The 70,816-nt window shown below is 38.1% G+C and overlaps 4 protein-coding genes and 1 long non-coding RNA gene across 6 annotated transcripts; 2 read left to right on the forward strand and 3 right to left on the reverse strand.

The window, feature by feature from the left end:
- Positions 1-13,424: 13,424 nt before the first annotated feature.
- Positions 13,425-19,130, forward strand: LOC117323055. Its single transcript, XR_004531639.1, has 2 exons — positions 13,425-13,612; positions 17,597-19,130. It is a non-coding gene; the product is annotated as an uncharacterized LOC117323055 (long non-coding RNA).
- Positions 19,131-27,461: 8,331 nt separating this feature from the next.
- On the reverse strand, positions 27,462-32,842 carry LOC117324584 (mucin-2-like). Its single transcript, XM_033880505.1, has 3 exons — positions 32,743-32,842; positions 28,994-30,092; positions 27,462-28,662 (listed from the first exon to the last, which is right to left on the reverse strand). Exons 1-3 carry the CDS (start codon positions 32,840-32,842, stop codon positions 27,462-27,464), a joined length of 2,400 nt encoding a protein of 799 aa, XP_033736396.1.
- A 2,016-nt stretch (positions 32,843-34,858) lies between these two features.
- Positions 34,859-44,467, forward strand: LOC117324662 (calmodulin). The gene is made up of 5 exons (XM_033880597.1): positions 34,859-34,917; positions 37,059-37,089; positions 37,575-37,718; positions 40,570-40,812; positions 43,837-44,467. The coding sequence occupies exons 1-5, from the start codon at positions 34,915-34,917 to the stop codon at positions 43,863-43,865; spliced, it is 450 nt and encodes a 149-aa protein (XP_033736488.1). The 5' UTR covers positions 34,859-34,914; the 3' UTR covers positions 43,866-44,467.
- A 4,836-nt stretch (positions 44,468-49,303) lies between these two features.
- Positions 49,304-60,419, reverse strand: LOC117324641 (calmodulin-like protein 12). 2 transcript variants are annotated; one of them, XM_033880567.1, is made up of 5 exons: positions 59,887-60,419; positions 54,359-54,422; positions 52,203-52,346; positions 50,799-51,041; positions 49,304-50,340 (listed from the first exon to the last, which is right to left on the reverse strand). In XM_033880567.1, exons 1-5 carry the CDS (start codon positions 59,887-59,889, stop codon positions 49,562-49,564), a joined length of 1,233 nt encoding a protein of 410 aa, XP_033736458.1. In that variant the 5' UTR covers positions 59,890-60,419; the 3' UTR covers positions 49,304-49,561. The 2 variants fall into 2 exon arrangements, with proteins under 2 accessions (XP_033736458.1, XP_033736457.1); XM_033880566.1 differs by lacking the exon at positions 59,887-60,419 and having other exon boundaries at positions 54,359-54,663.
- A 3,133-nt stretch (positions 60,420-63,552) lies between these two features.
- Positions 63,553-67,195, reverse strand: LOC117324585 (cAMP-regulated D2 protein-like). The gene is made up of 5 exons (XM_033880506.1): positions 67,099-67,195; positions 66,184-66,299; positions 65,810-66,002; positions 64,724-64,857; positions 63,553-64,203 (listed from the first exon to the last, which is right to left on the reverse strand). The coding sequence occupies exons 1-5, from the start codon at positions 67,193-67,195 to the stop codon at positions 63,553-63,555; spliced, it is 1,191 nt and encodes a 396-aa protein (XP_033736397.1).
- Between the last annotated feature and the right edge of the window lie 3,621 nt (positions 67,196-70,816).

Consider the following 70,816-nt stretch of genomic DNA (forward strand, 5'->3'; position numbering starts at 1 on the left):
AAAATATTGTTCTTCCCGTTTCCCATTGTGTGTACTGTATACTGTGTAAAATGTAATATTATAAAATCGTATTTACATTTAATCCACAATATTTGTTTAGCTCACCCATAATTCAGGGTATCTTTGCAATATAAGTGTCTCTCTATCGATAAACTCGGCATCTTTATACCCTTTTAGGAACCCTTAGAGATACTGGAGATGTACCCTTATTGAAGCCCTTATATATCGGAGTGGTACCCTTAATGGTATCTTTGATTTCGAAGGTGTATCCTGAATGGAACCCTCGCCTTTCGGAGATTTATCTTTAATGGAACACAATATTTCAGAGGTATACCTCAAATGGAATGTTAGATTTCGGGGGTGTACCTTTAATGAAATCTTAGATTTCGGAGGTGTACCTTTAATGAAATCTTAGATTTCGGAGGTGTACCTTTAATGAAATCTTAGATTTCGGAGGTGTACCTTTAATGGAATGTTAGATTTCGGAGGTGTACCTTTAATGAAATCTTAGATTTCGGAGGTGTACCTTTAATGGAATGTTAGATTTCGGAGGTGTGTCTTTAATGAAATCTTAGATTTCGGAGGTGTACCTTTAATGAAATCTTAGATTTCGGAGGTGTGTCTTTAATGGAATCTTATATTTCGGAGGTGTACCTTTAATGAAATGTTAGATTTCGGAGGTGTGTCTTTAATGGAATCTTAGATTTCGGGGGTGTACCTTTAATGAAATGTTAGATTTCGGAGGTGTGTCTTTAATGGAATCTTATATTTCGGGGGTGTACCTTTAATGGAATCTTAGATTTCGGAGGTGTACCTTTAATGAAATCTTAGATTTCGGAGGTGTGTCTTTAATGGAATCTTAGATTTCGGAGGTGTACCTTTAATGAAATCTTAGATTTCGGAGGTGTGTCTTTAATGGAATCTTAGATTTCGGAGGTGTACCTTTAATGAAATCTTAGATTTCGGAGGTGTACCTTTAATGGAATGTTAGATTTCGGGGGTGTGTCTTTAATGGAATCTTATATTCCGGGGGTGTACCTTTAATGAAATCTTAGATTTCGGAGGTGTGTCTTTAATGAAATCTTAGATTTCGGGGGTGTACCTTTAATGGAATGTTGGATTTCGGAGGTGTACCTTTAATGAAATCTTAGATTTCGGAGGTGTGTCTTTAATGGAATCTTATATTCCGGGGGTGTACCTTTAATGAAATCTTAGATTTCGGGGGTGTACCTTTAATGAAATCTTAGATTTCGGGGGTGTACCTTTAATGAAATCTTAGATTTCGGAGGTGTACCTTTAATGAAATCTTAGATTTCGGAGGTGTACCTTTAATGAAATCTTAGATTTCGGAGGTGTGTCTTTAATGAAATCTTAGATTTCGGGGGTGTACCTTTAATGGAATGTTAGATTTCGGAGGTGTACCTTTAATGAAATCTTAGATTTCGGAGGTGTGTCTTTAATGGAATCTTAGATTTCGGGGGTGTACCTTTAATGGAATGTTGGATTTCGGGGGTGTACCTTTAATGAAATCTTAGATTTCGGGGGTGTACCTTTAATGAAATCTTAGATTTCGGGGGTGTACCTTTAATGGAATCTTAGATTTCGGAGGTGTACCTTTAATGAAATCTTATATTCCGGGGGTGTACCTTTAATGAAATCTTATATTCCGGGGGTGTACCTTTAATGAAATCTTAGATTTCGGGGGTGTACCTTTAATGGAATGTTAGATTTCGGAGGTGTACCTTTAATGGAATCTTAGATTTCGGAGGTGTGTCTTTAATGAAATCTTAGATTTCGGAGGTGTGTCTTTAATGGAATCTTATATTCCGGGGGTGTACCTTTAATGAAATCTTAGATTTCGGGGGTGTACCTTTAACGGAATCTTAGATTTCGGAGGTGTGTCTTTAATGAAATCTTAGATTTCGGGGGTGTACCTTTAATGGAATCTTAGATTTCGGGGGTGTACCTTTAATGGAATCTTAGATTTCGGAGGTGTACCTTTAACGGAATCTTAGATTTCGGAGGTGTACCTTTTATGGAATCTTAGATTTCGGAGGTGTACCTTTAACGGAATCTTAGATTTCGGAGGTGTACCTTTTATGGAATCTTAGATTTCGGGGGTGATTTTGGATTTTTTGTGATTTGTGTCTGGAATGTCCAGCCTCTATACTCCCGGCATGCATTAATAAGATCTGGTATTGTCTATGGAATTAATGAAACAGTATCCAGCCTCGTAATGAACCCTTTGTGCGACAGGACATTTATTACGTTTACCCCTCAACATCAATTATCAATAATTTATATGAGAAATACCGGTGTATAATTATGTTTAACGAAGTGACCTGGTTTCCTCTGGTCACAGAAAGGCCAGTCTTCATATACTCGCCTTTATTAATAACATGCACTTCGAATTCACCGATATTTCTGTTATGTCAAAAAGGTCACATACACTTTTCCTAGAAATGTTTAAAGTTTTAACAACTGTCTGATGTAGTTTCTCTACTTCTCCATGAAACTCTTTGTCGGAAATTCACGAGACTGTTTTGTCGTTTGAGTTACAAGAGTAAACAAGGACTCGTGCGTTTCCGACGATGAACGTCACAATGACGGTATGATTTACCCCCAGTTTCCAACACCGGACGTTAGACATTTTGATGGACAGACTTCTGGTGTCAGAATGTCCAGGTATGGTGTCATGATCAGAGGAAACTCGGGGTATGTATGTAAGATGTGTCTTGGTGGAGACTGTGTTGTAGACATGACGTAACCGAGGTGTTATGGTAGAGACAGTGTTATAGAAATAACGTGACCGAGGTGTTATGGTAGAGACAGTGTTATGGTAGAGACAGTGTTATAGAAATAACGTGACCGAGGTGTTATGGTAGAGACAGTGTTATGGTAGAGACAGTGTTATAGACATGACGTGACCGAGGTGTTATGGTAGAGACAGTGTTATAGAAATAACGTGACCGAGGTGTTATGGTAGAGACAGTGTTATGGTAGAGACAGTGTTGTAGACATGACGTGGCCGAGGTGTTATGGTAGAGACAGTGTTATAGAAATAACGTGACCGAGGTGTTATGGTAGAGACAGTGTTATGGTAGAGACAGTGTTGTAGACATGACGTGGCCGAGGTGTTATGGTAGAGACAGTGTTATAGAAATAACGTGACCGAGGTGTTATGGTAGAGACAGTGTTATGGTAGAGACAGTGTTGTAGACATGACGTGGCCGAGGTGTTATGGTAGAGACAGTGTTATAGAAATAACGTGACCGAGGTGTTATGGTAGAGACAGTGTTATGGTAGAGACAGTGTTATAGACATGACGTGACCGAGGTGTTATGGTAGAGACAGTGTTATAGACATGACGTGACCGAGGTGTTATGGTAGAGACAGTGATATAGACATGACGTGGCCGAGGTGTTATGGTAGAGACAGTGTTATAGAAATAACGTGACCGAGGTGTTATGGTAGAGACAGTGTTATGGTAGAGACAGTGTTATAGACATGACGTGGCCGAGGTGGTATGGTAGAGACAGTGTTATGGTAGAGACAGTGTTATAGACATGACTTGACCGAGGTGGTATGGTAGAGACAGTGTTATAGACATGACGTGACCGAGGTGTTATGGTAGAGACAGTGTTATGGACATGACGTGACCGAGGTGTTATGGTAGAGACAGTGTTATGGTAGAGACAGTGTTATAGAAATAACGTGACCGAGGTGTTATGATAGAGACAGTGTTATGGTAGAGACAGTGTTATAGACATGACGTGACCGAGGTGTTATGGTAGAGACAGTGTTATGGTAGAGACAGTGTTATAGAAATAACGTGACCGAGGTGTTATGATAGAGACAGTGTTATGGTAGAGACAGTGTTATAGACATGACTTGACCGAGGTGGTATGGTAGAGACAGTGTTATGGTAGAGACAGTGTTATAGACATGACGTGGCCGAGGTGGTATGGTAGAGACAGTGTTATGGTAGAGACAGTGTTATAGACATGACTTGACCGAGGTGGTATGGTAGAGACAGTGTTATAGACATGACGTGACCGAGGTGTTATGGTAGAGACAGTGTTATGGTAGAGACAGTGTTATAGAAATAACGTGACCGAGGTGTTATGATAGAGACAGTGTTATGGTAGAGACAGTGTTATAGACATGACGTGACCGAGTCGTTATGGTAGAGACAGTGTTATGGTAGAGACAGTGTTATAGAAATAACGTGACCGAGGTGTTATGGTAGAGACAGTGTTATGGTAGAGACAGTGTTATAGACATGACGTGGCCGAGGTGTTATGATAGAGACAGTGTTATGGTAGAGACAGTGTTATAGACATGACGTGGTCAAGGTGTTATGGTAGAGACAGTGTTATGGACATGACGTGACCGAGGTGTTATGGTAGAGACAGTGTTATGGTAGAGACAGTGTTATGGTAGAGACAGTGTTATGGTGGGGACAGTGTTATAGACATGACGTGACCGATGTGTTATTATAGAGACAGTGTTATAGACATGACATGTCCGAGGTGTTATGGTAGAGACAGTGTTATGGTAGAGACAGTGTTATAGACATGACGTGTCCGAGGTGTTATGGTAGAGACAGTGTTATAGACATGACGTGACCGAGGTGTTATGATAGAGACAGTGTTATAGACATGACGTGACCGAGGTGTTATGGTAGAGACAGTGTTATAGACATGACGTGACCGAGGTGTTATGGTAGAGACAGTGTTATGGACATGACGTGGCCGAGGTGTTATGGTAGAGACAGTGTTATAGACATGACGTGACCGAGGTGTTATGGTAGAGACAATGTTATGGACATGACGTGACCGAGGTGTTATGGTAGAGACAGTGCTATGGTAGAGACAGTGTTATAGACATGACGTGACCGAGGTGTTATGGTAGAGATAGTGTTATAGACATGACGTGGCTGAGGTGTTATGGTAGAGAAAGTGTTATAGACATGACGTGGCTGAGGTGTTATGGTAGAGACAGTGTTATAGACATGACGTGGCCGAGGTGTTATGGTAGAGACAGTGTTATAGACATGACGTGGCCGAGGTGGTATGGTAGAGACAATGTTATGGACATGACGTGACCGAGGTGTTATGGTAGAGACAGTGTTATGGACATGCCGTGTCCGAGGTGTTATGGTAGAGACAGTGTTATGGACATGCCGTGTCCGAGGTGTTATGGTAGAGACAATGTTATGGACATGACGTGACAGAGGTGTTATGGTAGAGACAGTGCTATGGTAGAGACAGTGTTATAGACATGACGTGACCGAGGTGTTATGGTAGAGAAAGTGTTATAGACATGACGTGGCTGAGGTGTTATGGTAGAGAAAGTGTTATAGACATGACGCGGCCGAGGTGTTATGGTAGAGACAGTGTTATAGACATGACGTGGCCGAGGTGTTATGGTAGAGACAGTGTTATAGACATGACGTGGCTGAGGTGTTATGGTAGAGAAAGTGTTATAGACATGACGTGGCTGAGGTGTTATGGTAGAGACAGTGTTATAGACATGACGTGGCCGAGGTGTTATGGTAGAGACAGTGTTATAGACATGACGTGGCTGAGGTGTTATGGTAGAGACAGTGTTATGGTAGAGATAGTGTTATAGACATGACGTGGCTGAGGTGTTATGGTAGAGAAAGTGTTATAGACATGACGTGGCTGAGGTGTTATGGTAGAGAAAGTGTTATAGACATGACGTGGCTGAGGTGTTATGGTAGAGACAGTGTTATAGACATGACGTGGCCGAGGTGTTATGGTTGAGACAGTGTTATAGACATGACATGGCTGAGGTGTTATGGTAGAGAAAGTGTTACTGTAGAGACAGTGTTATAGACATGACGTGGCCGAGGTGTTATGATAGAGACAGTGTTATGGTAGAGACAGTGTTATAGACATGACGTGACCGAGGTGTTATGGTAGAGATAGTGTTATAGACATGACGTGGCCGAGGTGTTATGGTAGAGACAGTGTTATGGTAGAGATAGTGTTATGGTAGAGACAGTGTTATGGTAGAGACAGTGTTATAGACATGACGTGGTCAAGGTGTTATGGTAGAGACAGTGTTATGGACATGACATGACCGAGGTGTTATGGTAGAGACAGTGTTATGGTAGAGACAGTGTTATAGACATGACGTGACCGAGGTGTTATGGTAGAGACAGTGTTATGATAGAGACAGTGTTATAGACATGACGTGGCCGAGGTGTTATGGTAGAGACAGTGTTATGTACATGACGTGACCGAGGTGTTATGGTAGAGACAGTGTTATAGACATGACGTGGCCGAGGTGTTATGGTAGAGACAGTGTTATGGACATGACGTGGTCGAGGTGTTATGGTAGAGACAGTGTTATAGACATGACGTGGCCGAGGTGTTATGGTAGAGACAGTGTTATAGACATGACGTGACCGAGGTGTTATGGTAGAGACAGTGTTATGGTAGAGACAGTGTTATAGACATGACGTAGGTGAGGTGTTATGGTAGAGACAGTGTTATGGTAGAGACAGTGTTATGGTAGAGACAGTGTTATAGACATGACGTGACCGAGGTGTTATGGTAGAGACAGTGTTATGGTAGAGACAGTGTTATAGACATGACGTGGGTGAGGTGTTATGGTAGAGACAGTGTTATGGTAGAGACAATGTTATGGTAGAGACAATGTTATAGACATGACATGGCCGAGGTGTTATGGTAGAGACAGTGTTATGGTACAGACAGTGTTATAGACATGACGTGGCCGAGGTGTTATGGTAGAGACAATGTTATAGACATGACGTGACCGAGGTGTTATGGTAGAGATAGTGTTATGGTAGAGACAGTGTTATAGACATGACGTGACCGAGGTGTTATGGTAGAGACAGTGTTATAGACATGACGTGACCGAGGTGTTATGGTAGAGACAGTGTTATGGAAGAGACAGTGTTATAGACATGACATGACCGAGGTGTTATGGTAGAGACAGTATTATGGTAGAGACAGTGTTATGGACATGACGTGACCGAGGTGTTATGGTAAAGACAGTGTTATGGTAGAGACAATGTTATGGTAGAGACAGTGTTATAGACATGACGTGACCGATGTGTTATGGTAGAGACAGTGTTATGGACATGACGTGGTCGAGGTGTTATGGTAGAGACAGTGTTATAGACATGACGTGACAGAGGTGTTATTGTAGAGACAGTGTTATGGTAGAGACAATGTTATGGTAGAGACAGTGTTATAGACATGACGTGACCGAGGTGTTATGGTAGAGACAATGTTATAGACATGACGTGACCGAGGTGTTATGGTAGAGACAGTGTTATGGTAGAGACAGTGTTATAGACATGACGTGGCCGAGGTGTTATGGTAGAGACAGTGTTATGGACATGACGTGACCGAGGTGTTATGGTAGAGACAGTGTTATAGACATGACGTGACCGAGATGTTATGTTAGAGACAGTGTTATGGTAGAGACAGTGTTATGGTAGAGACAGTGTTATAGACATGACGAGGTGTTATGGTAGAGACAGTGTTATGGTAGAGACAGTGTTATGGTAGAGACAGTGTTATGGTAGAGACAGTGTTATAGACATGACGTGGCCGAGGTGTTATGGTAGAGACAGTATTATGGACATGACGTGACCGAGGTGTTATGGTAGAGACAGTGTTATAGACATGACGTGACCGAGGTGTTATGGTAGAGACAGTGTTATGGTAGAGACAGTGTTATGGTAGAGACAGTGTTATAGACATGACGAGGTGTTATGGTAGAGACAGTGTTATAGACATGACGTGTCCGAGGTGTTATGATAGAGACAGTGTTATGGTAGAGACAGTGTTATGGTAGAGACAGTGTTATAGACATGGCATGGCCGAGTAGTTATGGTAGAGAAAGTGTTATAGACATGACGTGGTCGAGGTGTTATGGTAGAGACAGTGTTATAGACATGACGTGGCCGAGATGTTATGGTAGAGAAAGTGTTATAGACATGACGTGGCCGAGGTGTTATGGTAGAGACAGTGTTATAGACATGACGTGTCCGAGATTAATGGCGTAATGGATTAAGTCTAATTTGTTATTACATTCTGTATGAAATACAACCTCCGATTGAGAATCTTGTCAGCTTGTCCAGCAGACATTCGGAACATCGACCGCGAGGTATTCCGGGAGTATCACCACTTAATATATTATATTGTATGCCTTTTATTTCGTTTTTTGTCACTGTTTGACGATGGTGTGTAAACACCACTACACGATATCCGTGCTGGAAGTAAGAGCTGAGCAAATACAATTATTGGAGTACTGAGTATTACCCAAACAACCTGGCCAACTTTTCATACACAAAAGTAAATATTTGATCAACGAATGTAGATTCAGTCGCGACAACTCACGGAGATGTTATACAAGTATTATTGTGGCTACATATATATCTAGACAATATCAAAGTGAAGAAAATAATTAATAGCGTTATGTGAAGCTCATTTTGTAATGGGCAATAGTTTTAGATGTTTATTTTTAAAAAATCAATGTGGTTTTTAAGATTTTTTTTTTTTTAATTATCAATGAGGATGAATGGCTCAATTCATCCAAACTGTTGAGTTACAACGAAACATTCTCCTATTTGTCGACTTGGTTGGTAAAATGACATTTGCTAAATCATATTTCTAAATAAATAAATCAAATTCTACACCTGGAATAGTATTCCAAATATCAGTTCTATCGTACATTATATATCAGATGTATTTTTCTCCATTCATCTCCATTGAAATGTGAAGTATTGGGCTTAATTCCGGAATTTACCGAGAGGGGCCGATCACGAGATATCATGACTTTCGCTCTTGTTTTCATTTCGCTTCCAATCAGATAAAGTGATGTTTGGTTTCCTGCATTTTGTCGGTGACGTCAATCATATTTAACTGCATTGCGGCATTGGTGTTATAAATATAGCAGGGTTTTTTTAAAAACAAAATGCATTATACCTCTCCAAAACTGGGGCACTCCTATTTGTAACGAAATAGTGTTTCTTGTTTAGGAGAAGCTGTCAGACCACAGACGTTGTATGTGCACTCTGTGTGTGAAGAGATCCGTCTCAGTTGCACCCATAACTTCCCGTTTACAACGTAACAAGTGCGTCACATACATGTATACCGTATAATATAAATACAATGGCAAGGGCCGAGGGATACTCGAACGGATATAATTTACGGATATAATGGTATAGTTCGAAGGGTTACCGATAAATATTTCAGTGCAGAAATATACTCGTTTCAAGTGTCACTGCTACACAGTCTCGGCAAATGGCAATTTTGATATTCGTCATCCTGAGCTGTCGTCCATTACAATTTTTCAGCTTCGATACTTATGGTCAATTTTCGTTTGAACGTAAAGAACGATAACTCTGGGTAGCGATTGGTCAATACAATTGTATGTCTTGTGGTATTTAATTTGAGGAATTCTATAAATATTTATCCAAGTCGAAATACAAATGTTCGCGCAGCTTTGATTGTGTCACAATGTCAGCTGAACAGTTTAGAGATAGCTAAGATTGAAACATTCTGTGGGGCGTTTTCTCTTTTTGTTTCGCACACATTATAAGTACATGTACACTGTACGTGCAGTCTTTAATTGTTTAATTCGCTTACGTTAAAACTGTCATCTAGTGGTGATGGAAAAGATTTTCAATTTAAAGCCTTTCTATGTGAAAAAATGAACTGCGTTTAACGCTTTGGTCTGAGTCTCCTCCGACCTCAGCATCAGACGTTGGACGTTTTGACGGACATCTTTCTTTTCGTCAAAATGTCTAACGTTAGGCAAAGTGACTTGGAACCGTAGATTACGAGTTTGAGGCCTAGGTAGCGCAGAAATAAAATATTATCTTATTTTGTCATTCTTAGGGGAGTATTTATAAGTGTTTTCATTAATCGTCGACCCTGAATGATGCCAAATCATTTATAAAGTTATTATTATTTTGAAAAATCCTTACCAAGGTGCCTGTGATATATGATGTACGTTTTGAGAATAAAGAACATCTAAAATATCACCCACTTATACTGAAATCGTCATTCAAGGATGGTGAACAACTGCGCAGGAATTAAAAAAACAAATATTGAAATCTTCCTGTTTATGTTATCAGATGATGGTTTTTATAGGATACAGCTGCTGATATCTGTAGATCAGTATTTTGGGTTTAACTACATTTAGTAATATGAACTGGTATTTTTACATCGATTGGTTTGAAATGATGAGCAATGTATTATATCTATACTGTGTATCTGTACCAGGCTGACTCCGTATGATGTGTAACATGCCGGAGACAACATGTAAAAAATAGACAGAAAGCTATTAACATGCTGGTTCTGTCGTTTTCAATTAGTTGACGAGAAATCTTAGTACACATGTAGATACATACATGTTTATATGTACGTACCACATGCTTCAAAATGTCTCAATACGAATTGATACGTCGAGCATTTACTAACAACTCTGAGATTATGGTACGAAAAAAACACACTTGTCTTTTCATAAACAGGCTTTAGAACTGATTTGAAAGAAATATAATACTCTTCTTATACCGTTAAACCGTTATAGATGTTGTGTAATGTTTACGACCAGCTCAACTGTGTTTTAGGAATCATGCAATAATTATTGGATTTGAAAAAAAATAGAACTATGACTGTTTAATTCAGCCCCGGCCCCATCACCCACAAACTCCTTCATCCCGATCCTTTTAATTCAGGTAATGACATAATACAGATATGGCTAAAGGATTTTTTTTTTTTTAAGTTTTTGAGTTCAAACCGCAAAGCCCAAAAGATATAAAGAACACTTTTGACTTGACCCTATAGATGTAGTAGTTGCGGCTTGCAATCTGTAACGGTCGCTGATCACGACTACTCAGCAGTTGTCAAGAGGACTTTGTTCCATAGCAACCAGTCTTTGATAGCAATTTTCATGTGTGTGTGGAGTGGTTTTGGTACAGTACGTTATGTCAGGCTCCGCAGTACCGATCGATTTGACTAGATAGATCGGCGCGACTACCTACCATCAGTCTAATCAATATCATTCTCGTGTTCTTCCGTCTAATTATTATCATCCATCTTGGGTTGAAATGGCCAGACCCGTGAGTTTAAAGCGTGACCATATCTAAACACACCTCATTGCCCGCGAAACTTTGCCTCGCAAGTACTGTGCGCATTCTTTTGCCGCAATATCGACTGCTTGTCGCAGAGATAGGTAACTATGGCAATGCAATCGTGTTGTGGTCGACTTTACGACAGTGAATGGTTTGAATGGTATAATAGCTTTGATTTCTAGCCCGCGTGTAAATCATCTGCCATCTCATTATATTAACGTATACGATTTCCGGACGTTTGTATGAATTTCCAATACTGATACCCTGACAACCGCTGATTGACAGACGAGGCACTGCGGCAAAATGGACCTGTTTGCACTTTCAGCTTTACAATTGGACTTGTATTGAACACGGTCGATTATACATTAATTTTTATACATTGCCAATTGATATTGTGATAATTGTTGACGTTGTTAATAAAATATAATGCAACGATCATCATTTTAGGTAAAATTGTGACATTTGCGATCTGTCATTGGAGAAAGATACAAAACAATGCCATTATGCATCAATACATCAGCATACAGTGTTCTGACCACACGTTTTGCAAATTTATTGATTTATATGAACATTTCAAAAAGACAATAAAAACCATTACTGACAATAGAAGTTATTAATAAAACACACACAATTCTTTAGACATATGACATATTTCCCGACTCATTAAGTAAATTGATTTCCACATAAATACATTGGAGCCGCATCGCCGTGATTAATTGATATCAGTGTGTTAGTACTGAAACAATCTACCCATAGGACAAAGGACAGCAATATTATGGGATGGATATTCCCATGAGATACACTGTCGATCGAAGTTATCGATTAGCTTAATCGATTTTCTCATAATCCCGTTCAATTCCCGTTCCGTTGTCACGCTCTGTGCGAAACAACAAGAGACAGACGGTTTGATCGTTTCTGATACATAGAAAATACATTCTGGAAAGTCGGTGGATATCTTTGCCACAAATATATACCAAAGAAAATGTCTTTTATTTTACAGCTCAGTCGCTGTTTAGAGAAAGATTACAAGCATTTTCCATTAAAGCTGTCCAAGCAGAACTAGTAGTTTTATATGTATCTACCCAAACACCGCTGGGTGTCGTGGTCTTGTAACGACGGCTTTGATTGGTCATGATAACCTGATGGATCGTATTCTCTGCGACAGAAAAAAAAATCCATTTTCATCTAGCAGGACATGCGGAGTAATAATTTGCATTCGTAATTTTGATGTCTGACCCTGTCAATTTCTGTCAATACCATAACTATTTTTCAAAACTGAAATTTAGATATCCTGTTTTAACAACTAGAAATCTTAAATGATGTATTCTTATCTCTCTTCAATTTTTGGTGACATTTTTTATCAGTCGGACGCTCACATGCGCAATACGATTCCAAATTATACCACAGACTGTCCTTTCTGATGGCGCATTGTTACTATGACAACCAGATACTGCAGTTCACGCTTTCTCAGGGAGATCTATCTAGTACAACGCTGCCAATTAAATATTCTTGGAGACGTGTGAAAAATTCATTAGTCTGTGTTTCAATTATACATCACAATGTGTGGTAGATCGGCCTCGAACACACACGAACTCTGCATCATATACATGTTTTTGAAACTGAACAAAATAGTGGTCCCACCGGACGTGACGTGCATGCTATGCCCTCCGTGACCTCCTTTTCCGGCGGCCGCCGTCTGCCGATCGTGTGCTTAGGGATTCAGTATATAAACTCGTGCTGAAATCAAATTGGAACTTTAAAGTCACATTAATCAGCACGCGAGAGAAAATAATTAATTTCAATCGACGTTAGAAGCCTCCGGGTCCCTGACCTCACTATCACATCGGGTCCAGCCAACAGACTCTCTACGGACAGAGTCAGTTTGGGGTTTTACAATGTTGGATTGAATAAATCACGCATACATATCGTTACGTTGTCAGTTTATAACATGTACTAGTTAGGCTTCTACAAATGCACTTGTTTTCCTTCACCCAGACAGAGTCGACCGCTTATTGAGTAGCTCAATCCCTCCTATTAGATGTTAAAAATATGAAATATGGAACGAAGGATATTTCAAAGGTAATATTTTTTCGTAATAATGTAACGTGTTTTCTCTCGGGAAGCGTCATAATCCACATTCTAAAAAAAAAAAGTCCGGAAATAACTTTTTTTTTATTAAGTGTTTCCTATGAAGTGTTTCCTGTTAACCTAACTTGCAACCGGAAGTTGATACATAAGATCTATATGAGGAACTAACCTGCATAGCTCTATATAAAGTTTACAAATTACATGTGCGTCAGCGATTCAATCAGTAATCAGACCATATAACGAGGTTAAGTGGCTTCGAGAAAGGGGAGTAGACAAGAGGAAATCAATCGTATGTTCTCGGCTAATTCCGTCAAGTTTCGGAGAAATAGCATGGCCGTTCGTCGAGAGACTGCCGAGGCCTTCAGAGATTTCGAAACCAAGGTAAACGGATTTTGGAAGCGTCATTATTCCTAAAACTCACTAAAATTAAATAATGGTTCAATGAAATATACAAAGGAGATAAATGATTTAATTTATATATATATATGTACATAAACAATGCCTATATACAATTTGAGTGATAAAAACGGCTTGACATTTGGCCTAATTAATGAGTATATATATGGCAGATAAAACATTTGACCTAATTATTGAGTATTGCTATGGCAGATTAAAACCTTGATGCCTTATTACTGGGTATACCTGTGCTAGATTATATCGACATGTTCCCGATATATTTTTCATGCAATAGTAATTTGAAAACAATTCCGAAAAAAAAAACGCGCGAAAATAATTGAAGTATTTAAAATATTAATAATTATAGTTTGACTGTAAGCATTCTCCGCTTTCATCGGCCAAGACAATCATTGCTCTACAAATATGCCTGTTAACGATGGAGGAGTTGTGTGAGTTGCGCGTGAATTCTGGTAGTGGTGGTCGGGAGTTGGAGGTATATCTATATCCTATACATGTTCCGTAGTACACGCGGTGTAATATTGCTGCTAGAATAGAAAAAAAAACCTCTAACATGACGTGGTGAATTCTCGTAAAAGTGTTTATTGTTTTTCTAGTGAGCATAAGCCATACTTTGGCAAGAATAACCATTTCCCCATATTTTGTGATTCAGAAATTAACGAGTGCACCTCCCCGTGTATGATACTTGCCCTCTCTGCGTGAGATCTGGCACACAGTACAAACGAACTGTATGTCTCAACAGGGGGTCACAATTAGGAGCATGAATGAAAACGACACTTCTATGAGAAAGAACAAATCTCGTGCAAAGAAATCATAATAATACATATTGTTATATTCAAACCATATTGACTGCAACAGAGTCGGAATCACCGAGGTTTTGTTGAAACGAACCTGAAATCGGGCATAAAAAGGAGCAACGCCGTAACTCAAATGCAAGAGGCTTCTACTGCTTGTACTCTAATCTGGTTATATTGGCAGGGAACATAAAACATATCATTCTAGACCACAAATCAGACACTCTTGGGGCAGATAAAAACTACGAGGTGGACATTACCATCATCCCCGCTCGGGACCTTGGTCGTTCGCAAAGACAAAGCAATGTAAATTTGGCGCGGACTGCTTATCGAGTGGTGCTAATCATGGCTGACACGTTGAGAAAATGAAAGGTCCAGAGGGATCGAAATGCATCCAGAGAGCTACCGAATGGACGATCTCTAACGGCGGGCCCATGCTGTATCATGCCAAGTCGATATTGGCATAACTTGGGGTACGGTAAAGGTTTACTGGACAGATAGGCGATAGTGTAGTAATCGATATCAATAGTTTCATTTGATAGGCAATCGTTTGATTTGGCAACTTTGCTAGCCAAGGGTGTTCATTGCGATATAAGGAGAGGATCTTATTGAACACCCTTGGCGAGAGTAAGGTTGGTCAAAATCTCCCCAGAGCTGATATCACTTTTTTTCTGTCGATCGACTTAAAATAACATTCATCTTATCTTCAAATATCAGACAATCACACGTAATTGTTTTCACTCTGATTTCTTCTTATCTTCAAATAAATTTATACATTGGACATGTTTATACATAATACGTAATTGTCCCCTCCCCTAGTTTTATCCCCCTCCAATTGTTTTGCCCTTTTCCCCTGGTTTGCACCTCCCTTTGGTTTGTCCCCCACCCTTGTTTTGTTCCTTCCTTTTGTTTTGTTCCCTTCCCTTGGTTTGTCATATCCCCTTGGTTTGTCCCTTCCATATTTTGTCCCCTCCATATTTTGTCCCCTCCATTTGTTTTGTCCCCTCCCTTGTTTTGTCATATCCCTTTGTTTTGTCCCCTTTCCATTAGTTTGTCTCCTCCCCTTGGTTTGCCACTTACCTTTGTTTTGTCCCTTCCCATTAGAGTGTCTCCTTCCATTGTTTTGTCTCCTCCCATTGGTTTGTCTCCTCCCATTGGTTTGTCTCCTCCCCTTGGTTTGTCTCCCCCGATTGGTTTGTCTCCTCCCATTGGTTTGTCTCCTCCCATTGGTTTGTCTCCTCCCATTGGTTTGTCTCCTTCCATTGTTTTGTCTCCTCCCATTGTTTTGTCTCCACCCATTGTTTTGTCTCCTTCCATTGTTTTGTCTCCTCCCATTGTTTTGTCTCCTCCCATTGTTTTCATCCCCATCCCCCCACCCCCAGCATTCTTCTTCGTCTCTCGTTAACAACGCTCACCTTTTAAGGTGATCATCGAATGGTGGCTTTTGATTTCATCTCTCTTTTGAATGGCCCAACCACCCTCTCCCACCCAGCACCGTAATACTTAACTATCTTTGGATGGTTCACCCCCGGGAACATTATTTCCCCCACCCCTCTCCCCTTCCCCACATACTTCTACATTATCGTGAAAGTAAGTAAGTTTTTTGCCAATTGTCAACCCACCGTGACGTGTGCCCCCATCCCCAGCCCTGTCCCCTGCCCCGCCCCCTATGCCCCCATCCCCACCCACGCCCCCTCTGCCCCACCCTTTATTACGTCACAGATTCATAATTTGCTGTATGTGATCCATCAGCATGAAGCAGCTTTGAAGTGCCGCATCAGTCGGAATGAGTCATGATCTGCGGTTATGGCCGACAGCGGCTCTACAACAATACAAACTTATAACAATAGATAGCCTGTATGTAAGCAGGTTTTTATATACACCAGTAAATATCAAGTTTCTGGCAAGTTCAGCAATTTTACATTATAAACTTCGGGTAGACCGGTAAAGGTTTTCTCACGGAACGATGATTAGATAACATATCCGTGTATCTCATGAGCTATATATAATTGATATAGACATCGCTACCCACATAACAATAGCATGAACGTCAGTCATTGTAATTGTTCTGTATACATGGAACTATCAAATAACATTAAATCTTTGTATTGGATCTATATCAAATATCGTTTGAAAGGGAGGATATACCGAAAGTCCTAGCCACAATTTAATGACACTGCAAATTGTCCGAATACTATACTTCATCGAATGATAATATATCGTGATAATAGTCTATATTTATTATAAAACATTGAAACTTTATATTTGGCTTTCCTCTGTAGATTTCCTTCTTTCCGGTAAGGTATGGTTCATATGATATACAAGTAGTAATATCAATGTATTAAAATACTAATAATGCGTTCTATTGCTATTGTGTCCGCATGCTATAATTTCTTCGAGGGCAATGATATTTCTTTCGCATGCAATTACTTTTTATGATAGGAGTTCCCAGCTGCTATAACAATCAGAAACATAAGACATAAATTATGATTCATCCAACACGGAGTTTCATTATCTTTTTGCCAGACAAAATCGGTCAGATTCGGTTTTGATATAAGGTTTTCATTAACATTACACATGGGCCCACTTGTTCAAAAGGTGATTAGCTTAATCGATTGATTAGTGAAAATCTCATTTCTCTTTTACCTAAAATCCTATGTGTATGGCCGAGTGGTTAAGGTGTCTCGACACTTTATCACTAGCCCTCCACTTCTGGGTTGCGAGTTCGAAACCTACGTGGGGCAGTTGCCAGGTACTGACCGTAGGCCGGTAGTTTTTCTCCGGGTACTCCGGCTTTCCTCCACCTCCTAAACCTGGCACGTCCTTAAATGACCTTGGCTGTTAATAGGACGTTTAACAAAACAAACCAAAGTCATAGATTCATGAAATTTTCTAAAGTTTGTTTCAACAGAAATTATTATATCAGGATTTTAATATTGTTGTTAAACTGTGATTAGCCTAATCACCTATTGAACTGGGCCCTGGAGGCGACAAACACTTGACATAACGCCCCAACGAAATACTTCACGTTGCCCTTCAGAGTTGCCTTGCCTTTGATTCATAGATGTAACACCTATAAGTATTTGGACTTATTCCTTAATTCGATAAATGTCATATATATCTACATATTTTTTCATTTTTTTCCATTTTTTTCCAGACAATATTTCGTCCAGCTAGCAATGTTTAAAACAAGAGCTGGACGTGACACAAGACCGGAAGTGGTTTGGCCATTGTCGACACGTCCTCCTTGGGACGCTTCCGTGATGACGTCTGCGGCCATGTTGTCATGTTCAACTTGATGGTGTCAGTTTTAGATGTCGCATTTGCGTGCTCTTCGTTGTGGTGGCCGCGAGGGAGCGAGAATTCCAGACGAGGGAGCGATATCAGGGCGGTGAGATAATGTGAAGAAAAAAAAATGGTGACCCTAACACAGAACAACGACTGGGAGTCTTTAAAATCTTGTTCCAAATTACCAAATCAAACGAGGGGAGGGCCTCCCTAAAATGATGCCTTTATTACTCGACATTGCCGAATTTGGGAAAATAGTCTACTGTTTTATTGGCAATATGAATGGTTGCTGTAAAACCCCTTCTCTGGAGTACTTCACTCGGGGGAAGTGACCCCTTACGAGTTGCCCAACATACATGTACAGTGTACATGAACACGGGAAAATGACACTTAAAATCTTTTCCGGTTTTCCTCGAGTCTCTTCTGGTTTATCCTCTATAATATACACGAACACTTACGGCGAATTGAGGTTCTTTAAATACAATTAAATTTGAACAGTGGAAGAAGTTTTGTGTGAAATCCTACACTCGACGGTGAAAAGCTCCGGAACTTTTTGATAGACTTAAAGTAAAAAGTTCGCTTGGTAAATGATCTTAAAAAATTGATGGTCTTTTAAAGCCATCTTCTGTTATTGGATTGAGCAGAAATATATTCTGCATCAAGATCGCTCGGATCTCAAGTCCTAAACGAGAGCACATGACATTATCAATGATACAAATGCACTTTGTTGGAATAAGGAAAAATCAACGACTCTCTTTCCGCGCAAACGTCCGGGGTTCGATTCCGAGCAGATTTCTTTTGCTCTGATTCCCGGGACAGCCAAACAGTCAGTCCTCTCTAAATCAATTAAGAGGATTCCCGAAAGGTGAAGTTTCGAATTCGCTGATCAGACCCGAGGATAGCCGAAAGGTATAAAATCGTCGATGGTGGATTTTCGTTTATTATAGTTTGTCGCCAGTACCATCACAATTAAGTGATAAGGACATCTTGGAAATCAATGTACGGCTGGGACAAGGTGATCATTTATTGATGTTGCGCGGCGCAGGTTTAATGGAGATTTATCTACGCTAGGAGATAAGCATCTTAGACCCAATCTAGGCCCGTAGGGAGCGCTGTCATTCGTCCATTTCTAAATGAAAACCGTCTCCACCATTTTCACGCTCAACCAGCTTACATGAATATACTTGTATGAATAATTACTATCAGACAAAATATCCATTGGATCAGGGAGAAAATACTGGCTACTGTTTATAAACAAATATACATCATATTATCTTGACACGCGGCATGAGTACGTGTCAGTCGGTACTCCATAGAGCTGAATTAGTAACATGTTTCTCGAGTTAGTAACACATGTCTCGAATTAGTAACACTTGTCTCGAATAAATAACACGTACCTCGAATATGTAGCACGTGCCTTGAATTAGTAACATGTAACTCGAGTTGGAAACATGTACCTCGAGTTAGTAACATGTACCTCGAAATAGTGACACGTACCTCGAATAAGTAATGTGTACCTTGAATTAGTAACACGAACATCGAATTAGTAGCACGTGCCTCGAATTAGTAACATGTACCTCGGATTAGTAACACGTGCCTCGAGTTAGTAACCGGTGCCTCGAATTGGTAACACGTACCTCGAATTAGTAACACGTACTTCGGATTAGTAGCACGTGCCTCGAATTAGTAACACGTACCTCGGATAAGTAACACGTGCCTCGGATTGGTAACATGTACCTCGAATTAGTAACACGCACCTCGAATTAGTAACACATGCCTCGAATTAGTAACACATGTCTCGAATTAGTAACACGTACCTCGAGTTAGTAACACGTACCTTGAATTAGTAATACGTGCCTCGAATTAGTAACACATGTCTCGAATTAGTAATACGTGCCTCGAATTAGTAACACGTACCTCGAGTTAGTAACACGTACCTCGAATTAGTAACACATGTCTCGAATTAGTAAGATGTACTTCGAATTAGTAACACAACCTCGAATTATAGTAACACGTACCTCGATTTAGTAACACGTACCCCGAATTAGTAACACGTACCTCGAGTTAGTAACAAATGTCTCGAATTAGTAACATGTTCCTCGAATAAGTAACACGTGCCACGAATTAGTAACATGTACCTCGAATTTTCACTTTTCATTTTACACAGCACTATTATTTTCCGGAAATCGAACCCAGGTTATAAAAGTCATTGACCACTGGACAACGATATGATCAAAACAAGGGAGAACCGACGAGTGTTCCTAAAGGATGAACGTCTCCTGACTCATTCTCGACAACCGCAGTGTATATCTAGGCCAAATGCGTAAAATGTCACTTTCTCAAAATGAAAACTGGGGCAATGGCATCAGATTCACCTGGCATATTAACGAGCATCGACAAGGAAATATAATTCATGATGTCGACCTTCAGTGCCTGGCCTTGTATCTATGGGTGTTCCGAGTACATGTGTGACGTATTTTCCGTTGTCAGTCTATATGTAATAATTAATTACGCTTTGTGCGATATCTACAGACGAATGTGTCATGTTTCACATCAATACACCAAACCCGACAGGATTTTTAATAATGAATGGATGCGTTGCTATGCTAAGTAGGATGTAATATGTGTGTCAGATCTCCTTGCAGTCATAGAGTACTCGAAATTCTTCCTCCATAACTATTCCATGTGTTCCCAATACTTCCAGCTAGCCCGCACTCTTGTCGGGAGGATGTTAGTAATGTAGCTTAGCTTTCTCTACAATCGTCGGATAAGCCTAGTTGTTGTAGGTGCATTATATATGAAACGTCTAATAATGCTGAGAGCTACGTCAGCTTGATAACTGTACTGAAAATTTCCGTTTTTTTTTTTTTTTTTTGTGACACATTCCATTAACGAAATAATTCAATTGTCAAAAATTATTCTGAGAAATCGATTCATATTTAGATAGGCCAAGCACTGTTTCTAGACAATCAAAACTGTAAATACATAAATGTATAGATTTATATCAATTTTTCGATTTCATGTATTCGTGTATGAGTTTGAGAAAGACAAGTATTAAAGTATCAAAATTCGACAATTCTTTATAAAAACTAAGGGGCATGTATAGTTAATCTAACTAATATCACAGCTGTGATATAAACGCTTCGGTGACAATCTGTATTGCGAGGGACAACAAACAAAGAGTTTGACTGAGATAGCTGTTCCGGTTTATAGAGTTTTCCGAATAAATCGAGTCGGACAGCAAACAAAGAGTTTGACTGAGATAGCTGTTCCGGTTTATAGAGTTTTCCGAATAAATCGAGTCGGACAGCAAACAAAGAGTTTGACTGAGATAGCTGTTCCGGTTTATAGAGTTTTCCGAATAAATCGAGTCGGACAGCAAACAAAGAGTTTGACTGAGATAGCTGTTCCGGTTTATAGAGTTTCCGGAATAAATCGTGTCCTTTCTAGTTTTTTCAGAAAGTTTTCTGGCGGGGCATTCTGGACTGTAATATATTACATTTGTTTGTAGAATGGTGATGAGAGGCTCCTAAGTACAACACTTACAATATATATATACGCGCGCGTACTTGGCGGCACGTTCTATAATGACGATTGGTACTGCCACAGTAACACTGGCCTTGAGATACATCGCGATCCACTTACAGGTTGCCTGGTATTCTAACCTGCTTAGTACTGGGAAACAAAGCCAACCGCTCTTCACAATGTTACTCGATATCTACGTTCAATAAAAACTAATTTCCCGATGGAAATCAATGGAGTTTGCAAAACACTATCATAAAATATATTGAACGGGCTGTGAAAAACACCGGTTTCAACAACATGTTACAATGTTCAAAGATGCATTTCAATGATGACAGATCTATCCCGGCAGCTTTGTTATTAGAGTGTTGTAAACTCGAGCAAACATCCATTTAAATGGCGTCACGTTGTAAGTGAATTGTACTTCAACCTGGTAATCAATCAAATTCGATTTGATGTTAATACAATATAAAGTGTCAACGCTGAAATAAATTTGATATAAAAAAAATCTAAATGTAAATTCAAAATACATCAATACGTCTGAAATAGAAATGGCAATTGATTTCAGGTGCACGAGAGCGTCCTTTAGTGAATTGACGTCACGGGTAGTTTGCGATGTTTTGGGTCCGCCTGGTGATGACACGGGGATGGCACGAGATGTTTCCCGCCAATGCTGGTAGTATGGTTGTCTGTGCTGTCGCAATGCGTCAGAGAGAGCCTAGTTGTGATTTTCTCGATCTGATCCCGACAGTCGGTTTCTCCGTGTGCTATCGATCAAATTCAGCTAAACCCTTATATTATCCAGCATGGCGACCCGTAAACACAATACAATTGTTGTATAAAACGGGCAATATAGAAATCTGGAGCTCCTTCCTCGGGCTGGCTTCAAGACACATTCATTCTCACCCTCGCCGGAAACAATGCACAACTCCGTTGAGAGTTGCCAATTCGTTTGTTTATTATCGAGCAAAAACGAATAGACATCTGCTGGTGTGTTCGTGCTGAGTAAGAAAGATACCCCTAGTTACCGTTACAACCCCCTACTTCTACTCCACGTGAAAAAATATCGAACCAACCAAAAGCCAGCACTACGAGGGCAATGTAACAGACATCGGCCAGAATTAATGCTTCCTTAGCGTTTGTCGATGGCTGAGAGTTCGAACCCCTCGCGACTCTTTGCATGGAATCTATGATCGAAGGTTGATTCAATTAGATGACGCAATCATTTCCTGTCACTAGACTAATTTGCATAGATAGTTAGCACGTACAAATTAGTTTTTATTTTATTTATTTTGTTTTTTAATTATTCATTTTGTATACTGGCTTTGATATACATTGTTCAACGAAATTTATAAAAAAAAAATATTAGGAATAAGCTACAATACATGTAGAAACTATCGGCGATATATTTTGAGCTCGTTGATTTTTGTCACCAGTCTAGATAGAAAATAAAATGTGAGATAACTGAAAATGATTTCGATAATATCGAACCTCGACAAGCCAAACGGGTAAATATATACCCCAGGTCAGTCTTATTCTTCTATCGATGAATCTAATTTTGGCTTAATTAACAACAATGTTGCTTCAGTTATTGTTAATCCTTTCTTTTTAAAAGCATTTCTTCGTCCATTATTGACAAAGGTGATACACGTACGTTAAATGTGCGTTGCTAGGAACGTAGTGATATGCGGAAGATTGAAAAGATCCGGGTATACAAAAGGCTTGAACAGTCAATTTGATTGGTCATCGGGAACAGCTGTGTATCATCTGCATTACACAGGGAACGTCATCAAATAATTGTTATATCCGATCTAAATTATAGCGATTTTGATTGGATTATATTGACCACGTGACATTTAAGGCAAGTAGGGTTCCGTATGTTGTTCCATTCGGTACCTATCTATGTTATCATCCACAGTTCGTTTTAACTAAAACAAATGTCAACAATGGGGTCAGTTAGACTGAATCACTAGTATCTATTATGGTAATCATATTTCATAATTAGTAACAGGACGTACTAAATCATGTTGCGATGATTTACAAAGATTTTCATTTACATACATGTATGTACACCACTAAATAAGGAAATATGAACTTTACTTATTTGCCAATTAATTTCTTTTCCTATGCGACGTCTTCATGGCCCCCGGGTAGTTGTAGCAAAGACACGTTTTCTAATGCATGTACATGTATATGGGGAGGGCGCTAGGGGATATAAGAAACTTATCGGGTATATGGGGAGGGCGCTAGGGGATAAGGAGACTTATTGGGTATATGGGGAGGGCGCTAGGGGATATAATGGACTTATTGTGTATATGGGGAGGGCGCTAGGGGGATATAAGGGACTTATTGGGTATATGGGGAGGGCGCTAGGGGGATATAAGGGACTTATTGGGTATATGGGGAGGGCGCTAGGGGGATATAAGGGACTTATTGGGTATATGGGGAAGACGCTAGGGGATATAAGGATATTATTGGGTATATGGGGAGGGCGCTAGGGGATATAAGGTCCCTTATTTGGTATATGGGGGAGGGCGCTAGAGGATATAGGAGACTTATTGGGTATATGGGGAGGGCGCTAGAGGATATAAGGGACTTATTGTGTATATGGGGAGGGCGCTAGGGGATAAAGGAGACTTATTGGGTATATGGGGAGGGCGTTGGGGGATATAAGGGACTTATTGGGTATATGGGGAGGGCGCAAGGGGATAAAGGAGACTTATTGGGTATATGGGGAGGGCGTTGGGGTATATAAGGGACTTATTGGGTATATGGGGAGGGCGTTGGGGGATATAAGGGACTTATTGGGTATATGGGGAGGGCGTTGGGGGATATAAGGGACTTATTGGGTATATGGGGAGGGCGCAAGGGGAATATAAGGGACTTAATGTGTATATTTGGAGGGCGCTAGGGGATAAAGGAGACTTATTGGGTATATGGGGAGGGCGCTAGGGGATATAATGGACTTATTGGGTATATGGGGAGGGCGCTAGAGGATATAAGGAACTTATTGGGTATATGGGGAGGGCGCTAGGGAGATATAAGGGACTTATTGGGTATATGGGGAGGGCGCTAGAGGATATAAGGGACTTATTGGGTATATGGGGAGGGCGCTAGGGGATAAAGGAGACTTATTGGGTATATGGGGAGGGCGCTAGGGGATATAAGGAACTTATTGGGTATATGGGGAGGGCGTTGGGGGATATAAGGGACTTATTGGGTATATGGGGGAGGGCGCTAGGGGATAAAGGAGACTTATTGGGTATATGGGGAGGGCGTTGGGGGATATAAGGGACTTATTGGGTATATGGGGATGGCGCTAGGGGATATAAGGAACTTATTGGGTATATGGGGAGGGCGCTAGGGGATATAAGGGACTTATTGGGTATATGGGGAGGGCGCTAGGGGATATAATGGACTTATTGGGTATATGCGGAGGGCGTTAGGGGATATAAGGAACTTATTGGGTATATGGGGAGGGCGCTAGGGGATATAAGGAACTTATTGGGTATATGGGGAGGGCGCTAGGGGATATAATGGACTTATTGTGTATATTGGGAGGGCGCTAGAGGATATAAGGGACTTATTGGGTATATGGGGAGGGCGCTAGGGGATATAAGGGACTTATTGGGTATATGGGGAGGGCGTTGGGGGATATAAGGGACTTATTGGGTATATGGGGGAGGGCGCTAGGGGATATAAGGAACTTATTGGGTATATGGGGAGGGCGCTAGGGGGATATAAGGAACTTATTGGGTATATGGGGAGGGCGCTAGGGGATATAAGGAACTTATTGGGTATATGGGGAGGGCGCTAGGGGATATAATGGACTTATTGGGTATATGGGGAGGGCGCTAGGGGATATAAGGGACTTATTGGGTATATGGGGAGGGCGCTAGGGGGTATAAGGGACTTATTGGGGATATGGGGAGGGCGCTAGGGGGATATAAGGAACTTATTGGGCATATGGGGAGGGCGCTAGAGGATATAAGGGACTTATTGTGTATATGGGGAGGGCGCTAGGGGGATATAAGAGACTTATTGGGTATATGGGGAGGGCGCTATGGGGATATGGTGGACTTATTGAGTATATGGGGGAGGGCGCTAGGGGGATATAAGAGACTTATTGGGTATATGGGGATGGCGCTAGAGGATATAAGGGACTTATTGTGTATATGGGGAGGGCGCTAGGGGGATATAAGAGACTTATTGGTTATATGGGGAGGGCGCTAGGGGGATATAAGAAACTTATTGGGAATATGGGGAGGCCGCTAGAGGATATAAGAGACATTGGGTATATGGGGAGGGCGCTAGGGGATATAAGGAACTTATTGGGTATATAGGGGAGGGCGCTGGTGGGATATGTTAGACTTATTGAGTATATGGGGAGGGCGCTAGGGGATATAATGAACTTATTGTGTATATGGGGATGGCGCTAGAGGATATAATGGACTTATTGTGTATATGGGGAGGGCGCTAGAGGATATAAGGGACTTATGTGGTATATGGGGAGGGCGCTAGGGGGGATATAAGAGACTTATTGGGTATATGGGAGGGCGCTAGGGGGATATAAGAGACTTATTGGGTATATGGGGAGGGCGCTAGGGGGATATAAGAAACTTATTGGGAATATGGGGAGGGCGCTAGGGGGATATAAGAGACTTATTGGGTATATGGGGAGGGCGCTAGGGGGTATAAGGGACTTATTGGGTATATTGGGGGGGGGGGGGGCGCTAGGGGGATATAAGGGACTTATTGGGTATATGGGAGGGCGCTAGGGGATATAAGGAACTTATTGTGTATATGGGGAGGGCGCTAGAGGATATAAGGGACTTATGTGGTATATGGGGGAGATCGCTATAGGGAATCATGTTACGCTAGAGCTATAAGTATAAGGGACTTATTGGGTATATGGGGTACATTTACACCAAGTCAAACCCTATTTTTGTAGTTAGAAGGATAGCGACGTGTTGCCATACCTTCGTTTCCAGGTGAAGCCATTCAGAGGCCCGTATATATGCCGGGTCGTCCTCTGTGCTTTTAAAGATACAAAACAAAAAGTATTGGGGGATATGGCGTTGTATGCAGAGGAAACAAACTGTGAATGTTTATGTCTAAATCGGAACAAAATAACTTCATTATCTTTTATCTGTAACGTCTGGAATTTTGTTTGTAAATTGCCAGCTGTCGATTGCAACATTGTGACTCCATGCAATTCAAGCGTAGTATTGATGTGCAAAAACGTTAAAACAATCCATTGTTTTCTTGGTCACAACTCAAATAATTGTTTGAAGAATAAGCAGGTTTTAGTAAAGATTATTGACTGAATTGGTACTGTGTGTGGTAAATCAATGAGTATCGTAACGTCTATAGCTTTTGTCTGTGTGGTATATTGTCTTATTTCAACAAAACATTCAATAACTCAGGAACATGAATCTTATGTCAACAAGTCGACTTTAACGTATGCTAATTGTCTTATATTCCCAAGATCCCATGCCAAGAGTATTTATTGTTTTCTTTAAACTTTAGAAGAAATATTTTAATAAGATATGTCTAATTTACAAAAGCCGTTTACAGAAATTCCCAAAGAGATAAAATGCAATCCTTTTAAACGTAAAACAGAGCGTCATGGACTGTTTTTCTGTTGTTTTCTTGTGTTTTCTTGTTTGTTGTCTGATAACAAAGAACTATACCAACATTATAACAATCTAGACTGTTTGGCGCGGTGTGCCACTTGAATATTCAGTAAAACGTTGTGGGAGTACGGATATCTGCATCGAGTACTCGTGACCCCGAAAACTAAAACACTTACCATTTACCTATGTTTGGGCTTGGAACATAAAGACTTTTTGGTTCTATTTCTTCTTCAGTAAACATTTACAAAGAACTTATAGCTGATTTTATTCCGAGGTATAGTTGGGAGGGTTCGCGCACCAGTAACAGAGAAGAGATACCGACTTGGCGCGCCCTGACGAAAGTCTTCTGTATCATCCAAACACCGCCTGGGTTGTGGTGGGGATGGGGAGAAGTTCTGTTTACGATTGTAGATGTCCCATCTAGAAAAATAGAAAAAAAAAACATACATGTACAGCTGCGGCAGATTTGTTTTCGAGTTACCCCCACCCCTTGTAAGTGCAATGGCTGATTAAGTGCATCTTTGAATTAAGATCCGATAATAAAATCAAATCAAGGTTTCCGGAAAATACTTAAGATTAAAAGAATATCACTGGTCCATATACACGTATATGCCAACTCCTGTCTTGGAGAATACTGCTAGTTTTGTTGCTTTGACATGTTACAGAGAATAAGGGATTGGTATGACTGATAAATGGTGTGACTATGACTGAGGGTTGGTATGACGGAGGATTGGCGTGACTGAGTGTTGGTGTGACTGAGGGGTTGGTGTGACTAAGGGTTGGTATGACTGAGGGTTGGTGTGAGTGAGGGTTGGTGTGACTATGGGTTGATGTGACTGAGGGTTGGTGTAACTGAGGGTTGGTGTGACTGAGGGGTTGGTATGATTGAGGGTTGGTATGACTGAGGGTTAGTGTGACTGAGTGTTGGTATGAGTGAGGGTTGGTGTGACTGAGGGATGGTATGAATGAGGGTTGGTATGACTGAGGGTTGGTGTGACTGAGGGGCTGGTGTGACTGAGGGTTGGTGTGACTGAGGGTCGGTGTGACTGAGGGCTGTTGTGATTGAGGATTGGTATGATTGAGGGTCGGTGTGACAGAGGGGTTGGTGTGACTGAGGGTTGGTGTGACTGAGGGCTGGTGTGACTGAGGGTTGGTATGACTGAGGGGTTGGTATGACTGAGGGTTAGTGTGACTGAGGGTTGGTGTGACTGAGGGGTCGATGTGACTGAGGGTTGGTGTGACTGATGGTTGGTATGACTGAGGGTTGGTGTGACTGAGGGGTTGGTATGACTGAGGATTGGTGTGACTGAGGGTTAGTGTGACTGAGGGTTGGTGTGACTGAGTGTTGGTGTGACTGAGGGCTGGTGTGACTGAGGATTGGTGTGACTGATGGTTGGTGTGACTGAGGGGTTGGTGTGACTGAGTGTTTGTGTGACTGAGGGTTGGTGTGACTGAGGGGTTGGTGTGTCTGAGGGTTAGGTGTGACTGAGTAGTTGGTGTGACTGAGAGTTGGTATGACTGAGGGTTGGTGTGACTGAGGGGCTGGTGTGACTGAGGGTTGGTGTGACTGAGGGTCGGTGTGACTGAGGGCTGTTGTGATTGAGGATTGGTATGATTGAGGGTCGGTGTGACAGAGGGGTTGGTGTGACTGAGGGTTGGTGTGACTGAGGGCTGTTGTGATTGAGGATTGGTGTGACTGAGTGTTGGTGTGACTGAGGGCTGGTGTGACTGAGGATTGGTATGACTGAGTGTTGGTGTGACTGATGGGTTGGTGTGTCTGAGGGTTAGGTGTGACTGAGTAGTTGGTGTGACTGAGAGTTGGTATGACTGATGGGTTGGTGTGACTGAGGGTTAGGTGTGACTGAGTAGTTGGTGTGACTGAGAGTTGGTATGACTGAGGGGTTAGGTATGACTGAGTGACTGGTGTGACTGAGGATTGGTGTGACTGGGGGTTGGTTTGACTGAGGGGTTGGTGTGACTGAGTGTTGGTGTGACTGAGGGTTGGTGTGACTGAGTGTTGGTGTGACTGAGGGTTAGTATTACTGAGGGGTTGGTATGACTGAGGGTTGGTGTGACTGAGTGTTGGTGTGACTGAGGGTTAGTATTACTGAGGGTTGGTGTGACTGAGTGTTGGTGTGATTGAGTGTTGGTGTGACTGAGTGTTGGTGTGATTGAGGGGTTGGTATGACTGAGGGTTGGTATGAGTGAGGGTTGGTGTGACTGAGGGTTGGTGTGATTGAGGGGTTGGTATGACTGAGGGTTGGTATGAGTGAGGGTTGGTGTGACTGAGTGTTGGTATGACTGAGTGTTGGTGTGACTGAGGGGCTGGTGTGACTGAGGGCTGGTGTGACTGAGGGTTGGTGTGACTGAGGGTCAGTGTGACTGAGGGCTGTTGTGACTGAGGGCTGTTGTGACTGAGGGCTGGTGTGACTGAGGATTGGTATGACTGAGGGTTGGTGTGACTGAGGGTTGGTGTGACTGAGTGTTGGTGTGATTGAGGGGTTGGTATGACTGAGGGGTTGGTGTGACTGAGGGCTGTTGTGACTGAGGGCTGGTGTGACTGAGGGTTGGTATGACTGAGGGTTGGTGTGACTGAGGTTAGGTATGACTGAGGGTTGGTGTGACTGAGGGCTGTTGTGACTGAGGGTTGGTGTGACTGAAAGTTGGTGTGACTGAGGGTTGGTATGACTGAGGGGTTGGTATGACAGGGATGGTGTGATTGAGGGTTGGTATGACCGAGGATTGGTGTGACTGAGGGGTTGGTGTGACTGAGGGTTGGTGTGACTGAGGATTGGTATGACTGAGTGTTGGTGTGACTGAGGGGTTGATGTGACTGAGGTTTGGTGTGACTGAGGGCTGTTGTGACTGAGGGCTGGTATGACCGAGTGTTTGTGTGACTGAGGGGTTGGTATGGCTGAGTGTTGGTATGACTGAGGGGTAGGTGTGACTGAGTGGTTTGTGTGACTGAGGGTTGGTGTGCCTGAAGGTTTGGTATGATTGAGGGTTGGTATGACTGAGTGTTGGTGTGACTGAGTGTTGGTGTGACTGAGGGTTGGTGTGACTGAGGGTTGGTGTGACTGAGTGTTGGTATGACTGAGTGTTGGTGTGACTGAGGGTTGGTATGACTGAGTGTTGGTATGACTGAGGGGTTGGTGTGACTGAGGGTTGGTGTGACTGAGTGGTTGGTGTGACTGAGGGTTGGTGTGCCTAAAGGTTTGGTATGATTGAGGGTTGGTATGACTGAGGGGTTGGTGTGACTGAGGGTTGGTGTGACTTAGGGGTTGGTGTGACTGAGAGTTGGTATGAGTGAGGGTTGGTATGACTGAGGGTTGGTATGACTGAGTGTTGGTATGACTGAGGGGTTGGTGTGACTGAGAGTTGGTATGAGTGAGGGTTGGTATTACTGAAGGTTGGTGTGACTGAGGGTCTGTATGACTGAGGGGTTGGTGTGACTTAGAGTTGGTATGAGTGAGGGTTGGTATGACTGAGGGTTGGTATGACTGAGTGTTGGTATGACTGAGGGGAAGGTGTGACTGAGAGGTTGGTGTGATTGAGGGTTGGTGTGACTGAGGGTTGGTTTGATTGAGGGTTGGTATTACTGAGGGTTGGTGTGACTGAGGGTTGGTGTGACTGAGGGCTGGTATGACTGAGGGCTGGTGTGACTGAGGGTTGGTATGACTGAGGGTTGGTACGACTGAGGGTTGGTATGACTGAAGGTTGATATGCCTGAGGGTAGGTGTGACTGAGGGTTGGTGTGACTGAGGGGTTGAAGTGACTGAGGGTTGGTATGACTGAGGGGTTAGTGTGACTGAGGGTTGGTGTGACTGAGGGGTTGGTATGATTGAGGATTGGTATTACTGAGGGTTGGTATTACTGAGGGTTTGTGTGACTGAGGGTTGGTGTGACTGAGGGTTGGTGTGACTGAGGGTTGGTATGACTGAGGGTTGGTGTGACTGAGGGTTGGTGTGACTGAGGGGTTGGTATGATTGAGGATTGGTATTACTGAAGGTTGGTATGACTGAGGGTTGGTGTGACTGAGGGTTGGTGTGACTGAGGGTTGGTGTGACTGAGGGTTGGTATGACTGAGGGTTGGTGTGACTGAGGGTTGGTGTGACTGAGGGGTTGGTATGATTGAGGATTGGTATTACTGAAGGTTGGTATGACTGAGGGTTTGTGTGACTGAGGGTTGGTGTGACTGAGGGTTGGTGTGACTGAGGGTTGGTATGACTGAGGGTTGGTGTGACTGAGGGGTTGGTGTGACTGAGGGTTGGTGTGACTGAGGGGTTGGTGTGACTGAGGGTTGGTATGACTGAGGGTTGGTGTGACTGAGGGTTGGTATGACTGAGGGGTTGGTTTGACTGAAAGTTGGTGTGACTGAGGGGTTGGTGTGACTGAGGGTTGGTGTGACTGAGGGTTGGTTTGACTGAAGGTTGGTGTGACTGAGGGTTGGTATGACTGAGGGGTTGGTATGACAGGGATGGTGTGATTGAGGGTTGGTATGACCGAGGGTTAGTATGACTGAGGGTTGGTGTGATTGAGGGGTTGGTGTGACTGAGGGGTTGGTGTGACTGAGGGTTGGTGTGACTGAGGGTTGGTGTGATTGAGGGTTGGTATGACTGAGGGGTTGGTGTGACTGAAGGTTGGTGTGACTGAGGGGTTGGTGTGACTGAGGGTTGGTGTGACTGAGGGTTGGTATGACTGAGGTTAGGTATGGCCGAGGGTAATGGTTGTTATGCCTCATAGAGATAATGCAAGTTAGAGATCACAGGGGATGGATCAGAGAATATATAATCCTGTATAACAATTCAAAATGGGCGTGTGGGCTACATAGTGAAATGTGTCATTACACCGAGTGTAAAGTATATGTCGCCCCACTGCTGAACAGGCATAGCTGACGTTCTTTCGTTGGTGTATACTGGACACGGCGTTTGATGTTGTCGCTATGGTCAGATGTTTTTATTTCATCGTTGTCGGTATCTATGTTACAAAATACCGAACCCCGGTAATGACATATGATAGCGACATTCCGCTGATGTTTCATTTCATGAGAGGCATTTACTGTAGTAATGAACACCATCCTTGATAGGACTGCGACACTGCTCAATCGGACTCACAAAAACATCGTCAATTATAATTGAAATGACTATATAATGTGCAATGAAAAAAAAACCGTATAAATGTTTTAATGTTTGAATATTATGTGAGAAATATTTTTGTATGTTGAAAATCATGAAGACCTGTATGTAATTGCTATCGGTAGGAAAAAGAGTTGAATTACGATTATGAGAATGAAAGCAAAGCAATGCAAGATATTTCTTAATTCGTGTATTCAACATAACGGTCGTTTTTCCTGAAAACTATTTAAATATTTTTCACGCGAATATCGCAGACCCTATGACTTGAATATTCAAATATTTAAACCCAATTCATAAGACATAATTTGTACACGACACATTTTGGCAACGATAATAAAAATAGCAAAGCTTGGCATGAATCTGATATAAATTCGCCCCCCCCCCCCCCCCCCCCCCCCCCCCCCCTCCCCTCCTTCAAACAGTCAGACGGTTATTTATAAGTTAACAATCGAAGTACGCCGACAACTAAACACACTTTACTATAACATGCTATCAGAGAGATCGTTTAGTGGCCGAGTATCACACGTGTAAAATCTATGCTTTATCAAGTAGGTATTTTATTAAGGTAATCGCCTGTCACTTAGTTAAAAGATATGAAATCTGTCAGGCAACATGGTAGCAAATTATACATACACACGAGTAATATCAAGTGTGTGCAGTCATTACAGATCGCCGGCTCCGCAAGACTCGTTCCGTGTTGAAAGATCGGTATAAAAGTCTACATTGAATGCACTTTGCAGGGCTGCACTTGCACCGCTCTGCACACAGTGCCCCACGGGAGAGTACTTTGTAGCTACAAAGCACCAAGGCCAAATCGCCCATTCATCCTCGCGTGTCTGAAGTTTCCTGGGTGTCCGCCAAACTGTACATCACGTGTACATGTTCCTGTGGCGGGAAAACGTCTTGTCGTGAACATAATTTATGGCGCGTTCCGTCAAATATACATGATCTGTTCATAAAAAAATATTCCAAATGTCCTGCATATACTTTCCGAGTTAATTACATAATTGATTTTCTTCGAAAACTCTGACAAAACTTCAAAAACAATGAAATAACAATTTATACGCATGATAAAACATCTAAATGTTACATAATCTCCAACGGTATTCTTTTGAATATTGAATTATCACAAAACCTTGAACAGGTCCATCCCTTCGCTCGGATCACAGGCAAATTTCTAGTCTTTATATCATAAGAAATAGTCAGAAATACCTATATATACAGTCTTTATACATAGGTATTTCGGGAATTTTATTATAATATAGACTAGGTCTACACGTCCCTGTGCTCGGGTCAGCCCCTGCCCTAAGGCTTACAATTGTAGGAAACCAAGAAAACTTGCGGGCCATGTGCAAGTCTATCGAGACAAGTAGAGACTATCGTGGTTACCGATGTTGAATGAAAACGGCCTAGACGACGCTTTCTCATATAGACTTCAATGTCAAAACAACCCAAAACATTTATCACCATATACTAAAATTTAAATTTCACATTGATGATTAAAAAATACTAATGAGTGGTGATAAAAATAATAATAAGACATTATGCGTTCTCTCTCTCCATTGTACAAGTTTACTTCAAATACTCTTTATTTTTAAAACAATAGAAAGTTTCAAAGTTAACTTACATTGAAATTTAAATAAAAGTTCTTGATATATGGGCCATTTTCCCCATAAATTGTTACAATTTGCAATATCGTGAAATTCTCTTGTTAGAAAACGGCCGTATTAAGAAGATCGTGTTAGTCGACATACAAAACAAATTGATAAGTAAAACCATTGTTTTATCATAATATAATCTAAGTCCGTGGTGATAAAAATAATTTCACCTCAATTAGATGCTAACTACAGAACAATGAAAAAAGTATTTGTACGCATATTTCTACTAAATATTTAATTATTTTTAACAAATGTTAATGATTTTACGACTGTTTTTCAGTCTGTTGATTTTCTTGAAATTCTGTAGCCGAAAATTGTTAGCTGTTTTAATCGATAATTACTTTAACGCATATGTACCTGACAAAAGTCCAGCTTTTTTGTCATGTGTAGATTGATTGATCAATTACGTTTATATCGATTGATTTATTATAAAACTTAACATCAGTAGATAATCTATATCTAAAAATAACAATATCGATTTTAAAAATGCTAACGATATCAACAAAACAAATAAATCTCTCCCATTTGTCGAAAATATACGTTTTACACGTAGATAATACTTAATAAAGTTTTGAAATAAGGTAACCGCTAACGTTGAGCCCCAGTGAGCAGCTACATGTAGATCTAAATAGGCCTACACACATGTGACCGCATACAGTAGGCCTACATTGTAACGTACATAGTCTTTGTTTACCAACCGAATCGGTCTTAAATATCAATTTATAAATAACTCCTATGAAAATAATGTTAGTTTCACATAATTGATGTCGTCTAGTCTGATTTTTATCCTCAAAGAATGTGAAATTATGAATTTTTCCCGTGCGACATGTGAGTATACTGCCTCTCCGGAACTCTCCTCACAAAATAAACATCCATCTGCCGCAGTGCGCGTTGTCGCATTGCAGGTGTAACCGAACCAATGAGCGTTACCGTTACAAACGTTTCCGTGGTAATTTAGGGCGAGATACGAGCCATTTCCGCGATGTTGATGGAAGCTGAACTGAAAATAGTCCATTCTTGAATCTACGATTTCTAGTTTAAACGTACTTTTTCTGCTGTGGATTTATACGTTATTTGTGAATACAGTTGGTTTGTATAAGAACGAAGCAAGCCATTTGGATTTATCTACAAATTTAACACAGCGGACTAATATAACCGACAGGGCTACCGGTGTAAACTAAACACGGGGAATATAGAGCATCTGAACACAGCCGACAGCTTAGTTTTAAATCCACAATGGTAAGTGATTTTTTGACAAACATCAAAACTAAATTTCATATTTATATCGAAGTCAGCATTACTCTAATGCTTCTTGTATGTGTATTTTTTATTTTGTATCGTTATTGTCGACTTTAAACAAGCTGTCAACCGTGACATAAATGGTTCTCCTAGTTAAGTAGGATTTTGAAGTGACAGTTTATTGGCGCGGCATTTTTCATTCGCTTTTATGTGTACTATTTGGGAAAAAAAGAAACCTATGATAAATTCAGAGGAAAGCTTAACGTTAATTGTATTTATGATATTCTTAAATGTCTGTTTCTTATTTTCTGGCTATAATAACAGCAGACATTGAAACATGGAAAGGAAAACAAATGTAGGCCTATTTTTTCACAACTTTAAGTAATGACAGACAGAATTTCAGTTGATGAAAAAAAATGTTTGCACGTGAAACTTCTCTACCATAAGATAGGTAAAAAGCTTCATTGAAAAATAAACACCAATTTTAACAAACTACACTGTCGTTTGGATTTGTCACCCAAAATGTCAATAGACATTTACTGATTATCTGCTTGCAAAAGAAAGTGTTGCTATGGAAAATTTTGACTTGCATTACGGAGATATTGATAACGGTTTAATTCACCCTTTATAATGTTACGTTAGTTCAGATAAGCTTGACATTCTCTACATTCTGCCTTCTAAATGTCGCTTGTAACACTTAACTTCCGGTTTCCTTGTAGGTAAAAATGTTCTAGTCATACAGTCGGTAGGCTTAGTTCAAAGATATATTCCCAAATGTAATTTGTGGTAGTCCCAGTTCAAGTTCTAATTGACTTCCAATATATGATTCCTGAAAGTCTGAACCCATTAAGTTTTATGTATGTTAGTTTTGAGAGTAAGTATTTAGCTTATATTTTGGATCACTATATGTCAAATGTCAGTAGGTCTGGTAGATGTATATTAGAACACCACCCCCATCCACACACACATACACACATGTGCCATTAAGATTTGCACTTGTGAGTGACTTGCACCTGAAAAGTGAGCAAGTACAGAGTAGTGCGTATACATATGCTTTCACTGTAAGTAACAAACTAGTGAGTCCCATTCTTTCGCTCATTAAATGTGAAAAGCTAAAGAGGGAAACCTTTACAAGCTCTCTCTCCCCCCCCCTCCTCCTCTTTCCCTTGTGTTTGCAGATTAAGACCACCTGACCATATTTGTTAAAAATTGCCACCCTACCATCCCTCCTTTTTTTAATGTGTCCACGCCAAAACACTTTACATTATAAATGCAGGTTAACTAACAAAGCCTCTCAACCTTTTGCTTGTATAGAAGAGATATCACCTATGTTATTGGAAGCTGAAGTAACCCCCCACCTCCCAATTTGTTCATAGTATATTTTATTACGTAATTAACAAGATGAACCTATATTTTGTTTGTTTCATTATTGAAGTTTATCATTTTCTCTGTAAAATGAATACATATACATCTACACAAAGCGTGAAATTGCAGAAGTAAGTCTACTTTAATTTGTAAACATGATTTAGTTGCCAAGTAATCAAAATTGTTCTGTAAGTTGTCTCCCTTCATGTATAACAATGAGAGTTATTTCTTTCTTGGGGATTAAAGTTTTATCCTGTTGAATACATGTAGATTGTGAAATCAATCATAGTGACTTATAGCAGTCAGTGTTACTGTAGAATAAAATTAAAAACTGAAGTCAATTGTCTGAAAACACATACTCAATTAAGACAGACGCATTAATTCCATGGCTGTCATGAATGATGTGAACTGTAAATAAAAACAACACATGTATAAAAGTCTAACATTTGGCTTTATAAAGGGTTTCCAACTTTCTACACACCTAAATTCTGCAGTGCAAATAAATTCATGCATATACAAGATAGGATATTGTGAAATGTACTTGTATATATATGGTGTGGTATCTGGTTCCAATTCCTAATCAGTACTTTTAAGATGAGAATATTCTGATGGAGTGGAGTAAACTTGTTAATACTTGGTCGAAAATACTTTTTAATTCATTTTCTAATCGGAATAAACAGAACCAGCATAAAGACCTAAACCTGTTAATCAATTCCAATGTTTTATAATTGAAGTGTATATGTATTCTTACTGTTTTTGGTTTTCGTATATTTCAGGCAGATCAACTAACAGAAGAACAAATAGCAGGTATGTACAATCACAACTAGCAGAATAATCTGGGTTTTGTTTTGTATACTTCAATCAACCATATTTTCACCAATGTCCAAAGTTTTACGTGTCCAAAAGGATGCATGGCAAATATTAGAGGCAAATCTTTATCAAACGAGACTTGCCTTCCTATAAATTGTAGAGCAGCTAAATTTGTGTGCTGGACTTTATGGGTCAGCTAATTATATATATAAAAGTAAGCTGACCCTACTATATTCAAGTCCAGTTCACAAATTTGCTGTTTGAAAACACAAATTATCTCATAGTTCAGGTGCAGAGAGCTTAAATTTAGTTATAAGTCTGGAATTATAATCATATTTGTATAGCTGGATGTGATTCATTCTATGAGCAAAGAATTATCCTTGGAAGATGTTTAATAACAAATAGTAAATATTCATTAGTTCTTATATTTTGAAATTCTTGCAGTTGCCTTGTATAGTTTAAATGTTTCTCTTTTTTTTCAGAATTCAAAGAAGCTTTCAGCTTGTTTGACAAGGATGGAGATGGTACCATCACAACAAAAGAATTGGGAACAGTCATGAGGTCTCTAGGCCAAAACCCAACAGAAGCTGAATTGCAAGACATGATCAATGAAGTTGATGCTGATGGTAATAATTCATTTGGGAAATCAGAAATGTTGTAATTGTCTGGGGGGTAACTACCCATTGGATAGTATTTGACAGATTCCTTGTAACATAATTGCTAGCTTTCAATTGATAGGAGTTATTTGTAAATTGGATCTGATTGAATTGTCTTATATATATTACAAATAAATTTTTATGTATTGTAATTGATATGCCAAGGACAGTCGAGCTCTATAATACAAGTTACAAAATTATGCATTCACTTCAAGGCTGAACTATATTACGAGTATGCAAATATTGAATAATGATTAAAATAATCTTCACGATAAGCTTTTTTGAGGAAAGCATATGCAGTTAAGATTTACTTGTCTATTATGTGCAAATAAGCATAGTTGAACCTGAACATGGCATTGCTCCATAATGACCCTGCAGTATATAAATTTAAAACTCCACTTTTTTCCATTTCAATATTAGTGGATAGGTTCAAGACCCAATAATCAGTCATAGCATTCTAATGACATTTAATATGAAAGTCTGACTCTTTAGTTTTCAAACATTTAAACTTGACAGAAAGATTTCAAGGTTACAAAATGACCCAGAGTCTCGAGTTATATACATGTACAAGTTTCCCACATATGTCTGTGGATTATGTCTACCTCTCTATTAAAGACACTATCAGTTTAACATCGGGTTATGAAGCGACATAGTTACCAAATAAGTAAAGCACACAAAACCTTAAGCTGTGATGGAAATTTTTCGGAATGAAATCACTTGATAGCTAGTGTCAACAAAACAGCATATTAGCAAGATAACTGTATTCCAAATTATTTGGACTAACCATCCACTTCAATAATCTTCATGTTAAAAGTTGTTGATCTTTGAAAGTACCAAATTCGTCTGACCCGGCTTTGGGTGCACTGCTAATATTTTTCAATATTCGTACATCGCGAGTGTCTCGGAATCGCACATAATGGGAAAAACTTAAAAGCATATCTGTCCACTAGCTTATGTATTTTTCTTCCGCAGAGAGATCAGAAAAATTGGCTAATAGAAAAAGATTTTTTACGCATGACAGATTGTTGGAATTGTTGAGTTTTTCATTTTATTTTCCTTATAAAATGCTGAAAAGTGATATTAAAACCTCATTTTTTAATATTATTTATTTAATCGCAACCCGCAATAAGTCCCCGCTATAAAGTTGAGTCTAATTTGATTGACACATCAAAGAAACAAGCACGTGCACAGTGCCGCACAGCGATAACTTAAAAGGCAGCGGCGATTTACAAAGAAGATTTGCCGTTATATTCCATACATTTCCCTCTCAGGTTGAGTTTTAAAACGTCTTTTAAATACATATTCTGTAATTGTTTTCAAGAAATAAAGTCGAAAAGCCTCTAATTTTGTCACATAGAAATGTGTACTGAAGTTTATTTAGTGATCGGAGATGTGCCGTTTACCGGTCCGTCTGCGGGTAAGCCTCTTTAACTGTCAAATTTTGATAGTAAATATAATCATCACAAGCATTCACTTTAATACCTCGGGTAAAAATACCTAGCGATACCTGCATCACCAGACTTTTACAGCAGACATTATAAAGTAATATAAGCTGTGAAATCTTCACACATCTTTTGTCGATGTTTGATTTATAAGTTTACTGGAATGGGTAAGGTAGTGTACATATATCTCTTCAAATATATGTCCCCGTGCCTGGGTCAGAGGAATTAAGTATTTTCACTGAGCAAGGAATTCTGATCTGTCCCATGGCAGCATATTTTCAGAATCATTCAGATTAGTTTAGCAATTGCAGACATGGAAGAAAAAAGATGTGTGATATATATGTGTTTCATGTTTCCGATAAACATCCAAAGCAAATCAGGAAGTGTAGAAATTGATGACTAAGAAATGCAAACACTTGAACTTCTGGTCCTCCTATCTGCAAAAGCATGCCATGGTGAATTTGCTTTAATAGCACAAATTTTGGCATGACCCTACTGGGACACCAAGTTATGTTATAAACAAAATAAAAAGTTAGTGAGCAATACACCTAGTTGCAGTCTCAACAACACAGGTTAGATTATATAAATTTCATTTGGAGTTTTAGTACTATTTGTTCAACCAAACCTGGAATGTTCTTCAATACATCACATTTTCTTGGTTGAGTTGATGTTTTTTGGTTAAATTTCAAAAAGATTAATTGTATTCATTTTTAGTGCAATTTTGGAAAAACAGCAAAGATTTTTAGAAATTTCTGAGCTCTTATTTAACTAAAAGTAGATTGAGAAAATGCTGTAAATTTGTAGAAAAGAATATTGATTGTGATTTAAATATGATTTGAACATAACATCATGTATAACAGAATATGTGTTGAGGATTGATATATTGCTGAATACAAGTGGTGCTAACATGACCAGGGCTAGGGAAAATATTGACAATAGATCTCGACTAGTTGGATAAGCTTAGATTGGTACACCCCTGTCTATTTTCCGGAAATTAACATGAATAAATGAATTTGAGGCAATATATGATGGATATAAATGTTTAAATTTGAATTTTTTTGCATTGTTACCTTGTTCAACAAAATGTATTTCTGTGATAATATAATTAAATTAATACTTCTGTGTATGAAACACCTTATTAAGGTGTAAGGGGTCTTCATTTGGCAAGAAACATGAGTACCTGGCCATGGTGGTATTCTGACATTTGTATTATCTGGTTTGGAAATCAAACCCAGACTGTCTTGTGTCATTCTACTTTGAATGGTTACCTAGTAGGTTAAGTTCTAGGCAAATATTAAATCTGACAAAATAAATTGTTAATTTGAACCATCCCATCAACGAACATCATGAATTATGTTCAAATTCTTTTTCCTCTACAGGAAACGGCACAATAGACTTCCCAGAATTCCTCACAATGATGGCACGGAAAATGAAGGACACCGACAGTGAAGAAGAAATCCGTGAGGCATTCCGTGTATTTGATAAAGATGGCAATGGCTTTATCAGTGCAGCTGAATTACGACACGTAATGACAAATTTAGGAGAAAAACTAACAGACGAGGAAGTTGATGAAATGATCCGGGAAGCTGACATTGATGGTGATGGACAAGTCAATTATGAAGGTGCGTTTTTCACATCAGAACTGTCACAGAATTTATTTTACTTCACATAACGGATAAATACTTAGGTACAGAAGGGTTTGCATTGATTTAATTATCAAATGGGGCTCATAGGGCATTTTCTTCCGAATTAAAAAGATTAAGAAAAATTATGAAAATAGACCTACAGTTTACTCGAGAGAAAAGTTCCTTCCCAATTTTACTAAAATGAGGCCAAAAATATGAATGTCTCGCATGAATGAAAAAAATCCCAAGAAGGGTTGATCTGATAGTATCATTGGACTAGTTGTTTGATGTTTGCAGGCCTGCATCAGATACTATAAACATACCATTGTTCAAGGTTAAAAACTTCTTCACATTTGGCTTAAAAAAGACCGAAAATGAATTGTTTTTCTAAATTTTGAATTTACAAAGTCCTCTTTGAAATTAAAGAAGGGAAAAAACAAAAGCAAAACTAAAAATAAAAACAGCTGCATTTCTTTGTTTCGGAACCTTTCCTCTTTGAAATTAAAGAAGGGGGGGGGGGGGGACACAAAAAAAACAGCTGCATTACTTTGTTTCGGAACCTAACGTGTTTTCTCCAGTCCATGTGGAATATTAGCATATTTTCGTAATCAAATTTTTAGATACATGAAATATAGGTATGTAAAAAATTTGTCAAATAGACAACTCCTTTTCTTTACACATGCCTATTAAATAAAAAGGTTTTCAAATGTACGAGAAGCTCCAAAAGGATGCTTGATTACAGTTATTGTATAAATTGATGTATTTTTCTTTCAGAATTTAAATCAATGATGCAATGAATATACAATGTAGATATTCTGCGTTCTGCCACGTTTCCATGTGACTGCATGTGTATTGAGATCCAGCAAACAATCTGTATAAATCTATCCGAACAATTGTAAGATGTGATGCACTTTGGTATAACAATATATCCAAATCTGAACTAATACCAGTGGCGAGACTTAAAAACTAATTATTTAAACTTGGCTTTGTATTTAATCAAGAGATTCTGGTTTTGATGTGGTACTCTAACTTAACCCTAGTCCTGCCACAGCAGCAACTGATAGCTGCCCACTGCTGTGCCGTGATGCTGATAAGCTGCTGAGGCTGTGTATGCCACCATGTTTTTATCAAAATGACCAAATTGCACCACTTCACAAAATTTGTATATTTAAGCAATTTCTATCTATTTTTTTTATATACATAACATAAAAACTTTTTGTTCATCTTTGATCAATCATTATATTGATGTATTTTTTTCTGCAATTTGTTCAACCAAGCTTGAGAAATTTGATGTTATATGCCAAGATCATTACAAAATTAATTATAAATTATGATTATAAGCTTAAAAGCAATTAAATTATATAGAATAAACATGAAAATATTCATCATAACTATCATGCTACTAAATACTGGTAATTTGTCAACAATTTTTTCAACAAATTGCACAAAAATAATGTTTAAATCTCGAAATCGAAGATCGCTGAGTGTCAGGTTTCCTTGAACCCACGTGTCTTCAAACGGCACGTTTATCTTGTCATCATCGATGTCATCTGCATCAAAACCAATAAATTCATCATCTGAATCTTCATTTAGAAATATTTCAGCAAATAAATCTCTGTATTCTTCATCAACTCCCTCTAAAATCGCATTCCCGTCGTGTATATCATCGATCGCCGCCATGTTGTAACAATAGTACACAAAGGCACAATATGCGGTCGGAATATCGTTTCTAAATTGAGAAAGGAATTTTCTTTTTAACCAATGAGAGTTTAGTATATATCGGGGAAATACCTTCTGTGACGTCATACAGGCTCGGGCTGAATATAATCCTATTTTTTCATTGGTTAATATACGCCGAAAACAACATGTCGGCGAAGTCGATAAGTGAGGACCGGCAGGCTAAAGTAAGCTATACGGGACTCATTTTATCGACGACCGGCAGGCAGTGGAGGCTGTACGGGGCCTCACTATATCGAGGACCGGCAGGACAAGGGTTAATTATGATGGAAAAGACTTCCCATTGCAACCCATTCAAAATCATTGAATTATCAAAAATATGAATTAAGTTTTAAAAATTTCTCATTTCTCTGAGGGAAGTATCTGACCAGAAATGGGGTAAATTATTATTTGTACAATATACGTAGGTCCTGTTTGGGTGGGCATGCATAAAGTGGAAGTCTTGTCGCTACTGCTAAGACTAGTGATGGGCCATTTATTTATCATGGCTTTTCTCGGTGGTTTGGGATGGGGCCTTTTTTGTCCCATTTTGGGAAGAAAATTGATGCATTGGGAATGATTTTTCCAGGAGTAAACTGCAAATTTTGGGAATTTGGCTTAAATATAAAATAATTTCAATTGGGAATGGGGCCCATTAATGGCCCCAAAAAAAACCTCAGAATAAGCCCTATTTATTCACCTGCTTGTAATATCATCAAAGAATCCAATGGTTGCAATATTTTATGCATAAACCATAAAATGTAACAAAAAAACCCAACTTTATACTATTTAGAAATTTTCTCTTTTTCTCCCAGTTGTGTATACTTAGGGTCGATTAGATTCCAGCTAGTGACTGATGGAGTTTCCCTGCCACTTGCCCTTCACTAGCATTAGCTCACACTTTTGCTTAAGGCTACAGTACTAAAACCACTAATGTAATATTAATATTTGCAGTGAACATAATCATAGGTCATTAAAGGGATTTGTATTTTGCTTTGATTTCCTCTAACATGATGTAACACAACTCCTATTGGTTGCTTTTTTAAAAAAACATGACCTATTGCCTCATTTTTGGAACAATTTTACTTTGAGCCATGTTGGCTAAATTTTATAAAAATTTGAATCTAATTAAAAAACTTTAAAGGAAAATTCAATTCTAGATTTGAAATTTAAATGCAGATTGTAAAACGAATACTTTTATTATTGCCAGTGCATGTAAAAAAGGAAATAATGTACTTTTCTAATCCTATTTTTGTTTATAATTAGTCACATATATTTATGATGTCCAATCTTTTTATTTTTCAGAGTTTGTGACAATGATGACCTCAAAGTAATTATGGACTATGGACATAGTAGATTTTTTCATTAAATTTGTTGTCATTAAAATCACGTGGAATGTACGTTGTTGGTACACTTTTGTGACCAAACTGGGGAATAAATGCAGTCCATGCGTTGCTGATGGAAGCCAGACTGGATGGCCAAAGGGGAACCCTTCGACAGCAACGCTGTATTTCCAGGCCGAGGGATTAAAGACTCCCAAAGGAAACCATATCCCAGTTTCGATGTAGAGCTGCTATTTTCACTCTACAGATGCTATGGATTATCAGGCAGGGAGATTTCTAGTTGTTAGTCAAGTGTAGCTAGCTAATTAGACACTTCAGATTTTTGTAAAAAAGAAAAAAACGAGGGAAAAAGTTGTATGTTACAGGTGTCCATTGACTTTTGTTGTTGACAGACGTTTCATTCATCGACATTTTCTCTCATTACCTGTTGACATTTGTTGTTACATCCTGTGCATTTCTCTTCATTATATACATTCTTCAGGAAAACATTAAGGGTGTACAAATTGGTAAATTCACTTTTCATTGTGAGATTATATCGATAAAAGATAATAATCATGATTGTCTCAAAATAAATATTATTGTAATTTTTCAGAGTTCTATTTTGTCATCCCTTCTAAAGTTGTTGCTAAATTCTTTTCAATCTGGGTTGGGAGCATGTAGCTGCACAGAACTATACATGTATGTCTGGTGGATAGTATTTAAAGATGTTTATTTATATTTCAAAACTGTTTACTTTCAGGAGATATGTATATATTATATATATATATAGTTAATAAAATTGAATATATGTCAAGATTAGTTGATTTCCAACAGTTCCTTTCTCTGTGTTATTAAAATTGAAGATGTCATTCCTGGTAGGCTGGAGATTTGACCCGACTACTGAACTACATACATAAATATCCCTGGATTTACGATGATACCTGGGGATGTGGAAATGGGCTCTGTCCATCCGTCTGTACATAACTAGATTTTAATTATCCATTTTGTGAGGGTAGCAAGAAAAGTATGTGCTATATAAACCACAGCTATACATGGAGTTATGGACCAAACTACAAATTCTGAATTTGACATGTATTTTTCATATTTTGCCGACATTCCACACTTTAAAGATATATTCGGTAAAGATTTGAATAATCAAATCAGCTATGTTAACTAAAAAGAATACAGTATTAGATGCGAGGATGCATGATATAATATTATGCCTCCCTTATTTGACTAACATGTACTTTTCAAACAAATGTTTGACCTTTCTATCGATAGTTGTGATAAAACTAAGGTGGAAAAGAAATGAAGTTAAGGCTAGAAATGGATCGAGTGAAAATAAATGACTTGCCTAACAAATCATCTACTTGTAGCATGTTGTGAATGCTCGACTTACCCTATATATATTAGTTTCAATACCTACATGGCAGATACAGAAATTTAATTGTTCAATGTTGGGTCATGAACATTTTTCATTGTCCTTATTGATGCAAGTGCACTTGGATAAAAAAAAAAAACTAATTACGGTTACATTGCTGCTAAATCTGATCACCTACATGCAGAGTTTTGAATTGTTTAAATATCTTGGTAAATTGTCGGTGTTACTTGGATTAATTTTTCCTTAATTATAATGACCCGCAACTCAACAATAAATATACACAGCATGCATTCAAGAATACAAAGGTTACAAAGTTTTCTCTTATTTGACAATACTGAATGAAGCATTTTGGAAATATTTTTCAGCAAACACTAAATGTTTTAATTTTTTTTTTACAGAAGTAGCTATTTCGGTGATTTAGATTCAGACACTTTTGCCCATGAAATTATGATTTCCCTTACTTCATCAATAGCACACAGAAGTATGAATTATTATTTATAATTTAACTAATTTTGTGATGAACACTCCTCAACAGAAAAGTGGCAGGCCTAGTTCTACATTTACATATGACATAATTCATCTATATGTTGGACTGAATAGGGTTGGTCACTATTTAGAAAGAAAAGGAAGAGGGAGGTGAAATAGATATTAATATATTATTTTCATTTACAGAAAATCATTTCTAATAGCTTGTGTGCCAAAAAGTACTATGCTGGGATGTAAGGCTTTTAAGTTGGTTCAAATTAATTACATTGACCTGATTTGAAGGTTACCGTTGCCAAATGTGTTGACATATTTGGGGAAAAAAAAACTATTAAACAGACTTCCGCATTCCCGAGCCCCCATAAACACCACCGAAAGGGAAGTAACTCTTATAGATCAGAATACGTATTGGAAGTGGGCATGTTGCATGATAAGTGCTACCAAATTTGATCATATCTACATTTGGTCAACATATAATTTCAAGGCACGGGTATTAAATGCTTCAAAGGACTTCTCATTAACCAAGAGGTTGGGGGTCGTGATAATGGACCAGTGGTATACACGGATAAAAGGAAATTTGTCAATATTTTGACATACATGTACTTTCTTGAGTACGTTATATCATAGGTCTCTGGTTATATTAGGTTTTTTCTTCTAATGGATATTTTTGGCAAGGAGTATGTGGGGCTACAAAATTCAATTTTAAACTTGACCTACTCGAATATTTGAACGAAGAGGCTATTTTGTTTTAGCATCTACAGAAATAATAGAATCAAAATCTAAAGTCTTCGATACAGGTAAATTTAGCCGCAACGGAAACTGATAAATTCATATGGAACAAGACTAATCACAGTTGATGTTTCTGCCTTCAATTTATAATATCGTTTATTGAAAATGTTTAGGATCAGAACGTATGGTCAAAGGATCGTTCTTTTTATTGAACCAAGGGAGGCAAATCCTGCTCCTTTTAGTACTCCTGACTGGCCGACCTCATCAAATATAAAACAAAAAGTTAAGGTGAATGTTTTACATCAAAGAAGTAACTAATTATAACCTACGATGATTGGTTATCGTATATATGAACTAAAACAAATTTTATGACAATATAAAATTATATACATGTATCTCGATTTGTGATCTCGTCTTCATGAACTAGGTTGTGTGTACACAACAACTCGTATAGTAATTAATTTCATCAAGCGTTGGGAAGTCGTTTCTCCCCTACACACAAATGACAGTTAAAAAGGATCATTGATACATGTGCAGCGAGACGAAATGCCATGCATCGCATTATCGCAAAAAAACCCTTCAAAATGTACTTAGCTACCAGAAAAAAAATCTGACGTTCTGGGTCAGATTGGCTAGACTGTTTGATCTCGTTTGTCATTGACGGTTTTTGTTTTCAAATTATACTGTATACTTACCTGTATTAAAAGTACATCTGTACTTGTACTTAGGACACTGATGGTGGGCTATTCAAATCGCCCTGCGTCCGTGGTCGGTGGTCCGTCCGTCCGTAAAAAATTCTTGTTATCGCTATTTCTGAGAAAGTACTGAAGGGATCTTTCTCAAATTTCATATGTAGGTTCCCCTTGGTGCCTAGTTATGCATCGCATTTTGGGACTGATCGGAAAACAACATGGCCGACAGGCAGCCATCTTGGATTTTGACAATTGAAGATTGTTATCGCTATTTCTGAGAAAGTACAGAAGGGATCTTTCTCAAATTTCATATGTATGTAAGTTCCCCTTGGTGCCTAGTTATGCATATCGCATTTTGGGACTGATCGGAAAACAACATGGCCGACAGGCAGCCATCTTGGATTTTGACAATTGAAGTTTGTTATCGCTATTTCTGAGAAAGCACAGAAGGGATCTTTCTCAAATTTCATATGTAGGTTCCCCTTGGTGCCTAGTTATGCATATCGCATTTTGGGACTGATGGCAAAACAACATGGCCGACAGGCAGCCATCTTGGATTTTGACAATTGAAGTTTGTTATCGCTATTTCTGAGCAAGTCATGAAGGGATCATTCTCAAATTTCATATTTAGGTTGCCCTTGGTCCGTAGTTATGCATATTGCATTTTGTGACCGATCAGAAAACAACATGGCCGACAGGCAGCCATCTTGGATTTTGATAATTGAAGTTTGTTGTCGCTATTTATGAGAAAGTACTGAAGGGATCCTTCTCAAATTTCATTTGTAGGTTCTCCTTTGTGCCTAGTTATGCATATTGCATATTGAGACCAATCGGAAAACAACATGGCCGACAGGCAGCCATCTTGGATTTTGATAATTGAAGTTTGTTATCGCTATTTCTCTGAAAGTAATGAAGGGATCTTTCTGAAATTTCATATGTGGGTTCTCATCGGTGCCTTGTTATGCATATTGCATTTTGCGACCAATCGGAAAACAACATGGCCGACAGGCAGCCATCTTGGATTTTGACAATTGAAGTTTGTTATCGCTATTTCTGAGAAAGTACTGAAGGGATCATTCTCAATTGTTTTCTAGGCTCCCCTTGGTCTGTAGTTATGCCTATTGCATCTTGGGACCAATAGGGAAACAACATGGCCCACAGGCAGCCATCTTGGATTTTGACAATTGAAGTTTGTTATAGCTATTTCTCAAAAATTGCTTAAAGGATCTTTCTGAAATTTCATTTGTAGGTTTCCCTCGGTCCTTAGTTATGCATATTTGATTTTGAGACTAGTCAGAAAACAACATGGCCGACAGGCAGCCATCTTGTATTTTGACAATTAAAGTTTGTTAACGCTATTTCTGAGAAGGTACTGAAGGGATCTTTCTCAAATTTCATATGTAGGTTCCCCTTGGTCCCTGGTATTGCATTTTGGGACCAATCGGAAAACAACATGGTCATTAGACAGCCATTATCGCTAAATCTTAAATTTTATATATAGTTTCTCCTTGTTTGAAAAGTACTAGAGGGCTGTTTCTGAATTTACAGATTAGTAAGACTTAAATCAAGGGAAAAGTAGAGAAAAGATCAATCTGACATGGAACCTATGAAGATCATTCAATGGTGGGCGCCAAGATCCCTCTGGGATCTCTTGTTAATGATGTATGATACCTCATTCCAAATAATCTCTTTTACAAAGTAATTCATCATCTTCATCATAAAAAAAAAAAAAAAAAAATCAAAAAAAAACAACTGATCAGTCTTGTCAGACTGCACTGCCTGTCATATAGTTGGTCTACTCTCCTCAAGGCGTTGCTCAATTTTTGATCAGAGATTTCATATCGGAAGGAAAATGTAAGAATACATTATTTACATTGTATTGGAAATCATGTTGATAAGTTGGCTTAATTAGAAATGTCACAAAAGATAATAAATAAATATAAAAAAAAGACATGCAGATATATTTTATTGGTATCAAGTCTGCCATCTTTAACATCTGTGATTAAGTTAAAGCTTCGTTGTGCAGAAGAAGTTTTAAATCAAACATATATTCATGAATACCACCACCATAGAAAATATCTCGACGTTTAATCAAACCGTGCGAGAGGCGAAATGAATAATAAAGGAACACATAGTTTGTTCATTTGAATGACATACTAATGCATCTTGGTCTAGCTGTCCAGTTGATAAAATCGGCGGTTGTTAAATTAACAAATTTTTTTTGATTGTATGATTTTGTTTCCTAACATACGTCACACATGTTAACATTTGTATTAAAATCACGGAATCTTAACGAAAACTAGTTATAGAAGAATAGATAATCTAATATCAAATCACAGATGAACTCCACATCCTCCATTGATTTAAGTACTATTTGTAAGCTTTATGGGGCGTCGTTCGAATGACTGGGATACAAATGTACGTCATCCTATTGAGCTATTAGTGGATCGAGTATCACTTTTTATGCTTCCCTTTGAGTCTGTTCGCGTGTGAGATTTCGCGTCACTTTTTATGCTTCCCTTGGAGTCTGTGCGCGTGTGGGATTTCGCGTCACTTTTTATGCTTCCCTTCGAATCTGTTCGCGTGTGAGATTTCAGGTCGCCTTTGGATTTTATCGATTTGCTGTTGTGTTTCGAGTCAATTTTCGGACTGAGCTTTCCTGTTTCACTCCCACTGTCACTTTTCGCACTCAGTCTGCTTTCTTTGTCCTTGACACTTTTCGCGTTTGATTTTCCGTGTGGTTTTATGTCCCCCCTTTTGTCACTCTTCGTGTCAGATTTTGTCTCACCTTTTGAATCGTTTTCAGTCGCTTTAACCTCCGACTTAGCATTACTCTTAGTGCTGCAACCGACTTCTGACTTACTTCCAGATTTACTAGTTTGTTTAGCATCGCTTTTTGTGTCACTTTTCACACCATGCTTCGCATCACTTTTCATGTTTGTTTTATTCTCTGATTTCGTTCCCGATTTCCCTCCAGATTTATTAGTTCCCTTGGATTTTCCTTTCCCTTCCGATTTACTATTTCCAGTTTTTGTTCCTGTTTTCCCTTCGGACTTTTCTTCGGTATGTTCGTCTTTTTTATCGCCGGATTTCTCGTCGACATTCCCTTCCGATTCTGCATTTGTCTCAGTTTTCGTTTCGTCCTGTTCTTCCTTCGCTTCCTCATCTGCATCATTACCACCTTCCATCATCTTTGCGAACTCTGTGATAAAAGAATGCAAAACATATTTATAGTCTTTTTACTGTTCAATCGGGAAACATCGGTACTTTCCGTAATAAAAGTCTATAGTATAAAAATTTACGAAAAGTACCGACGGTTTCCGGAAGAAATTAATCAAAATATTGATTGTAAATAGATGTTTCAAATACTTTAGTAGGTAAACGGGACGAGTTTATTATTCTTAATTTGTAAACACAGTTTTAACAGACACTATTCATATTCTTCTGTTTACCACGTCACATGAACAGTGGGACTGTCAAACCATCAAAATGGCAGCTACACAAATCAACATAATTTTCGTCACAAGAAATTGACGTAGAGGCGGTATTGTCACTGAAATAACATTTTGGAATCAACAACCATTATAGCACTGTCCTAGTTAAGTGAAATGATCTGTCAAAATACGGCAAATGACTAGAATGCCATGACGTCATAAATACCTTCATACTGCATGACGTTGTCATGGTTTTTATCAAACTGTTCCATCATTTCTTCTACGCTAGAAACTCCCAGTTTATCACCCAACGAGATCATGACCTCTGCGAGCTCGTCTCGAGTTAGGAATCCATCCCCGTTTTTGTCGAACTTTCGGAAAGCCTTACGAATCTCCGACTCGTCGTCTGTGAATTTCTTCCTTTTGACTGTGATTACAACCATCTCTTCGAAAGTCACCTTTCCGTCACCTGTGGACAAAACATGGACGCAATCACGTGTCTGTCAGAGCATGGAGGACGAGACAGAATTCACAGCGGACAGAAAGAAGTATGTAATACGCAATCACGTGTCTGTCAGAGCATGGAGGACGCGACAGAATTCACAGCGGACAGAAAGAAGTATGTAATATCCGTATCATGATTATGAAAAATGAAAACCAAAGCCAAACCAAGTCACAGTAATCATTGCCAATTCACAACTGGTTCAGATTATTCGTAGTTGCGTGGATATGGGAATTCTTAACCAAACAGAGATTACCTACATGGAAACGAAAACGTAATTCTAACTCGAACTCGATGAAACGAGAGCAAAATGTGAACAAAACAGAGTCGCATGGAGACCTATGAAAAAGACCAGGTGTTCCGAAAGATTAAGCGCCATCCTCTTCAATTTTTTTCAAAGCGCTAGTTCAACCTCATTTAGAGTAAGATGCAAGTGCTTAGAGTCCATACAAGATTAAGAGCATTGGAAGGATATAAAACAGAGAATATCAACAAAACTGCTCCCTGGGTTTAAGACCATTAGCTACAGCGAGAGACTTCGCCCCTATCATACACTTTAGTAGAATGAGTACCGTCTCTGTCACGGAATTAAAATAATCCCCACCCCTAACTCCCACGATCTTAAAAAAAAAAAAAACAACATAAAGACTCCGCCCCCAACACACATTTCAGTAAAATAAGTTCGACCCCTTACTCTCACTATCTTTAAATAGGTCTTGCCCCCTAGCTCTTACTATATCTAAATAACTCTCACCATATTGAAATAAATAGCTCAAACGACAATAAGATATATGTCCCGTCTATCCCTTTCTTTGGTGATTTCTGCGTAGTACTGTAAACGTACTTATTTTAGCGCAATCAAATTTTAGCGCATTTGCATATTTTAGCCAGTTAGCGCAATGATGAATTAGCGCATCCACAGAACTTTCTATAGAAATAAAACGTACAAAAAGTAATTAGCGCAATCATAATTTAGCGCAAGGCTTCCAGCGCGGAAAGCGCTAAAATAAAATTACCGCTAAAATATGTACGTTTACAGTATCACCTGTACATGTGACTTTAACCCTTGTAAAATAAGCCCGCCCAAAATGATCCCCTTGTAGACTTGTAGACAGGTGTAAATCTTACCGTTGATGTCGTGGAGTTTAAGGAGAGCCTCTGCTTCGCCCTCGGCAGGGACTTGGTTAATAGTCCGTAAAGCTTTAGCGAAATCCTCGGCTATTAGGTAACCTCTGTTAGTCTTGTCAAAAAACTTAAAGACGTCACGGTACACTGAAATGAAATGATTGACATACATGTAAAATAGGTCATAATACCAATATCAACAGAGACCTAACGTAAACCTGATAAATACCAAGAAATGCTTCCTATCAACTCGGAAACAGGGGCCTCCGAATTTTTTGCAGTCTACGTGTATTTGGACCTTCCCTAGGGGAGCCAGATTAAAATTCAGATTTTTTCTTTAACTCTTTCGCTTGAGTGTTCGTCTAGTAAAACAAAATCAAATATTCCTTCACTTGAAATAAAAAAAAAAGTATCGGCAAATATTACGGAAATTATGGATGCAAATCCTTATAACTATTAGTTCAATTTCCTATTTTCAGGCTCGTTTCTACCAAATGTTGTACCAAGGTAAAGTATTTTAAAAAGTAAATCATGCAGGGTCCCGGTTCGATCCCCCATCGGTGGAATCTTCTATCAATTTTCAATTTCAATTTGTTTTATTAACTGTGGGCCATATTGCCCATTAGTACACATTATAACATACAAGATCGTAATATACGTGAACAGTAATAGAGATTACAAAGTGGAGAACGAGTTAAGAGTTTGTACATATAGCCAGGATCTTATTGGCTTCGAAAATAAGATTTGCATGATACAATTCACTGACATAAGTTATATTAAATATAAAAGCCTATACTTAGTCAAATCATGTACTATTGGTTACATATAATATTGATATAATAACAGTATATTAAAAGCTATGTATTTGATCCAAATGAAATACTGAGATCCAACGGTGAGGGAGATGCGAGAGTGGTTGGTTGATATAGTATGTAAAGGCAGCGAGAAACGTTCCAAGGGAGATAACTCGCGAATTTGCATGACTCCTGGCATGGAAAGTACTGAGAAATATCTTCAGGATTTATGGATTCGATACACTTTATGCAGTTTTCATTAAAAACTCGTAAATATGGATTCTAATAATGCGATTATCCGGGGAAAAGAGGTTTGACCTTCTGAACACTATCATAAATGATCCGGAAAAAATCGTTAATCCGTTTATGTACGGATTAACAAGGTACAATTGTACATATATGAATATGCATTGTCGTTTGACCTAATTAAGAGAAAACTATTCCTTAAGAGAATGATTTTAGGAGCCTTATTAAAGAATAAACATCACTTTTAATAAGCATACTGAGTATTGCTAAAGAAATTTATGTTCCCTACTGGCCTCCGCTAGCTATTAACGGTCCAGATCCCTAAAGAAATGTTGATCTAGACATTGACCAAAACAATGTTGAACCTCAGACTTTTCTGATGTATCATGGTTCTTTAAAAAAAAAAAGAGTGAATCTTATTTGGTCAAATCCCTCAAAGTAGCCACTAGAACGCTGACAAAGGACTATCTAAAATAGTAATGGAGACCAGGATCTTTGTCCAACAACCTTGAAACTCGAACATGTCCGAGATATGACGGTACTTTGTAATTGTGTGAAAGTTGAAGAAAATCCCCCAAGTCAAGGAATCAAGCTGCTTGAGCGCTCACAAGTTCTTTTTTCCGAAAATAGTAACGGTGACATTAACATTGACCCGAAACAAAACCCTGAAACTCGAATGTTTTCATCATAGCCATGTACTATGGCTTTACGTACATAGGTAGATGTAGATTTTCAAGATGGACGGAGAGAAAATCTATATCCCCGACTCCCGGGCCCCCGCCCCCTCCCCTCTCCCCCTCACCGACCCAAACGTATCGCGATTTCTTTCATATCATGTTTCCCACTTAAGTAATTTTCAAGGGTTATGGAATAATTTGGATATCCGTGAAATTTGGCCGTTAATTTTTTTTATATAAATGAAGTGTTATACTATATATATTTATCTGAATTACGCCTACACAAAGCAACCTTTTTGACATAATGTACATAATAAGTTTAAGTTAACAAGTTAGAATTTGGTCTAATTTGGGATAATTAGTGTTTTTTTAAAGGCGACCTTTAGGAAACTGTTTACCAATCAACTTATTTCAAAGAAGAAGAAACAATAATTTCACTTACTGTCAATTTCTGCCTTCTGCAAAGATGAAAATACTTTCTTGTACCGTACATACTTGTTCGATGCCTGCCAAAACAAGGACGACAACATATTCGTTAAGACAAAAAATCAGTTTATGTAGGTCACAAAATAGCGTCCGTCTCAAGGTTAAGTCGCCACTGAACAATGAATAGCCCTAGCCTGTTTTGTGTTAAGATATATATCATGGTAGGTAATATATCACAGTAAGTAATACTACGTAAGTCGTGGGTATTTTCTTAGAGAATTATTCATGGTCCGACAGTTCTGACTTTTAAAGATGGCTAGAGCGATCAGCCTTCACAGGCTTAATTACAAGTTTTAGTATTCACTGTGAACGTTGTTAGTAATTAACACATTGTCCCATAAAATCAAGATTTTGGTTGGAATCGTTATACGTACATTCGAGTATAAACATGTATATGAATACATGCTTAATCTTTTGATATTAATTACGATCATTCTTATTTTCGTTAAAGAAAAGTGGCAAGGAAATAAAAAGTAAATTAAATTACACAAATTAAAATAAAAGTCCTTTTTATAGTAGCGTTTTTCATAAGAAAAGTCCGATAACGCACACTTAACAGAAAGTTTACAAAAAAAAAAAAAAAAAAAAATTAAAAATAAAAAAAAAACAAAAAAAAAACAAATAATAAAAATAAAAAATAAATAAATAAATAAAAAAAAGGAATAAATAAAAATAAACAGATCCATATATACGAGAACGTAGTTGATTGACTTTGTAGGCGTTCGTCAGTGATCGATTATAGATAATGTATTACCACGATACATAGTTAACCCTTAATTTGATATTTTAATGAATTCAGGTGATTAACTCTCCTATTCACTATGTAAAATATAATTCTAGATTAGATAATTTTCAGGTTAGTATATGTTCTTATTTCAACCTCATACGGAGTAGGTTAATATAGCTATCGATTGTTACCTGGTCCTAAAAACAGGTGCGTGGGATTGAATTGAAACACAGCGAATATGCATACTGTCAATCACCCGTGATACATACACTCCAGAAATTATATATATATATATAGATAATAAATTGTTTTTATCCTTACGGACGAATTATAAAAGTAAAATAAAAAAAAACCAACTCTCCGTTAGCGCTTTCTTCAGAAGAGTCGCCATGACGCGACGAAAGCGCTAACTGAGAGTTTTTTTTTTTATATTTTACTTATATATATATATATTTCACTTAATGTCACACCTAGTATTATTTGCATATTTTTCTCATAATTGACTTTGTCGGCTATAGGGATGATTATTTCGATTATATAGGTAAATGATGACATTTAAAGTGGATATATCTGTTTAAATATTTGAAATAAGTCCTTCCAAAAACTGATAATAAAATCTGTAAAATATTCGACTTCATGAATATTGTCATTAGCTCCGTTCCGCCCTGGAAAACCTTGTCAACCAAACGAAATCGGATGAATAAAACAGTTTAAAGTAAATATATCTGTTTAAAGTCACGATATTCAAATATTTGACATCATAAAAAAAATCCCAGGACTGGTTCTACCACATTCAACCTTGTCAATCAACCGAAATCTACAATCTTGTTCATTTCGCCCAACATCGACTGTTGGTGTTTGACTGAACAGAACCTATACATGTAGCTAGCTAGTTAGCTAACTGGAGTATGTCGGCTAATAGCTTTCTTTTATGGGTCAGACTTTGTTGACGACAGAATATTATGTAAACTTGCGATAATCTTCTAGTATTAGAAAATATGGTGTAATGGAGTTGTTTCGTGACGTAACACTCCGGCCGTTTAAAAGAGACCGCTGACAATCCTCAATTTAAATTTAAATAGCAAAACGGCGATTATATAGGTAGTGTCGTGGACCCTGGACTATCTATGGTAATATTGGACATTTTATCTAACTGTATTAAACCTGCATGTATTGATTATTGTAGAACTCCTTTGTGAAATAAATAATTATAATAATAATGTAAAAAAAAAAAAAAAAAAAAAATCATACCGTTGTTGTCACGGAGTTTGATGTTCGTTTTCATTGAATCCACAGAGAATTACATAACTATTGATTAAATGGGCCAATTTCGTTTGAACAGAATATAATTTTATTTCGTTTGCAAGGAATACAAGATTATGATTACGTAATGCTTGTTTAGACGCATAGCAGACAAAAAAAAAAAAAAAAACAACAACAACAACAACAACATAACAATATAACGAACTGATAACCGATTTAAATATGGCGTAGCATCAACTTGTCGCATTAACATATGATTCAATAAGAACTTCAATCGTTACGTCTCGGCCAATTCCGTTAAAACTCGGAATAATTACTACGGAAATTGACGGAATGTACCGAAATTTTGTTATTGATATATAAACAATGTAAGTTTTATTTTGTCAAGAAGGACACAAATAATGGGAAATGAGGGTACTTGCGTTAAAATAATTTGGACAGATTTTAGTTTTTCAACGAAGTGTTGAAAGAGAACACAATAGATCATTTGATTTCAAAATAAGAACAACGGAACTTTTCTTGTCAGGAAGAAATTAATTTTGAAATAACATTATGTGTTCCATGAAAAATATAAAATCGCTGTGCGAGGACCACAGGGGATATGACGTCATAAGAATCACGTCATGAGAATAGTGTTTGGGTCAGGGAGGCTTGGCTTCGGCTGAATGGTCGAGGTTGGGGGAAAAGTTATGTCGGGAAGATGGAGGTATTGTTTCAGAGGATTTTACGAGTGACGCGGTCACGTGACTTACAATATAATTTGGTTTGGTTTATTTTGTTTAACGTCCTATTAGCATCTAAGGCCATTTAAGGACGGCCTCCCGTGCGTTCGACATGAATGAGTGTGGTGATACACGAAAGAAGAGAAAAGATAAGATCCCAAGTTTAGTCGCCTCTTACGATCATGCAATAGGGGCAGCAGGTACAATTCTTACGCCCTACCTGCAGGGCAATACAATATAATATTCCTGGACAATATAATATTCCTGGAGATACTAGTATATACATATACACTTATGGTTCAGACTTATCGATCATATTTGTAAGATTTTAAAAGAAGGTACATACTGAACTAATATAGATTGCTATTGACGACCATGATTGAACTGCTCAAGGGGTCTTAATGGTAAATGAAAACTAGGAAGCGAACTGAGAAAAGCGAGCAATTGTGTTGTTTATGATACATGCAACAAGAGAGGCAATACAATACCTAAATGTAGCATTTATAATTATATACATATATATATGTATAGAATTGACACTCACGTTTAATTGGGTTAAAGTAACGACTACTACTGATAATGTCTCCTCTTAGTGCAATCGGGATTCTTCAGCATTCGTCTACAGAAAGTGCCGAAGGTTCCCGATTTATCCGAGTGTGGATCCAAGAAAAAACCTACCACCTTATTAATGGAATCGCCCTCATTTGACAGATCAGTTTGGTCAGGGAGTGATGCATCAATGTTTGTTATGTCTAAACAACGGCGTGGTACCAGTTCCGGATTTTAAAAATTAATGTCAATATCAGAAAATTGGGCGTATACATTTATAATGGCGATCCACTGGATCAGAAAGCTTTATTGACAGAAACAACAGCGGAAATTAGTATTTAAACACAAATTTGATAATGGGCGTAAACGTTTGGTGTTCTAAATGATCTAGACTAATTCGGAAAGAATTCAATAAAGACTTGGGTCCAATAGAAGCTTTCACGAAAGCCACAAAATGGCGGACGGTTTGCGTTCGACATTGAGCTAGAATTCCAGAGCTAATGGTGATATTTTTGTTAATAATTTATGACACCCGCGATCGAATGTCACTCTCGCATTTTTACAGACTTGTATTAAACACAAGAGAAATATGATCAATACATTTACACACGTATGCGAATGGCAGGATAGGCCATGGTATGACAAGAGAAACGTAATTTATGGGATGTGTGTACACATTCATAAAGGCAGTGTATGTAACTATGACGTGAACTGGGTCCCCAGGGAGTACCAGAATCCTGGGAAATGTAGACCAATAAAACTGTTTGACTACAATATGTATATATACTCCAGAACCTCTGCCAATCTTTATGGTACTTTTATCGTGCATTTAACTGTACTGTTGTTTGATCATATTGATTAGCTACATTTCATTTCTCGCTGTGGTTGTAATTTGTGAATAATTATGACGCACCATTTTCTTATCAGACCGATATGACTGCTATTTATTTGATAAAGAACGCCCTTTGAAATAGTTTTACTTATCAAAACCTTATAATACCAAACTAGACACCCTCTATGGAATGGATTTCACTTTGTCTTGCACGGTTCTGTTTTATAATTTTAACATGATATACATTTATTTATATGGGTATCAGACATGTTATTTGTCAAAGTGCGAACATCCAAACTGCTCTTTGTTAAAACGCCGATCTTAACTGTCATTTTGTCTAAGGATATCGGTCCAAATTGCTAATTTGTCAAAATAATTGTGTTCAAATTGCTATTTGTCAATGCACGGATCCAAATTTCTTGTCCATCAAAACATGAGTATACATTTCTGTATTGCTAAGACATAGAAGTATCTATCAAAATTGCTATTTGTCAGACCATTGCAGGTCAAACTGCAATGCCTTTTTCAAAGAAGAGAAATCTTAAATTCACTTCATGAAAGGATCAGTCGCTCGACTGGTGAAATTATGATACCGACAACAAATATCTGACTTGGGTATCCACATTTCTACTTTAACCTATCAATTAAGAAAAATCTAAACCTCTACCTGTCATAATTGACAGCATAAGCGGTTATTTGTCAAAACAGGGGATCCATTGACAATTGCGATTTGTCAATGATAAACAAATATTTTAAGAGCAAAGCGCCATTTGATGAAAAACTAAAAGATAAAAACTGAGGCGACATTGCTAGCCTATTCTTATCACGAACCCCGATATATTACATTGTTTATCTTTCTTGCTCGATCCCGATGTTAGTTTTCCGTATGAGAAACATGTTGACGGTATCATTCTTCAGTTTTGATTACGGAAGTCTTCAGGAAGTTCAAGTGTAGCGATCTGTTCTTCTCTTGTAGTTCACCACAGTGGCCGTTAACAACCAGCTTTGATTACCAATAATCCAAGTCTGATGGACGACACATTCGCTGATATCTGTTTGTCCACGCTGTGTTTGTCTATTTGTTTAATATATAGAAACCATGTCCATGTTTGCCTTTCACATTGATTAGAAATTGTTCCTTGAAAAATTCCAATGGTATCAATATGAGAAACAAGAAGAAGAAAAATCTGTTCAGCATCAGAGTTCAACTGTTTAGTATCGTAAACGAGAAACCATTTTGGAATTCTGACGTAATGGCAAAGTCTCAAGAACGTTTTAGTAGCCACGTGACAGAAATATACAGTGGTCCCAGTTTTTACTTAACTTTACACAAACATCTTTTAAGCTAATAGAAAAAATATTTCAAAATAATTTCACAGGTGACAACTTACCATTTATAATGTCGTCAATGAAAACTTCTGTTGCCTTGGTAACGAAAGGTTTCACTTCCTGTTCGCGAGGTCCTGCTCGTTACACTTTGAAGTCCTTGTTCTTGTGTGTCCTCTTCTCTGACCGGTGTCCTATAGTCATCAGTATGGCTACCCATTAAATACACTCGGATGTATTATTATTTGATCATTGAAACCATTACTGTTCTAATCATGATGAAGCTTTCAATGTTTACATTGCTGTTTCAGACTGTCAGTTTAAAACCTAGGTCTTGCTTCGTTTCGATGCCATCTCAAATACCTACCAACCCCCGGATTTCTCAATCGACAGGACCCCAGAGAGAGTATATGATGGTTGTCAAGCGGCCGGTTACCACACGACACATATTCGAATATTAATTAGACCTAAATTATTCAGAGATAACTGTTTAGGTTCCAAGCATATCGCTCCGCTCCATTGGTCACTAAACAATGTTTTCATTATATAGTATACATTGTGAAATGTCTTGGTTAACACACGTCAAAGCTTTGCATATGGCTCTGCAATAACGAAGGTGGTGTGTTAAAATATGTATCAGCAATCTTTATAACCGTATATTGGAATCTCACAGGTACTAATTATCATGGTTGATGTTTTTAATTTTCTGATATATCGTATACAATGGCTACCACAATCAAAAGGGAAAGTGTCTCATTAAAACTGGATTGGATTTGGCGCATGGCATATAATATGACACTATTGACTATAAAAATGCTTTGTAGTCGATCTCCGATGAAATGTGTGTATTTTAATTAAATCATACCTCGATATTTATAGCAGTAAACCTATCAGCCACTGAAGCCGGTGAACAGCCAGAATGACGAGCCGTACGGTTGATGTACCTCGCTAAAAAGCTCCTGACGTCCCGACAACACTGTGAACCACAGGATGGGATTAACACCGGGTCGGGTTCGTCCGATATCATACGACAATCTAATTATGAATCAATATATAGGCCATTTCGCTTTACTGTTTAATTAGTACCAATTAAAGATAAGCTGTGTTTATCTATATTGTAAAACGTTAAAATGTAATTTTAAATAGGCTATTGATTTCTTAATTGCTAATTGCGTTTCAAAAAAAAAAAAAAAAAAAATCAGAGCGTCAAAGTGCAAATCTATTCGGATATTGATATTCTTTAAATGATTTAATAAAATTGTAATGTGCATCGTTTCATTTTTATTGCGAACAAAGACATTTTGCGCGTGATTGTACATTATTGTTCCTTTGCTTGTGAGCAATACATATGACCTAATATTAGTTCCTGTAAAGATATGTAAATAATGGTTACAGGAGTGTTCGGTACGCAAAGGCTGAATACGCAAACAAGATGATGACGTTTCAATTTACGTATATGATATTATCGATATAAGTACATACTATTATCAATATAAGCAAACGGGCAATGTCAGCATCGCTTTTGTTAGGAACCTGCAATCATTGTGTCTGTTTTACATTTTACCGACTTTGCCTGACTGAGACGAACGTAGTCAATAAAAGCTGTACAAGTTTGCTATAACTGTCAGTTTGTGAAGCTCACCATATCTATGATGATGATAATTTACTTTTTATTTTTTGTTAACGTTCCCTGACTTCGTGTTCACTGAATCGACATGAATGTAGTTTAGGCATAAAGTTATAGTATATAATGAAGAAATATTTTCAGGGAGAGAAGTTAGCAGCGAAGAATCTAAATATTCCCTTTAGGGAACAACCAACAAAATGAAAAAATAGAGTCAGAGACACAATGTCTGGCAGCCACTGATTGGCCAGTATTATATGAAGTTCCAAAAATATATGTAGCCTGATAGGTAACTATCCATAGGTAATGTTGATATAGGTTTTGTAAGTCCGATTGATTTTTCTCTCAAAAGTTCAGGTGATAATAATTAAGGGGTGAACATTTCAGATTATTGAGAATTTTTACCGCGAAATTTACCCTTTTTCAAAATGGCTTCCATGAAAAAAGTTTGAGCTGAAGGACCCAACTTATTTTTGATAAATGTTATATCGGACCCTGATTTTTTTTATAAGCTATAATTGCCATATTGAGTTGAAGAATTTTAATGATATAACCCAAAACGTTAACACTAAATTCTAAGGAAAACAATTGGTTGGTTGGTCTCTGTACATAAATGCCTTTAGTTTAGTAACTGTTCGTGTTTTATGTGTTTCAATATAACAGACGGTGCTGAAATTTTGCTTAATGAATTGTAAAATAATGAAAAAATCCTCTTAAGTCATATGAATTACATATATAACACAACCTAACACTGCGTCTAATTTCTATGTTTGCGATTCATGTTTTGTCTTTATTACAAAACAGATATTTAACTGTAATTTTTAATTGTACAATGTATGTCTTTTTAGGAAACCTTCCAGAAGATAAGCTCTACTGGTTGGGTGTAAGTCACCGAGTTTCGCCGCTATCCAATAGGTCATATCTGAATTCTTCAAACTACTGGTTTAGATTTTACAAACGTTATTGATAATATAAATTCTAAGTATACTGAAAAGAATAAACTAGAAGCTTGATCATGTGTCCTTTAATATTTCATAATTGGTTTATTTCCTATTTTGTATTTCTCCTGTCTTTCTGAATGTCAACACTATTGGACACAAGAGTCACGTGACAAAAACAGTGTATGATGCATTGAAGCGTGTCAGTTACTGATATATCTATTTTCGATCCTTTATCGATTTCTGAAGACTTTAACTTTAAAGATAATGTTAAAAGTTTCAATTGCATGCTTTTTAACTTGCACTGGCACTGCGAGTCGTAAGGTCATTCTAATCAAAGTCCTTATTTAATCCCTTCAAAATCATTGTTCAAATATTGCAAAAGGAGCCCAGTGTCTATTTCGTCACGGTTCAATGAAAGAGATCGATTGAATTCTTGTCTAAAAGCTGTAAGTATAATGAAAGACAAATAACACCTTACATCGAAACTCTTGTAAGGATATGGAGACGAACGCTTACAGCTGCTACACAAGATTTATTGAGAATCTGATATCATAGAATAACAAGCAATAAAAGGAGACAATCAGAATGAACGAATATAAGAAAGATTAAAATAGGTAATGTTAAGAGCTTACGTTTCCATGTGGAGAACGGATTTCAGAATAAATTTACGAATACAGGTAACTAAAATTTTCTTACGTTGAGAAAGGATCGCTTATCTCGACTTAATGATCGCATATCTCGATGTTTCTGCTTTCTTTATACGTCATAGATCCTGGTGTAGTCATAGTAACCGATCTTATCCCAGAGGCGACACTGGTTTCCTCGAATAGCGCTGGTTACACCGACGGTCTGACTATCTGCTCTCAATATCATATGGAATCTTGATCTGAACTTTCTCCAGTCAACCAGTCCATCACCTCGGCGATTTGGATTACCATATTTGGCGAAGTTTGAAAAATAGCCACCAATCCTTTTAGCAAGTTTGGCTTCCTCCGCTGTGTGATTGAGATGAAGCAATTTGAAGATATTAAAGACGAACGGTAGTTCAACTCCGTGGCATACTCTTCCGACGCAATGTGGCAAGTCCTTAAGCAAGTCAGCAGACGAGAGTGCTTGGTCAAAGAAATACAACCAAGAACTCCCGCCTTTAATTCTTATGTGTTCGGCTACTTTCCTTGCGGGGCAAGTAAAGAGAAAATCAGTTGTGATTTGTGCAAATACTTCTCGAGCGTCAAAAACGTGCTGTTGACACAAGAAAGAGGATAGTTTGTCACCAGTTCTTGAGCTGTAGGAGCAGGATCAACTCTGTTCACCAAGGCTCCTCGGACTTTCCCTTGGACTTTAACGTAAGACACAGCATCTTTGTTTTGTCCGAGAAGGAAGCGGACTCCTTCTTCTCTTACCGATCCCAGCATCACAGGTTTTGATATTTTTTGCCTTGCTTCCTTGAAGGCATCAACCAAAGTAGCGGGAACCCAGTCATAATCAATCACAGGCCCAATAGGTTCGATAGCGTTTACGAACTCGCTTGGTCCAATTTTGATTCTTTCAGAGAGAAAGAAGTTCTGAGCTCTCAGTAGGTCGTCACTATCAGCATTGGCTCGCAGACAGGTAATCATAACGTCCAAACTATGGATAGAACACCCCAGAATTTGGGCGATGACCTGGGTCTGGAAGAGGGCGCTGTAGTAGGTCTTGAAAGGAATCGTGAATGGCGCGCTCATCATGATACTCGAGGAAAAGAAATCCTCCGACCTATTATTAGTCATGTGGATACCAACGGACTCAGCACCGTCGCCGTCACCAAAAATCGTCACCTGCAAAATTGTAAATTGAAATCGGCTATAAGAAATACTAACTTTTAGAAACATTCCAGACATTTTGATTATATTTCATGGAAAAGTATGACAGCGTATTTGATCACACTATGATACGAAAATTCGATTGTTTATATTTGACATTGGTAAGTGTGGAAAATAATTTCTCCAGGAAACTCGACAATATAGAGCAAGAGGCCACTTGCAAATTACAAAAAATCACTGCAGATAAGACATTGGAAAGTTCCCGTTTTCACAACGCATAGTTGGAACACTTTGGCTGAAAAAGTGGTATCGTCCTGTATACTCAATGAACTTAAATGAAACCTTAAAGAGCAATGGAGAAACCAGTCTATAAAATTCAGACCAGTTGCAACCCGGATATGCCAGAACCAGAAAACAAAAATGTGATTGGTCAGAGCGGCGGTCGCTGATAAAAGACATCAAAGAAGGTAACGGGTGAATATAAGTGTTAATGTTAGTTATGGCTGTTTTAACTGAGATGATATCTAGGCCATACCTTGTCAGGATTCCCTCCGAACGCCTTGATGTTCTCGTTCACCCATTTTAAGGCCATTTGTTGGTCTTTTAAACCATAGTTTCCATGAAGGTCCGAAACGGAATATTTTCCGGTAGCCAACCATCCAAATATGCCTGGGAACAAACAATGATCGCAAACATATCTTTAAACGTGTTATCAAAGTTCCTTTAATGAGACAACATATGATTAACAACTTGTCTTATATCATTGAACTGTTATTGTTTGATAGATATCTATTCAAATGATTTGTTTTTTTTCTAAATATAAAAATAGAACATTTGGTTACAGATTCCTGATAATCCAAAATGCAGTATAAATCAATCGCGGAATCTAGACTGATTCTGTCAAATTTCGGAATCAAATTGGGGTTGCTAAGCGATGGTTCTATCATGTGAGCTATACGGACTTGCGGGAATGTGAAGTTTATGTTATAATTTAGAGTCAGTCTAGTTAATGCTTAAATTGAAATGTTTTATCAACTACGTTTTTTCAATTTTTCTTTACCAGCGCATAGGAGGACCACTTTTTAAGAATAGGATTTTAGTTGACTTTTGGTACATAGAATAAAATAAAAAATTTGTAAAAGTTGGTCTTCCGATGCGCTTTATGTCAAAAAATGATTTGAATGCGGGAAACGCCCTATGATGCAACATACTAATGAACAAACTAATTTTTCGCAAATAATTTTTATTTGTTATAGATTGAAGATTTGTATTCCAAAACTCAGTTTTCAACATTTATTTTTTGATTTTGAAAACGGTCACCGTTAAGTCGGAACAGGCCAATATGCGCCATACCTCTTTGGGAAAAGCGCTTACATTTTGGAGTGCCAAACAAGTACGTGTAAAGTATTGTTACATATATGACAAAATGCACGTTTATCACATATCTATTTTATTAACCATCAAGTTTGAATCTGGATTATATAATGTAATCTATGTTAGTAAATTGTTCCGTAATTTGTGACGACTCGGTCGCGAGAATGAATGGTCGAAACCAGTCATACGTGTTCTCAGTCTTTTATACCGCCAAGTGAGTATCTACACAGCAATAAATCATACAAACCTAAACGGTAGTTGATTGTCACTACGATAACGTCGCCCTTCTCAGCCAGAGTATTTCCGAAATTGACCGGCGCCAGACCAGTGCCGCGGACAAACGATCCACCGTGGATGTAAACCATGACAGCTTTCGGGTGGTTAGTCGAGCAGGCGTTGATTGGCGTGAAGATGTTTAGGTAAAGACAGTCTTCAGAAGTCTGTGTCAAAGAACATTTTAATTCAATAACAAAATTAAACAATCTATCAATGAAAACGTTATCTCTAACTGAAATGAATAACACAAGTTATGTACGAAACAAAAATATTCATATTTTGCATTTGTTACATTATTGAATTTTAATTCCAGTTAAAGATTTGTTTAAGAAATAAAAATCGTACCGAATTGATGCAGAACAGCCTATCATTACAGGGGTTCTGTTTACACATCGGCTTCAAAGAGTCTGCAATTAACGTAGTCTCCTTCAAATTTGTCCGGATGAACAGGATCTCTGAACCTAGAGCACAAAATGATGCCATACACTCACGGTTTACTTAAATATTGGTGGACTGACACATGCCTAGTAAACTTGAGGTAAGTATTTAACATAAATAATTCACTCATTGGAGAAGAAAGATTGCAAACATATTTATTTGATTCATAAAAATATGGAATGTTAAAAAAGATGGTTTTAAGATATGAAACTGTTGTTAGTGGAACTTTCGTATGCAACTCGTTTACGCAGGAACACAAATAATGAAGGAAGACATTATTTTAGTATCGTGCCCTGAACGGGCATCGAACTCACGACCTACAGGAATAATTTATCATGAGAAAAATAGCCACGGCTGCTACCATGTCGATATCTCTAGATGCCTGATATTTTGTCATGCTTAAAGCTGAATATTTATCAGATTATGTGAAAACAAAGATCGCAATACCTAGTCAGAGCACGTGACAAAAAGGTCTTCCTTTGACAGTTGTGTGTCAGCTGTATATACATGCTTATCAAAACAATTTGTCATTTGTATTAAGTTTTGGTAGAAAGGTTTGATAGAAGTACTTAACAAACATATGTATTGCATTGGTCTTGTTACACCCGGATTCTGAGTAAGGTGAAAACATTACAAAATTTATCATGATATACAATTATAAGTTTGTAATAATTAACATATACGACTATCGTTAGCAAGGAAAACACATGTTTTATCATTACGTAAATGTATGTTTCAATTTGAATTACCTTTCCGGTGGCTTGGCATACGGAATTCCAAGGAAGACATTGACCTTAGTTTTCTGGTTTCCTATGATCTTACCCAGTGGTGTACTAACATGAACAGATCTAAACACTTTTGCTTTCAAGCAGGTCCCAGCAAAGACCAGCATCAGGCACAGAAAATACATGGATGCCATCGCGGTCACTCCACAGGAATCGTCTCAGAGAGTAACTTGTCCTAGATGTCGCGTATTCGTCAAGAAAGGTCTGTGTGTGAGGATGTCCTGGCTGCTCTTTAGCTTTGACTTATATAAGAAGTTTGGGGTCACACATGTTTCAGTACCGGCTGCATCATTATATAAAATTCATCAAAAAATATATTTACAAATTAAGAAAACAGAACAGCTTTATCAACCCGTCTGGCACTTTAGAATCTTAATATTATTTTCAAAATGATTAATCTTAAACGATTTTTGATTGACGACGTATTTATCGCCAACATATGTTTCCATAAAAAAGGTCCCTATTTTAATATTAACATTTTGTCGTAATGTAATTTTGGGGAAAAGTTAAAGATAACTTAATTGTTAAATGGTTGTTACACATTGTATACCACAACAATCAACAGTAATTATCCCTGCACACTCTACATACACAGATGTATTTCCATATCCAAACTAATGGCAACCCCCCCCCCCCCCCCCCCCCATCATTTGCATCCCTACAATATTGGAACTTAATAAAATAATTAAACTCTATAAACATGTTTGTATTCGTGCCACAGCATTACCTGTCCTCCAAGATAAATATGAATCTATTTTTAATTTGCTGAGAACATAAGTTTTAGAGCTATCTTTTTACATTCAAGTTAACAGTATGTTTTGGTGGATAACCTTTCTTCCATAGAAATAATGATACAGATGCTATGTTCGTATATAGAGTTTTTCATTTGTATTTTCTATTTTTGATTTGGCATAAAAGGTGTTATTCTATCAATAGCTTTTTCATGAACACCAACGACATTTCTTTTCCACATTGTCACAATCTTAAAAGGGAAAATGACGAGAGAAGGTAAAATTTGAGAATTTAGAATATCGACTACTGAAAGTATCCCAAAAGAAATTACGGAAAGCGACAACCGTATCTGACAGGTCATATTGTCATGTCAAGTGAAGGTTCAAAAGTGTTTTGAGGACCAGCCATTTGGCTACCATTATACCTTCCTTAAGCACAATATACATCCCTTAATCAATCTTTTGTTCGACAACATACATTATTATTTACTTTCAGATAGTTAGAATCACCTAAATAACAAACTATATAAGATATATATTAGTCTATGTTGAAGAACGTCTGATTGTCTAAGTCAGTAAATTCAAACCAGCCAGAACTGTTCATGAAGTTAGGATATCGTGGACAATCGACTGATTCCTGTTCTCCTCGAAGTATCGGTACAAATCCTCCTCGAATAAGTCCAGGATCATTTGTGGACAGGCGTCAAGCAGACACCAAGAGTAGAAAAAACAGAATGAAAGTGTCAAACAAGAACAAAAATGAGTAAAACCTGGATATTTTTATCATTTCTTTGTATTGCCTTATTTCCTTATAATCATCTTTTTTCTATGATTTTCTTTCCTAATGTCTCATTGACTTACATTGTATGACCTAATCTGACACTGACTGATGCGAGGACCCTAAACCTCATATTCTTTGAGGGAAAATCCAGTCATTGCCGATACCTATCCCATAGTATTTTAAGAAAATATTATAAGATTTTTATATTTACTTTATGAAATTGTTTTTATTGACATTCATAATTTCTTTGTCATTTGCTCTAGTCTTGTTGTTGATTTGCATTTGTTAAAAAAATCATTATTACAATTTAAAACTAATAACTTTCTTTTAACATTTCTTTTCATATTTACATAAAAAAGTATTTTTTTCTTAATTCTATATTTCTCCTTGTTAGAATAATTATTTTCGTTGTTTTAAAAAAACATTTTCAGCGGCTCTTTTGTCGGTTCTTCATATCTTCATAACTGGACTATATTATGTGACTATATTTGGGCATGTTGTGTTACACGTTTTTGGTCGCCTCCTTTAGCATTACTGATGAGCCCTGGAAGTTTGAAACAGCAGCATGGTGCAGTTTTAATTAATTTTCGCTGTAATAGATCTAACACTCAATTAGTTTTGAAAGGTGCCAACATTTTGTGTGTCATTTGTACAATTCCTTGCATTTTTTTTTTTTTTACTCCAAATGCATTGGTGGCAATTTTTTTTACCGAGCTGATTTGATTAATACTTTACACTGTCATTCTTTTCAATGTGCATCTATCATAGTTGGTACGTGAGGTGTGTGGGAGATCATTACAGCTGGCGTTGCGTCGTGTGGTAGACAATATGCTTATAATAACCGAATTGTAGGCTAGTATTCGTAATGTTTTTGTCAATTTACTCCGCATTTGTACATTAAGACACTTTAATTAGTTACCTCGTTCTTGTTTGATTAATGTTCTTGTATGTTGTATATTAATTCACAAGCAACCGGATGATGAATAAAAACAATATTTTTTTATAATTCACAAAAATCAAGTCATGTATCATCAAATTATTAATTGCTCAATTTAGATAAATTGCTGAAAAATGTTTTCTTCTTTTTCTTTCAGTTTTTAAGCCAAACTTGGTAATTTAGATTGACTGATTTTGTCGCATGCCAAAAAGTTACATGACAGAGATAAACTTCTCCTAGCAAGATATAGTCTAATAAGAATATATTTCTACCTCAAACTCATTGCAACAGAATAGATTTGATATATCTTACAAAATACAGCGACTAATGAACAAAATTATAAATATCTGCAGAAATTTGAATTAGAGAAGGTGTCTTAATAAGCGATTGAAAATCGTTATATTGGTGCGAGAGCTGTACGGCGTGTACAGTCATATTTCATTAACGGAACTATTTTTTTGTTAGAAAAGTAATTGAAAATAACACGCATGTTAATGCTTAAAAAATAAAACTTTTCGATCAAATCTGTTATTACCCTGGTTAAAATGACTATTTTGGTGGAGATGTGTGCTTGTTAGGACTCGGTTGTGAGAACTGTCACAAAAATCTGAAACATCGTTTATCAATCTCTGCTTGTGTCTAAAATTTTGTAAACGTCCTTTAAATGACCTTGATGCCAAACTAATGAACAATATGGGATTGATATCAACAACAAGCATTCATTTTATCTTCTTGATGAACAATTTTGGGACAATTATAGAATTCAGAAGATTTTTCAATCGTCTGTTCGCAAGTTGCGCTGGACGAAGCTGCCAAGATCGGCATATCTTCGCCAGTGTCTCTAGCCATGTTGTGCTCATCGTAGAAAAGAAATCTTAAACCGGCGCCTGTCGAAGAGTTACCTACACCGAGGATCCTGAAGAGTATTATGGTATTTTTCGACATACTTTTGGTCCCGGATATGACGCGACAGGTGGCGTTACTGGTCAAGATGACGCATGTGATTGGTCAATGTAGTGGTAAATGCAAAATGCAGTTATGCAGTTAAAAACGAAACAAAGTTAAGATTGAATGCAAGCTGAATAAGTGGTTGTATCTTTTCAAATGACACATTGATAAGATTATATTCCTTATTCAAATGCAGTCTTATTATCACCAAAAATGATTCAAACTGATATAATTTTGTTATCCGTTGTTGAAGCGCATTAGTTGATTTATTTCACCAGCAGTTTTACATTTTATAACCACCAGCATTAAAACTATGCCGTTTGTCTTTTTTAAAGCTATGTCTTGTTTGATGTGTCTT

This window comes from Pecten maximus, chromosome 3 (genome assembly GCF_902652985.1).
Source record: "Pecten maximus chromosome 3, xPecMax1.1, whole genome shotgun sequence".
NCBI lineage: Eukaryota > Metazoa > Mollusca > Bivalvia > Pectinida > Pectinidae > Pecten > Pecten maximus.

What these genes read in the sequence shown, in the direction of transcription:
- LOC117324584 (XM_033880505.1), bottom strand. Translation starts at nt 32,842, where the DNA reads ATGGGCGATTTGGCCTTGGTGCTTTGTAGCTACAAAGTACTCTCCCGT. An exon ending in CCCTGCAAAGTGCATTCAAT is followed by an intron (nt 30,093 to 32,742) that starts GTAGACTTTTAT and finishes CCAAACCTTTAG; the next exon opens with GCACACCAACCCTCAGTCAC. An exon ending in CTCAGTCACACCAACCCTCA is followed by an intron (nt 28,663 to 28,993) that starts GTAATACTAACC and finishes CCTAACCCTCAG; the next exon opens with ACACACCAACCCATCAGTCA.
- LOC117324662 (XM_033880597.1), top strand. An exon ending in CAATGAAGTTGATGCTGATG is followed by an intron (nt 37,719 to 40,569) that starts GTAATAATTCAT and finishes TTTCCTCTACAG; the next exon opens with GAAACGGCACAATAGACTTC. An exon ending in TGGACAAGTCAATTATGAAG is followed by an intron (nt 40,813 to 43,836) that starts GTGCGTTTTTCA and finishes TTTATTTTTCAG; the next exon opens with AGTTTGTGACAATGATGACC.
- LOC117324641 (XM_033880566.1), bottom strand. Translation starts at nt 54,446, where the DNA reads ATGTTGTCGTCCTTGTTTTGGCAGGCATCGAACAAGTATGTACGGTAC. An exon ending in GCAGAAGGCAGAAATTGACA is followed by an intron (nt 52,347 to 54,358) that starts GTAAGTGAAATT and finishes ATTTCATTTCAG; the next exon opens with TGTACCGTGACGTCTTTAAG. An exon ending in CAACGTCATGCAGTATGAAG is followed by an intron (nt 50,341 to 50,798) that starts GTATTTATGACG and finishes CTTTTATCACAG; the next exon opens with AGTTCGCAAAGATGATGGAA.
- LOC117324585 (XM_033880506.1), bottom strand. Translation starts at nt 67,195, where the DNA reads ATGGCATCCATGTATTTTCTGTGCCTGATGCTGGTCTTTGCTGGGACC. An exon ending in TCATGTTAGTACACCACTGG is followed by an intron (nt 66,300 to 67,098) that starts GTAAGATCATAG and finishes TTTGTGCTCTAG; the next exon opens with GTTCAGAGATCCTGTTCATC. An exon ending in GACAATCAACTACCGTTTAG is followed by an intron (nt 64,858 to 65,809) that starts GTTTGTATGATT and finishes GTTTGTTCCCAG; the next exon opens with GCATATTTGGATGGTTGGCT.